Source organism: Hydra vulgaris, chromosome 01, assembly GCF_038396675.1.
Source record: "Hydra vulgaris chromosome 01, alternate assembly HydraT2T_AEP".
Classification (NCBI taxonomy): Eukaryota; Metazoa; Cnidaria; class Hydrozoa; order Anthoathecata; family Hydridae; genus Hydra; species Hydra vulgaris.
Window position 1 is genome coordinate 51730637 of NC_088920.1, and position 60948 is coordinate 51791584.

General features: G+C 29.4%; 2 protein-coding genes and 1 long non-coding RNA gene across 5 annotated transcripts in view; 2 read left to right on the forward strand and 1 right to left on the reverse strand.

Moving 5' to 3' along the window:
• LOC101235696 (integral membrane protein GPR180) overlaps positions 1-15479 on the forward strand; it is a 46721-nt gene extending 31242 nt beyond the window's left edge. The window contains exons 7-10 of one of the 2 annotated variants that reach the window (XM_065788539.1): positions 6063-6202; positions 6315-6458; positions 6998-7075; positions 13702-15479. In XM_065788539.1, the coding sequence (XP_065644611.1) occupies positions 6063-6202; positions 6315-6458; positions 6998-7075; positions 13702-13863 (524 nt within the window). In that variant the 3' untranslated portion in view covers positions 13864-15479. The remainder of the gene's footprint in view (positions 1-6062; positions 6203-6314; positions 6459-6997; positions 7076-13701) is intronic. The other variant, XM_065788540.1, reaches the window with a different exon arrangement.
• Positions 15480-40608: 25129 nt separating this feature from the next.
• On the reverse strand, positions 40609-46013 carry LOC136075423 (uncharacterized). Its single transcript, XR_010635931.1, has 3 exons — positions 45703-46013; positions 41082-41140; positions 40609-40791 (listed from the first exon to the last, which is right to left on the reverse strand). It is a non-coding gene; the product is annotated as an uncharacterized LOC136075423 (long non-coding RNA).
• Positions 46014-56382: 10369 nt separating this feature from the next.
• On the forward strand, positions 56383-58812 carry LOC100202149 (uncharacterized). Of its 2 annotated transcripts, none has more exons than XM_065788545.1 (5): positions 56383-56543; positions 56850-57179; positions 57267-57357; positions 57452-57533; positions 58554-58812. In XM_065788545.1, the coding sequence occupies exons 1-5, from the start codon at positions 56405-56407 to the stop codon at positions 58560-58562; spliced, it is 651 nt and encodes a 216-aa protein (XP_065644617.1). In that variant the 5' UTR covers positions 56383-56404; the 3' UTR covers positions 58563-58812. The 2 variants fall into 2 exon arrangements, with proteins under 2 accessions (XP_065644617.1, XP_065644616.1); XM_065788544.1 differs by having other exon boundaries at positions 58563-58812.
• The last annotated feature ends 2136 nt before the right edge of the window (positions 58813-60948 follow it).

Here is a 60948-nt window from a genome sequence, read left to right on the forward strand (position 1 = left end):
TAATTTGGTTTTAAGTCAGTTGCTTTATTACTAAATTTTTTTGTTTGTTTGTTTGTGTTTTGTGTTTTGTGTTTGTTTTTTTTTCTACAAGAAGGTAAACAATTAACAAATAAATATGTATTTATTTGTTAACTGATTTCTTATTATTCTTTATATGTTTTTAAGGTATCCTAGATCCTGAATTAAAAAACTACACAAGTTTTAATAACAATAGTTATAAATTACAAATAACAAATTAATATCACTTTTGACATTTTTCAAATTAAATCATTTTTCAATTCCATTATCCTTTTATATTTGTACAAATTGCATCTTTATTTACTTGATTATAATTTTAAAAAATAACTTTTAAGTTCTTTTTTTAAATTATTATCATAATTGACATATTGCATATCATTTGCTTTCAATTGACATCATAGCTTTCTTTACGCACTGATGCTTTTAATTAATTTTTATTAATTTTAAGTTGAAGGGATCCCCAGAACTGATAAAGCTAATAATGTTTGTAGCCAAATTAACGATTTCGAAAAGTTTTGAAATTGTCCATATCTCTTATCTTTGTCAGCTAATATAATTGTAAATTTTTACATGTTTTGAATATTTCTTATCTCTAATTGGATTTTAGTTAATAAATATTGTTCAGTATTTATTTATTACAGTATTTGTTTCTATGTGAATTAATTGTAGTTTGAATCTTTAGCTTTTGATAAAATGTTTGAACCAATCAAAATACCACACAATAAAAATACACAGGAACTTAAAATAAGAAACAATTTATAAAAAAAAAAAAAAAAGACAAGATTTTTATTAAGTAGAGCTAACTGATTTTAAGGTCATTTTTACATGCTGTTTTGACATATATCCCACGACGAGATTTTTCATCATTGTTCTGCAATAGATCGGATCAGTAATGAAAGATAATCAAAGATGATATAAAGTAGATGACTCATCAAGAGCTTTGTCATTCATCAATATAAGAATATCATCAATACTGCAATTGCATCATTATTGAGTTTTGTTTGGGTTAAAATCCACTGACCACTGCAAGCCCTAAAGTGTCACAAAAAAGAGCATTTGAGATCATCTTATTTTTCTAAGCTATCAAAAATTACTAGAGTATATAGTTGTGTCATTAGCAAATACCATCAGCTAATTCAGAAGTAAAATATTAGGAAAAATATTAATGTAGATGTGAAACAACACAGGACAAACAACTTGTACCCCAGATGATACTGAAAATAAAATCAAAATATTCTTTGATGTTCATTAAAGATGACTTTAAGACTGCAATTAAAATTTTTTTTTCAAGATATGCCATATGAAGAAAGGTTATAGAGAAGACCAACATGCCTAGAGATTTTTATACCCATAATACCTTTACATTCCATAATTTTATTGCCAGTAATTGTATTATATAATTATATATATAATTAACTGTTAAGTTTGATAAAAATTTATTATAACAACACAAGAAACATAAGTGATCAATCCAATTAGGACCTAACGAGAGGGGATTGCAGCTAGAGCACTACACTAGAAAACATGAAATTTGGGATTCAAAAATACAATGGTTTTTTTTCCAATTTTTTACTTTTTTTTTTATTCATGATTCCTATAAAAATACAGCATAATACATTTGAATCACTTAATACTATACTTATATGTTATACTTAGTTACCAGTTGTTGTTTTTTGTACATGATTTCTATAAAAGTACAGCATAATACATTTGAATGACTTAATATTACCAGTTTTAGTTGTACTAATCTGATTAGTTCATAATTTTTATTTAGTTCTGAATATATACTTTTTTTAAATAAAATGTAGCATTTATGAATTACTAATAGAAAAGTAGATTGTGTATCGCTATTATAAAAATTGCCATTTTTATTGTTTGCGTAAGCTTAAATTAAAAAAAAAAAAAGGAAAAAATAAAATAAAATTGACTTACATTAGTTTTTAAAATTTTTTTTATTAAAAGTCAACTGAAAGAACTGCAATAATATTTTCAACAACTTTTAAAGTTGTAAAGTAATTAAAATTTATTTCATTACCAACTAGTCATTCCATATCGTCACAGTCATGACATTTCTACTGCAAAAGGTGAAAATATAATCAAGGAACTCAATAAACCTTTTTTTTTTTTTTTTGGTAATTTGTACCTTTAGTCACTTACTACTGTCTGGAAAATTTTTTGTACATTTTATGCTATAGTTGCTATATCAAAATAAAAACAGTTGCGTTTGTGATAGCCACTAAAAATGACATGGAACTTGTTTAAGTTATTTTGTTTTTTGTAGAAAACTTTCAGCAAATTGAAAAAATAATTTTTTTGATAATTTTTTAGAGCAAGTATGCTATGCCATGTTTTCCATAAAAGGGTAGATAGCAAAAAGTTGCGCTCTTAATATAGCAGTCGTGACAAAATATTGTACTATTCGATAACATTACATTTAAAATATTTTTAAGGTACATTTTAGCAATGCCAAAGATTTTTAAAATAAATAATTACTTAGACAAAGTTTTTAGTTATCCTTTAGAAAAAAAAAATTAAAACGCATTTACAAGTTTTTAATAAAAATTCATAACAAATCTTTATTAAATTTATTAAATTACAATATACTCTATTAAATTGCAATATTAAAGACATATTTAAATAAACTTAGCAGGTCAATATGTTAAATTGTTTGTTTGCTGTGTTAGTTGTCTGATAGTGGTGATATTATTTTCATGCTGAAAATTTCATTCTTAACTCTCCAGAAATGGAAAGTTGTTTCTTCAATCTATTCAGCTTACAATGAAATGACTATAATATTGATTGCAAATATCTTTGCATATAGCTTCATAAAACTGCCACACATTTAGATAATAACTTTTCTTGTTTTAACTGTTTGCCATGCTATTCTTTTCAAAGTTCCTCCTATCCCACCATTCGCTCCTTTTCCATGGTTTGTAACAAAAAAGTTTCACATAAAAATTGGAATATTAAAAGGTACTTAACAATTCTTTAGAAAATTCACCGCAAAGCGGTTTTTAAATTGAGAAGATGGGCTATCACTCCAAAGTGTTACTTTGTGTATGTTTGCATAAATTGCATCATTGAAGATTGTTGTTTAAGGTTGTCTCCAATAAGCAATTTGAACTTTTTCTTTATAAATTCAGCTATAGTTTTGGTTAAAATCAAAATGTATTATTAGTTCACCATCCATAATATTATCTATTTGGTGGCGATAAACAGACACTTGGTGGTGTTTAATTAAGTAGTGAGTCAGAAACTGGGTTAGTATTTTCAAAAACTCTTTATATGTTGCACAGAAAAACTGTTTAATCAATCAATAGACGATTTGTACCAATTTATGTAATTGACTTCTATACATTCTTCATTTTGCTCCTCAAACGATGGCAATATATATATATATATATAATAGGCAATATATATATATATATAATAGGCAATATATATATATATATATATATATATATATATATATATATATATATATATATATATATATATATATATTATTAACAAACATATTTAATAAGATAATACATTTATTTAGAGAACAAGTTTGTTAAGAAAATAAAAATAAAAGTTAAAAACCAATATAAATAGATAAGTTATATTTCTTTAATTTGTTCTCATGTTTAAATGATTTTAAAATCTTTTAACTAATTTGAAATCGCCGACCTTGTCTCAATGTTTTATGGTAAAACCTTTGTATCAATTTGTTTTGCCGGCCTGATGTGGACCTCTAACAGTTTAAGGTCGGCACTTCATTTTACCTTATTCTGAGGGTTGATATAAAAGTAGTTTATATTGCAATTTCAGTAGCACCCAAACATGCTTAATGCTGTCAAAATAGAATACCCCCTACCACTGCGGGTCAGGATTGCCTAAACAACTGGATTAGGCTAAATATTGTGTCTGATATTGTCAAACATTTGAGACAGTAATCCGTTGTTTTAATAAAATTGGTCTAATTAATGGCATTTCATTACATTTTATATCATGTCATACAATTTTTCATCCATCAAATACGGAGATAAAATGGATATATGTAGTTGTCCACTATTATTACTTTTATTTAAACTTTTTTTATTTTATTTCAAATGTTTTCTTTCTGTTATTGTATGTATTGTATTTTGTCTTGTATGTTTGTGTTTTGTATTGTATTTACTTTCGTTGCTGATTTGTTCATAAATTATTATTTAACAAAGATCAAACAGTGAACTTTATTTTTAATCTACGTCCAAATATTTTTTTCTAAATAGATTGTTTAATAAACATATCACATAGAAAACCTTTTCAAAATAAGGTGACGTGGTATTAAATTAAAGTAAATTAAAATGTTGATTTTAATAATCAATTTGATAAAGATTATTGCTCATCAGAAAATGCAGGTGAACAGAACAAATCAACTACGCCAGAACCAGAATATTTTTTGGGCAAAAGACAAATAATGGTGTTGGCAGTTAAGAGCTATTATCTGGAACAAATGTTGACCCAATTATAAGACACCTAAGGTCCACTGACAGAGTTTAGCTTAAGTTGTTAAAATATGAAAAAGTTTAATAAACATAAGTTGTTGAAGTTTGAAAAAATTTGTTATACAGAAGTTGTTAAAATATGAAAAAATTTGTTATACAGAGGTTGTTAAAATTAAAATTTGTTATACAGAAGTTGTTAAAATTAAAATTTGTTATACAGAAGTTGTTAAAATTAAAATTTGTTATACAGAAGTTGTTAAAATTAAAATTTGTTATACAAAAGTTGTTAAAATTAAAATTTGTTATACAGAAGTTGTTAAAATTAAAATTTGTTATACAGAAGTTGTTAAAATTAAAATTGTTATACAGAAGTTGTTAAAATTAAAATTTGTTATACAGAAGTTGTTAAAATTAAAATTTGTTATACAGAAGTTGTTAAAATTAAAATTTGTTATACAGAAGTTGTTAAAATTAAAATTTGTTATACAGAAGTTGTTAAAATTAAAATTTGTTATACAAAAGTTGTTAAAATTAAAATTTGTTATACAGAAGTTGTTAAAATTAAAATTTGTTATACAAAAGTTGTTAAAATTAAAATTTGTTATACAGAAGTTGTTAAAATTAAAATTTGTTATACAGAAGTTGTTAAAATTAAAATTTGTTATACAAAAGTTGTTAAAATTAAAATTTGTTATACAGAAGTTGTTAAAATTAAAATTTGTTATACAGAAGTTGTTAAAATTAAAATTTGTTATACAGAAGTTGTTAAAATTAAAATTTGTTATACAGAAGTTGTTAAAATTAAAATTTGTTATACAGAAGTTGTTAAAATTAAAATTTGTTATACAGAAGTTGTTAAAATTAAAATTTGTTATACAGAAGTTGTTAAAATTAAAATTGGGTTTACAGAAGTTTTTAAAATTAAAATTGGGTTTACATAAGTAGTTTAAGCAGAAGAAGTAAAATTTTTAATAAACTTATTTTTAATACTCTACATTTTTTATTAAACATCAAAAGATATTATGCAAAATTTAATTAAAAATTTCTTCGTTCAACAACAAACATTGATTTTTTAAAACTTTTTAATGTAGTAGTTGTTATTTAGTAATCTTTCTTTATAATTTAGTAACATATATTGCTTTAAATACGTAATTCTTGATGTTGATGCATTTAAACTTAAAATCTTTGATATAATGAATAAATGTAATAAAGATAAAGTAATGATAGTGTTTTTGTACAAATAATGAATATTTAAATTTTTCTGTGAAATGTATTTTTGAAAATTTTCAAAAATATTTATAGAAATGTAGGTGCTTTTAAACATAAGATTGCTAACAGAGGTATGAAAAATATTTATAGAAATGTAAATTTTTAAACATCATAAAATTTCTAGTAGATGTATTTGGAATGAGGGGTTTGTAAACAAGAAAATTGCTAGTAGAGATATGAAATATGACTAAAGCAGTTGTGTAACTTTTTTTTTTGTAAAAAAAAAAAAGAAAAATGTTTTTTTATTAGCTACGTTTTGCACCGAGATACTAATTTTTTTTAATTTTGCATAATTGATTTCAGTTATTGATGGATACAACCACTACCTGATGTTAATAATGATAACAAAGTTAGCTACAGCTGGTATTCTTTCATCGTCGAGCACATTTTTAAATAATGAAAAATTGATGCATTATATAATAATACTCATTACTATAATCCAGGTAAGTTTTTTTTATACTTGTATTTTCTCACTTTTTTTTTTTCTTTCTTTAACATAATTAGTTAATTTACAGTTTTTATTGACTAATAATTCTATTCCAATTTTAAATTCAGACAGTTTTCATGCTGTTCAGCCAAATATTCTTCTTGTTGATGCTCAGAATTTGTGTAGCATTTATTACTGCTTATTTCATTCAAAATGCTATAGTTAAAGAACGCAGTGCTCTGAAACGAGATTTTTACCACAAGTTGGTTCGGGTATTGTTTTTGTTTTATGTTTTATCTTATCTCAATACCTATTATTTTTATTATCTCATTACCATACCTATTTTTATTTATTATATCCATATCATGCCTATTATTTTATCTATTATCTCCATACCATACCTATTATTTTTAACTATTATCTCTATATCTTTATCATCACATACCTATTGTTTTTCAAATTTATGATTTTAATAAAAAAAAATTAGAAATAAATATGTTGAAAAAATGTATTAAAAATATATTTTAAAAACAGGAAGTTGGCATTGATATCTATTTTATTAACATTCATTCTATTAATTTTCTATAAGTACTAAAATTGAAGTTAAAAAAACTTTGCTACTATTGTTTTTAAACCCTTTTTAAAGATTGGTACTATAGAGTACTTTTTAAGGTGTTTTTATACAACTTACTACATAAAACGTATAAAAAGTTACCATGTGAAAGTATTAGGTTATCATGTGATAAATACCATAAATTTTTATGAAAAAATATTTTTATACTGATTATTATTGATATTATATTATATACAGGATAATTATATATTGTGGTGGTCACTGCCATTTGCTGCTATCTTTTCTATTATCTTTGCTGAGTATCATCATCAAAAGGTATCTTGAGTTTTTTGTTTTTATGAAACAAAATGAAATATAACATTAAAATATAAATAGTAATACATACATAAAGTATGATTTGATGTTTACTTAAATAAAGTTTTGTAATTTTTAACCTGCTGTTTAGTTTTTTTGTCATTATTTAAATTTTAGTTATTTTCAGTTAGTGCTGGGATAAAATTATTAGGGGAGGGAGGATTGTGGGAGTTTATAGGAGTTATGCATGATTATTATCTACAACAAGGTTTCCAGAACAGATTTTTTTTTTTAAATTTTATTCTGATTTCTCAGCCTCCAACAAGGCTGCAAGTAACCACTATTAAGTTGGAAGTTACTAGAAAAAAAGAATAAAGTTATAGAGCAAGGAAATGCTTGACAGACTTAAAAATTTGAAGGTTGTATGAATCAGGAAAACATGAAGATGAGAAAGAGTTCTAAAGTGTTAAAGTGCAGGGAAAAAAACTAGGTGAATAAAAGTTTTTAGAGCATCAGGGACAGACACAATAAAAGAATGAGACTTTGCTGAATGAACAAGTGATGAATGAATGAGTTAAACAAGAATGAGTTTTAGTTAATGGAACTAGAGATGATAGCTCCTTTGAGCAGCAACCTTGATAGTATTTGTAGAAAAGAGAGAGAGATTGAAAAGAGGCTCAAGCATAGCAGATAGAGCAGGTCCAACAACATTTACAATGCGTTTTAGGACCTTGTCTAGAAGAGAAAGAGCATCATTAGAAGAATCAGCCCAAATATGACAACAGTATTTCATAAAGGGGCGAATAAGAGATTTGTAGAGGAAGAGAATGGAATCAGGAGTGAGAAAATGACGAGCACGATAAAGAAAAGCAACCTTAACAGATGCTAATTTAGCAATCGGTTGTATATATGGTTTCCATGAAAAGTCATTAGTAAATGGTGATCCAAGAAGACCTAAAGACGAAGACTCAGTGAGAGCGTTGCCATTCATTAATATAGGAATGTCGACAGTACTTGAGCCACATGTTTGGGCATTTCCTGTATGAGATGCAGGCACATGTCACTGATGTCTTGATTATGATTACATACTTGAAGTATGCATTCAATCAAGCAACGCTTAGTGGTGGTTTTGAAAATTGCATTTTCATTAGGGAACTGTTCAGTCATTTAGGGTAGCAGCTTGGACTGCAGGATTTCAATCTATTGGTCCTGGCATATGATTCCATTCACGGTGTGCAGACAGCCTGGACCTTGAGCAGTGATAACTCCCCAAACCATAGCAGAAGTAGGATGCTTGACAGTTGCAAAAACATATTCTGGAAGCAGAACTTTGTTGATTTGTTGTCTAACAAACAGTGAGAACTCTACATGATATCAATTTTGCTCTCATCACTGAGAGACAAGCACACTGATTACAAGCACACTTGTAATCACAAAACTATGTAAAGAATATAATGCTCAGGATCTGCATTTACAGTACAGCAAATCATGCATTATGCAATTGCAGCAATAGAAAATACCGTACTGTATGTACATGTAACTTAGCATAACAACAAGACATCCTTATTTCATTGCATACATGTACACTGCACTGCAAGTAAACATTTCCGATAAAAAAGGACATGGTACTCAATATTATTTAATTAAGATAGAAGTGGATAATACCTTTGTCCAGTCATTAGAAGTCTATTCTTTGTACTGATTTGCCCAGATTGCCCTCTTTTTCATCATAGCGTGTTAGTTTGGCTTTCTTCAGAGGGCGTCTAGCAGTCAATCCAGCATTGCACAGCTAATACCTTACAGGTCTGGGTGAAACTAGCATGCCATACTCTGATATCTGACAAGGCTATTTCAGTATGATGTCAGACTGCTCACCTAAATCAGCAGTATAAGATATCTTGGGCAGATGTTAAACGCATCCGGCTGCTGTCTTGTAGAAGGCGTTCTTGGCAAAGACTTTTTCATCTATTAGGCTGGCACAGGTGTATTTTTAATACATTGTTTCCAGTTTAGGATGTTGAACGCTGGATCTTCTTGACTCAATGCATGGTTTTTGCTTGTGTCTCTGTTTTTATGACTAGGCAACTCATTCTATTATCTCCTAATTAGAGTACAGCTCTAAAACTTAGTTTTATGGTTCTGAGGCCAGGTGGTAGTCAGGCTTCCAAAACTCTGCGGTAGCTCTCAGAGAGGCTGATTCCGTCAATAGCTGTAAAATATCAGTATACTAACAGTGCTATGTTGCGCATGGATGGTGTCCCTTTTTGTACTTTTAGTGTGCATTGTCAAGGCCACTTTTGGACCCCTTTGTTTGGTTTAGGGTTTATTAATAGTAATGATGCAATTGCTTGGGCTATTAAATAGTGTACTGAGTACTATCTATACTTTGAGTCAAGTTCTTTAACAAATTTCAAAATGACTAAAGTACCAAAAACTATAAAACCCTAAAAAAACATCATTATCAGCAGTTTCTCTAAACCTATCATTCACTAACATTTGTGGTCTTCGAAGTAACTTTTCTTCTGTTGAGCCTTATTGCATGCTGAGTTTTCAAAAATTGTGGAAAGCGATCTGACTCATCTAACTACCGTCCCATTAGTCTTCTTCCTATATAACTAAAGTTTTTGAATCTTTAATTAACAAACACTTAATCTTGAATCTAATAACTTACTTTCTGATCATCAATATGGATTTTGATCTTCTCATTTTACAGCCAATTTGATAACAGTAATAACCGATAGGTTTTATCATACATTAGATAGAGGTGGAGAGGTTAAAGTTATCGCTCTTGACTTTTTTAAAGCTTTCTTCTTACGGTGTATCAGGTTGCATCTTTAAGATTATTGAATACTTCCTTTCCAATCGTAGTATAAAAGTTGTCCTCGGAGGATAGCACTCTTCTTCATGTCCTGTAACTTCAGAGATTCCTCAAGGTTCTATCATTGGTCTTATACTCTTTTGAATTTACATTAACGATCTTCCAGATATTCTCACATCTAAGGTTGCATTGTTCACTTATGATACTACCATTTATTCTTGTCTTGATAAGAAGCTAACACTCTCTGATCGCTTGGAGGGAGCATTGAAAAGGATCTCACTTCTGCTACAGCATGGGGGCTCACAATGGCTGGTGAACTTTAATTCAGAAAAAATCCAATTTTATTCAGCCAATTGTTACCGCAATAATTTAGATCTTCCTCTATTTATGAACAGTGATGTAATGGACGAGTCATCTACCCTTCATCTTCTAGGATTAACTCTTACTTTCAACCTTTCTTGGAAACCATGTATCAAATCCATTGCAAAATTAGCATCTGCTAAGGTTGCATCTCTTTATTGTGCTTGACACTTTCTTTCTCCGGATTCTATTCTTGGTCTCTATAAATCTCAAATCAGTCCTTGTACGGAATACTGTTGTCATAACTGGGGCATCTCTTCCAATGGTGCTCTTTCTCTTAAAGACAAGGTGCAAAAACGCATTGTAAACATTATTGGATCTGTTCTTGCAGCCAACCTCCAACCATTATCTCATTGTCGTAATGTTGCTTCTCTCTTTTTCTACAATTACTATAACGGGCACTGCTCTAAAAAGCTAGTGTCTCTTGTGCCATCTACTTAAACTCATTCTTGTGTTACTCGTCGTTCAATTAAGTCTCATCCTTTTTTTGTGAATATTCCTAAGTGCTCCAAAAACTCTTATTCGTCTAGTTTTTTTCCTCGAACGTTCTTTAGAATTTCTTCCTTCATCTGGCTTTCCTGATTCATATAATTTGCAATCTTTTAAATGATCTGTCAATCGTTATCTTACTTTATAAACTTTATCTTATTTTTCCAGTAACTTCTAATTCTAATAGTAATTGCTTGCAGCCTTGTTGGAAGCAAAGATGTTGAAAAAAAAAGAAAAGAACAGAAAAGTGAGATCAAGACTTGTTGCTCTACGGTTTGATTTACAGTGTTAAATCAGAGTCTGCTTAATACGAGCAGTAAAATTTGATGCGCTATGCCTCCTGTTCTTTGTTCTTTTTTCACAGAAATCCTAATCCCTCTTAACTCTTAACTGAAGCTGCAGAAGTTAAAAACAAAAAAGTGTTCAAAACTTTTTTTTTTAACATCACTTTTAACAATACTGCAAGCAACCACTATTAGAATGGTTTATGAAGAGAAAAGATAAAGTTTATAAAGCAAGACAAAGATGAGACTCAATTTAATGACAAGTAACACGAGAATGTTAGTAGATGGCGCAAGAGACTCTTTCGAACAGCATCCATGGATTTGTAAATACATTTTATATTGATATATGCGGTAGTGGTGTAGTCAAAGAGCACTCGCTTCATAAGAGAGAGGTTCCAAGTTAGATCCCCACCACACCCCTAGTAGTACCACGCGCAGGTGAATTAACATTAAAATATATATATGTATATATGGTTGCCAAGAAAGATCGGAATTAAGAGTTAATCCTAGAAGACAAAGAGTAGATGACTCATCGAGTACATTACCGTTCATAAATATAAAAAGATTTAGATATTTGCGATAGTAATTAGCTGAAAAAAATTGAGTTCTATCTGAGTTAAAGTTTACTAGCCACTGAGAGGCCCATGCTGTAGCAGAAGTGAGATCTTGTTTAAAAATTTCAATTACTTCTGTAGCAGAAGTGAGATCTGGTTTATAAATTTCAATTACTTCTGTAGCAGAAGTGAGATCTTGTTTAAAAATTTTAAAAGTTGTTTATCTAGTGAAAAAAATTTTAAAAGTTACGTTTTTACAAATTATAAATTTGATTGTTAAAAGTAAAGATTATCATCAAATACTGGAAACTATTTCATGTGCATTTCTTAGCAGTAACGAGGATATTTTTTAGCCACTCTTTTATTTGAAATTATATATTTGCATTGAAATATAATTTTTTTGCAATATTTAATATAATACCTTTGATATATGCAATATATCAAATTTATTATATTCGCTTCAGATTAGACAGCAAACTCTTTCAAATGGTCTCAGCAAACTCAGCAATTGCAAAACATCATCCTATCAGAACTTTTTTTACTTTTTTAAAAAGTAGAATATTGTTGTTGGTTTTCTAAAATATTGAAGTTCCGAGTGAATAGAACTTTAGAACATTTAAGAATTCTGGGTTGTAAAGATAAGAGTATTAATATATTTTTGAGCAGATGTTCTAAAATATTTTTGAATTCTAAAATTACAAATTAGGTGTAAAAATTTTCAGTAATTACAAGACTAAGCTTTTAATATAAGACTCACTTGTAAATGTGGTAGTAGACTAGGGGAGAGTGGGGCACCATGACACACTTTTGGTTTTTGCTTCATAACAATTTTTTTAATACACCTTTTTTTTTAGACAATTGGTTTAATTTGTAGAATAAATTTATACCCACAAAAGAAATTCTATAAATTACAAAAATATAACAGGTTAAATTTGTGAGACTTGTTAGAGTAAAATTAAAAATTTGTTTCAAGGTACCCCACCTATAGGGTACCTTGACACACACTACAAGTATCATTAAAAAAGTAAATAAAAAGTATAAAGTATAGAGGAAAGGCAGATTTTTATTGGAAATATAAGCAAATTAGTATTTATAACCCAAATAATGCATCCAATGGTCCAAATCACATTTCAGAAGATCAGATAAAATATCGTTTCAAGTGTCATTCTTAAGTGTCAATAAATTATGGCTTTGTATCGAAATAGGCTTTCCTTGTATTATATTTGCATAAATCTTTTTAAAATTGACTATAAATATTAAAAGAAATGATTTTTAGAATTGTTTGTGTCTACGGGTAAGTAACATTTTGTAAACTACAATCTATAAGTTTTTGACTTCATTAAACAAAATCATTGAAAAAAAAGTTAATACTAAAAATAAAGCGATTATTTTCTATTAGCAAGTATGGGGTAACTTGAAACAGCATTTGTGAGGGGTCCTTGAACTGTAGAATAGTGCACCATGTATCATGGTGCCCCACTCTCCCCTACTAGTAGAATTTTCTACTCACAATTATAAAGTTGTTCAAATCCACCTGCATTTAGCCTGTTTCTTTGTGCAGCAAATTATTTAAATTTGAAAAGATTCTTTGACTGGTCCTCCTGGAGCTTTAAGGAGGTGAATTTAATCAAAATAGATTTTAATCATAGTTTGGTATTGCAACTATTTTTGGTATGTCAGAAATAATACTAGTAAAATAACTTAAAGAAGCCATATTTTTTAATTTTTATTGAATTTGGAAGGGTAAGTTACATAAAATTTACTTAGCCTTTAATATGATAATGGGTAAATGGCAATACACTCTGTTACGTTAAGGTAATTGTAACAACCGCAAATTAACTGCATATGTTGTTTTTCAGCTATTTTTAATCGCTTAAAATTGTTTTAAATATATTTTTCGAATATTATGTTTACATTAAAGTTCTGAATATTATATTTATATTAAAGTTTTTTTCCTAAATACAATGGTTTTGATAATTTGCAACTGTTACAGTTAATCCTAAAATAAGAGAGTGTATTGCCCCTAATCCAACATCACATCAAATACTAATTTAGTTTTAGTCAATTTTACTTATAAAAATGTTTCTTTCTAAAAATTGTTTTATATAGTTTTTTTGTTGAATTTTTGTTTTCATAATTTAGCTTATCGCTTTTGTTACGACAGTAGGCCAAACGATTTCAGCTCTGTTTATGTATCAGCTTTTTATTTCAAGGAGTTTGTACTGGGAGGTATCCTCTCTATCCTCTGCAACACTTCCTCTCAGAGTTGATAACTCATTTGGAATGAAAAAGTACACCAGTTGATTTTGAATGCAAATGAAACATATGAATATATATAAATATATATATATATATATATATATATATATATATATATATATATATATATATATATATATATATATATATATACACTACATCAAAAAATAAAACATACAGTTAATTTCCAAACATTCAAGTCTTTTTATTTCAATCAAATAATAAATAACATAATTAATATTTACATATTAATTAGTAATTGCTATAATATATAATAATATTAAAAATAAAGTTCATAAAAAAAATTATTTAATTAATAAAAACAAAAAAACATAGTCAAAGAAAAAAACATACATCAAAAAATAAAACATACACCTACGAATTATATATAAAAAAACAGGAAAAAAAGTATTTTTAATAATGTGTATGATTTTTTGTGTAATAACTTCTTGCAATCTAGTATTCATCGAATGTACAAGTTTTTCTTTTAATTGTTGTTTATTTTTTATTTCGTGTTGCCGAAGTCGTCTTTCGAGAAGATCCCAAAGATTCTCAATTGGATTGAGATCTGGTGATTGTGGAGGATGCGGAAGTGTTGATTTAACATTAAAAATCAGCCAATTTTTAATTAGTTTCGATGCATGTTTTGGGTCATTGTCTTAGACTAACACGAAATTTTCAGTAGCACCTACTTTTATTGCACTTCGTTTTAGATGATTTTGCAAAATGTCTAAATATTTTTCTTTGTCCATATTAGTTTCAATAAATACTAAATCACCAACCCCACCTGCACCCATCGCTCCCCATACCATCACATTTCCGCCACCGTGTTTGACTGTAGGTGTAATATTTTGTTTGTCAAGTGCAGTGCCTGTTTTTCGCCATACATACCTTGCTCCGTCTGATCCGAAAATATTAAATTTTGATTCATCCACAAATACAACTGTGTTCCAAAATTCTTCAGACTTGTTCAAAAACTTATTCACGTAAGCTAATCTTTTAACAACATTCCTTTTTGTTAAGAATGGTTTCTTACGTGAAATTCGTCCTGCGTAGCTTTGCCGGTGCAACAAATTTCTTACAGTTTGGGGATTAACTGTCACATTTAGATCTTTTTTTAAAAGAGCAGTTATTTTTCGATGTTTTTGGATCTTTTTTTACCATTCTTTCAATTTTCCTTTCTACTTGCATTGTAAACGCTTTTTTTCGACCTCTTCCAGGCGCACTTTCAAATGATTTATTTTTTCTATAATTATTAATTACTGTCTGAATGGTTGCTCGAGGTCTGTCGATCAACTTAGCAATTTCTGCATAACTTTTTCCTTCTTCCTTTAGTTTCACAATTAACATTCTAATTTCAATGGACACTTTTCCTTTTGAAATTTTTGTTTTTTCAGAAATTTTTTTAGCGGTTGCCATTATTTACATCAATATGCGCACTATTTAAGTAACAATGCAATACTAAAGCAAAATATGACAAAAACAGGTCTTATTTACATTACCGAATTAGATGAGTCATGTTTTTGTGAAAGGGTATGATCGTTTTTCTTCTTGTATCTTATTTTTCTTTCATGTATTTGATGTGTGTATGTTTTATTTTTTGATGTATGTTTTTTTCTTTGACTATGTTTTTTTGTTTTTATTAATTAAATAATTTTTTTAAGAACTTTATTTTTAATATTATTATATATTATAGCAATTACTAATTAATATGTAAATATTAATTATGTTATTTATTATTTGATTGAAATAAAAAGACTTGAATGTTTGGAAATTAACTGTATGTTTTATTTTTTGATGTAGTGTATGTATATATATATATATATATATATATATATATATATATATATATATATATATATATATATATATATATATATATATATATATATATATATATATATATAATATATATATATATATATATCTGTGTGTGTGTGTGTGTGTATATATATATATATATTACACATATATTTTGAAATGAAAATGGTTAAGTTTATACACCTTTATACTAGGGTGTTAAGTTTATATTTTATAGTTATAGTAGTTAGTAGTTATTTTTCTATAAAAATTTATTATCTTTTCTCATATAAAATGTCGTGATTTTTCCATTTGCCTTGTAAGGACTTCCTTTGGAATTCTTGGATGCAGGTTTTATAAACAATTTAATTTTTATTTGCATTAATTTAACTGATTTTAGAAAATTTGGTGTATAGATTTATATATATTTATAAAACGTTATTTATAAACAATGTGAAGCAGTCTTGATCATTTTAGAGCTATATTAGGATATTTTGAATAAATATTTTTGTAAATGATTGTTATTCTTATAAACCAACTTGTTTACTTACCTAGAAGATTTATTTTAAAAAAGTGATGAAAAAAGATCTTTTCTTAAATGTTGCTGCTGGTTGTATTCATAATTATTATTTATATGACACAATCTGTGATTTGCATCGCGTAATAAAAATTTCAAGCTTAAAAAAAAAATTCATTAATTCAAATAAATTGTGAATTTAACAAATTTTTTAGGTGAATTCTAAATTATATTTTAAATCACAGATTAATTCGAAATAATCATTTCTATGATTAATTTGAAATACTCTGGTAATAGTCCTAAGCAGTGAATAACTAAATATTTTCAAATACAAAAAAGTTTAGTGATTAAAGTACAAGAACAAAAATACCCAAAAATCTTTTCAACCCATTTCTGGATGGCAATTGGTTTAAAACAGAAAAAATGCGCTATCTTAAAAATTAGTTCGAGTTTTGTAGTCGACCAAATATAGTTACATTTGGTATACATTCATTGTGTACATTATATTTAGTAACGTGGGGTTACATTTTAAGGTGATTTTCTGATTTAACATTTATCAATGTTTTTATTGAAATCTGATTGAACGTGAAAATTACTGATAATAACATCAACTTCTAGTTTACATTTGTTTACATTTTACATTTGTTACACATTGTTTACATTTGTTTACATTTAGTTTACATATTTTACTTCTTAGTTTATATTTGATTTAAAAATAATAAAATTGAAAGGCAAATGCACTTGAATTTTTCAAAAAATTGACCAACGTTGGGTTGGTGTTTTCTTAAGCCATGTATATTTTTTATGTTTTGTTGGATTTACTTTCAATTTACTTGAAAAAATACAATGCCTTGAAAAAACAAAATTAGTAAAAACAAGTACTTTCAAAAAAAGGAATAATTAATGTTAAAATAAATTCAATTTATTTAAAATAAAAATGATACAAAAAATGTAAATGTATTAAAAAAATGTTTTGTTCTGTAATGACAAAACAAAAATTACATAGATAGTTACTTATTCTATATAAATATTTATGTTTCAAACAGTTGAAGACACGTAGGTTATACTATTGCTGTTAGATGTTCGAGCTATTAAATGAACTAATAGTACTGAAGCTATTACGTTCGATTATTTTTTTTGTTTCTGGGATGCTTTTTTCAAGTTATTTTTAATAGATATACTTTCTGATTCAGAGTCTAAGCAGATTTTTCTTTCTGTTGCAACATTGAATTTCCTTTTGTGTGCTTATGTTTCTAGGTGTTTCTTAGGTGCTAAGATTTCTAACTCACATGTCAATCGAGCAGTCACCGGGTCTGATCAATTTTCATTCAACTGAGTTAGAGTTGCTTGTCTTTTATTCCAGAACTTTCTTTAGAAGTCATGTAAAATTTTAATAATCCAACACTTTCTTTATAAGTGAGGTAAAAAATTTTTACAATAATGCACAATGTTTTTATTCAAAACAGTTTTTCTCTCCACTTTTTTGTGCCAAAAAAAAACGTTTATTTCTTAGCAACAAATACTGTAGGTTTTCCTGGGTTTGGATATTATTTTGCTTTTGTTCGTTTTTTGATTGTAGCTTTGCGTATATCAAATGATTTGTATGCTTCTCTCTGACCCATTTAGCCTTCATTAATATCATTGTTGGAGCAATTTGAGAAAAAAATTAGCAATTTGCAATAGACTTGTTTCACCGCTTCGTTTTACAAAATCAAGCTTTCGATACATACATACATATTCTGTACATCATTTAAATCTACTTTCTTCAAACAATACTTAATCCGTTGTTTTAATTCATCAACTGAAGTAGCCTGCCAATTGTTCTTATAAACCATTCCCTTCAAAATTGACCAAAAGTTCTCAACCGGACGAAGATCAGGCATTGCGGGAGGATTATCGGCTTTTTATACAAAAGTGATGTTTCTTGAGATCAAGTAGCTTGTCACTGATTTAGCATAATGGGCCGAAGTCAAATCAGGTCAAAACACAAAATTACCCTCAGGATGATGTTTTTTAATAAAAGGCATCAGTCTTTTGATAATGCACTCTTTCAAATACACACTTTGTTTGACAGCAAGGCCCAAAGGAACAAAATAGGGTGTTGAGATTCCTCGAGGTGAAATTGCTAACCATATACAAGCATTTTCTTTTCAAACTTTGCCTTGGACTTGTGTTTCACACCACAAGAAACTGCTTTTGGATTGCTTGACCAATACCCAACGTTTGAGTTCTTATCAGAGTGAGAAAATATGAAATATGATTCATCAATTATGAAATCACACCCATAAAATTTTCTACACAATCTGCCACAACATGTTTGTAACTTGGACACTTGCTCACGAGTACGGGCTGGAATGGTCTGTTTTTTTTAGTAAACAATATCTGTGTGTTGCTGAATTGTATACACAACGTGAGATTGGCTGCGTTAGAGCTTTCGAGCAATTTGTCAGGTGAAAATGTCAGAACGACCATCAATCATGCTTTTCAACTTGATAATATTGATTTTAGTCATTATTTTAGCTTTTCGACCAGAACCAACAACACGAAGTTTTGATTTGCCTTTTTCCCACATTGAAATGTATCTGTAAATGCTTGCTCTTTGGTGATTTTATTTCAAAAAATGATCCACGACGACTTTTCTACCTTCCTTGAAATGCGAATCACAATACCTGTACACACGATCAATTAAACTTTCACGCTACATTTTGATGTAGATTACAAAATAGTAAGAAATTTTCACAAAACTTTGCCGGCAGCAGCTACAGAGAGGGGGCTCTAAAATAGAAACAATAAATGAATCAGTGCACAAAAAAAAATTCAAAAATAACAACCGTTAAAGAAATCTCAAACTTTTTTGTTCACCCGTTATAGTAAATATAGTAGGATAGACCAGGGCGATTTTGTCATTTTTGCTGCTTTAATGTTGTTTGTTCAACCTGATACGCTTTTACTGTATACCATTAATTTTCAAATAAAAATTCAAAAAAAAATTATTTATGCTCATGAACAACGATTTGTATTACACATTTACATGGGGCAATTTCGCCTTTTATAAAGAGTTAAAGCTTTATTATATTTTATCAAATTAAGCACATTCTGTGCACATGTCAATACAAAAGCAGACTTCACATGCCCATCCATAACAACAAAACGTATTGGAGCCAGTCTTCTGGAGAATCTACCCGTGTCACACTGCACACACAACATTGAGCTGTTTTTTTGCTGTTTCTGCTATAAGCTTATGATGTAGTAACTAAGAAAAAAATAAAACGGTTTTTGAAAATGGTATTACACAAAAGTTACACTTGGTGAAAAAAACGGTTTGGCCCCCATTGTGATGCACAACCGCTTCCTCACAAAAATCGTTTGTGGTACGCTTTTTGTGGTACATTTTCTTTACAATTCTCGCAGCTCAGATTATTTTCTGATTTTGTTGCACGTTTGCATACTGTGCACAGTTTATTTTGCACTTTTTTTGGAGATTTGACAATACTTAGGAAAAATCTCTTTATGCGGCGTGGGAAAATAAAATATGGTCATGATATATGTTTTTAGCTTAACTTTTGAAGCTCAATCATTAAAAAATAGGGCGTACCATAACTCGAGGATACCAAAAACTTAGGGCGTACCATAACTCGAGGATACCAAAAAACACTGTAAAACACCCTTAAAAAGTCAGTAATAACTTTTTTTCAGATAGGTATAAATGATCAAAATTCATGTTTTTAGGGTAACATTTCAAGTTTTATTTGATAAAAATACTCTCATGTTCATCACCATAATTGCACCATAACTCTAGGACACCGAAAGGGCACTTTAAAGCATATAACTAAAAAATATTTCAGAACTCTTATATAATGTCATAATACATGTTTTTACGTCAATTAGATAAGACTTATCCGTTAAAAATATTCACAAGATCATAAAATATATCAAGGATATAAAAAAATAACACTAAAAAACACAAAAAAGAGACACTAAAAGGAAAGTTGTCAAATTTTCTAAAATAATTACGTGGTCGCAATATGTTTTTGAAATATTTTTTTACGCTTCATGAATTAAAAAAATCATTAAATACCTGTAGGACACCAAAAAGGACACTATAAAGATCCAGCTCTAAAAATATTTTAAGATAATTATATTAGGTAATAGTTCATGTTTTTATGCCAAATTTTCAAGCTTTATCCACTAACTTTTTTTAAAAAAAAACCCTACAATAACTAGTTCATGCTCGGAAACTATATGTATATGTCCTAGCATTTATTAGTTATTGTATGATTTCACAAAAGATACAATTGTAAAAGTCTGACTTAAAATTTTTTACATAAAATCAAATTTTATGTCAAATTATTAATTTATATTTCCGAAATATTATCATACGGCCTTGATTTTCGCAAACTGCAAACTACACCTTTTCAAAATGTAATTGAGAACTTGAAAGTTGTAATTAAGAAACGTAAGATGTAATTCAGAACATGAAAGATGTAATTAAGAAACGTAAGATGTAATTTAGAAGATGAAAGTTGTCTTTGAGAAACGTAAGATGTAATTTAGAACATGAAAGCCTACGGGCATTTGTTTTTAAAAGTTACGTTCTAAATGCGTTTTAAACGTTTTTTAAACGTCTTTTAAACGTTCTTTACATAAGAATGTTTAGAAGACGTTTAAAAGACATTTAAAATACATTTAGAACGTAACTTTTAAAAACAAATGCCAGCTAGGAAGTTGTAAATAAGAAATCGTAAGATGTAATTGAGAAGATAAAAGTTGTAATTAAGAAAAGTATATAGAATACAAAGTTCTTTTTATTTTGAATTTTGTAGTCCTAATATACTTTGTAATTTAAGACTGAAAATAATAATATAATATCAATAAAATATAAAAAGTCATGAAAAAGGCATTTGAGGTTTAGGCGGTAACTGGAAAAGTACTAATGGGTGTCAATTAAAACTTTCTTTTATTTTTGTTTGTGAAAAATTTAATTGAGATTTCAGATGAATAATAAATAAAACACAAATAATTTATTTACATAAAAATTTAAAATTTAAATTTAAACAACGTCATTAAAACCATTACAATATTCAGTTAAGCACCAACTTGGACGTCTTCCATATTTAAAATTGTTGCGTAATGCGTGGTTGTATGTTAAACAGCGCGTGTACAATCACCTCCTATATTTGTATTTTTTGCCGCAGTAACAATTCTTTCTAAATACTGCATTCGTTGTTCCACAATCCCACCACCGAATACAGGTGGAATGCGAATATCATATTTAACACTTATTTTTATTTTGGGCCAGATAGCTTCCACTGGGTTTAACATTGGGCTGTAGGGTCCTAATCATAACAACTGAGCCGGTGAATTTTCAAACACCCTTTCCAAATGAACGCGACATGGAGCATTGTCTGTTACAACGACCAAATCCTCTAAACGATTCCCGGATGTAACCCACTGGTTAAACAAAGCCAACATCCACTCGTTATAAGAGTCTGCTTTAAATGATCCTCTGCAAGTTTCCATCATAAAGACATTTGTTGTTAATATAGCTGCAATCAAATATATGTTTGCACATTTTGAAGAAGGTATTTTCATTATTGCTCTTTTCCCCTGTTTGGCACGTCCTTGCATTTTTCTACAAAAAAGATTAAAACTTCTTTCATCCAACCATTCTATCTGATGACCATTTGTGATGTGTTCGTTAATATTCCTAACATATTCAGCTCTTTTTTGTTTGTTTCATTACTATTCATTGTAGTAGGCTCCTTGTGCACTTTTTTAAATGAAAATAGTCTGCCTTTGAGGTAATTGGCAATTGTGGTTGTGCTGACGCTAATATTAAATTGTCTTGATATCCTTGTTTTAATGACCACCAATGTCAACTGACAGTCACTTTCAATCCATGTTAGTGTTTTTACGATTTGATTATCAGTTAATTTTTTTGGTTTGAAACTACGTCTTCCAATAAAATTTAAATTTCCGCTGCAGACCCAATTGTATGCTGTCTTATATTTGACACCTAAAGTTTGCGCCAGAGTCACCCAATCGTCGTTTCGCTCGTTCAATTACTCTTCTTCTATCATGAAGATAAAACATAATGTTTTTTTTCAACTTGTTCAGTTGTATGTATTTCATGTCTACAAATTGGACAAGGTGGTTCTGATTGTTCCAGAAGTGGTTGTAAACAAATTTGGTGAAATAAATGCTTGCACAGATTCAATTTAATAACAGACTTTCTATTCATAGTGTATAGACAAATAACACAACGATCTTTCAATTTTATTACTGTATTACTGTATTGCTGGTACATACAAATGCTAAATTTGATATTATTAACTTATTAAAATGCATGTCGAAGAAGATCTTTTATAATGACCTTTAAGCTTACATTGAATTCGCAATTACAAATAATGTATTCTCATTTACATATTACGATTTCTTAATTGTAACTTTTGTTTTTCAAATTACATATTGCAATTTCTTATTTGCATGTGGGTTTCTCAATTACATTTTAAAATTTCTTAATTACATGTTGCGTTTCTTAATTACATATTGCGACTTCTTAATTACATGTTGTATTTCTCAATTACATCTTACTTTTCTTAATTACAACTTTCAAATTCTCAATTACATCTTGAAAAGGTGCATAATAGTCACAATAAGTGTTTAGTTTGGTCATGATTTTTGCTGCTTTTGAAAATGAAATTAAAAAAATAATAAATAAAAATTAAATGAGAAGACGGATTTACTGTTCCCACTTACTTCTCTTAATTACTTGCTTTAACACTGAACATCTGTTCAAAATAGTATAACTATTACACTAACACTTTTTCTAATATAATTGTTCACTTCTTTTCTCTTAGGCATTTACGGCTAAGTATGTTCCACTAGTGACTAGACTTTCTTGTTCTAGTTGCTAACCTTATAATAGGGAAAGATTGAAATGAAAATATCCAATACCTTTCTTTATTTAACAATGATATACACTGTATGAAGGAAGATGTAATTTCTGTTGAGCATAATGAAAATCAATGCCATGTTAATATAAGCATTGTCGCTCATAGTTTGGACAGAAAGGCTTCAAATATTTATCAAGGTCTTGGAGTTTCATATTATGATCTTTGTGACATTTTAAAAGAACAATGTAAAAATATACAAACAGTTCCAAATAGTTTCATCATAAACAGGGATGTTAAGTCCATGCAGCAAATACTTCTTGGCTTAGTAAAAGAGGACGGGATGATTTTGAAAAAAAAAAAGGATTACGATATTTGATACGGTCAAACAACAAGTCCGATTGCATGTTCGAATGTTAGGTCCATTCAAGTTTTACATAGTTTGCTCAGTAGCTTTGATCATTTTATGAAGGTAGTTGTCCACATGCTGGCAGGTGTCTTAACTTGGAAAGAATCTAAGATAAACAAAAACACAACATTGATGAAACTACAAGAAATTATCCAAGTTAAAACAGGAATAAAATGGAATTTTGAAGAACTCACTGGACATAGGGAGATTACAACAACTGCAAATGTTGCCAGTAAATCTTTACATAATACTGTACTGCAATAGGTAATTAAAGATCTTATTTCAAGTCAAACAGACCGCAAACTAGTTGAAAAGTATGCTTTGCTTACTTTCCACAATTCTGAGAGCATCATTTGGAAAAAAAAATTAATACTGAGCTATACAAACAAATATGACAGGAGCTAAACATCTAACTTCTACATGAATTTTATTGGGTAAGTATAACTCCAACGCTGCGCAAAACCTTGCTCTTAGCTGGGAGTTGATAGAAACAAATGATCGACCGGTTTGAAATCTTTGAGTGAAGAAGGAATGGAAGCTATTAATAAGCGTCTCAGATACTTCAGGGAAAAACTATCACTAAAAATTAATCAATTAGTCAATATAGAATATTGCTTCAAAAGACTTTGGGAATGACCCATTAGTTGCAGAAGAACGGAGCAAATGGCGTCTATTTTGCAAAAACTGTTTAGATAGAGGGCATTCTAAACATTCATGTATGCAGAAATGTGCATCAGCTGATGATATTTTAAACAATCTTTTTGTTTTTAAATAAATTATTTTTATCACACGTGTGTATTTGTTAAATTTTCAAAACCAAGTTCTTAGACTTTAACCTCAAGATGGGTGTTTTAAAACTTGTTTTTTTCAAAAACCGCTAACTTATTTATTGTAGTTTATCCTCCTCCGGCTAGTTGCTATACAGAGACCATATTATCAAGGCCCGCAAAGACGAGTTCAGCTCACTAAAGAGCATCATAACCCACTTTTTAGACCAAAGTAAGTGAATTTAAGAAGAACGAAGGATATTTGAGTGAATGTCAGAAGAAGTCGAGTTAGAAAGATGCATAGAGAAAGCGGACAGATATTGCACTAGATGTTAGAATGTGCCATCTAGTTTCAATAATGCTTATAATAAAATTATTGAATTTTTTTAGATTTTTTAAATTTTTTAGACAAACTTAAGCATTTCAGTAAATGAAAGCTTATATTTTGTTGTTTGGAAATCATATAAGGTTTAGTATGGCGCCATTAGCGGTTTTTAAGATAATGATTGAAATGTTCAAAAATTCACAGTTTTTATATGAAAATTATCCAATTTTCTTCCTGAAATACTATTTCTATTAGCCAGAAAAATCTATTTTTATGTAGGCTCTTTATCCCTTATTGTTAAATAATAATTTTCCAAGTTTTTTTTCATCACTTTTTCCCGAGTCTACTCAAAAACTCTTTGGGTTTTAAAGTGTTTTTTTTCTTCCAAATTGTTCAACTATGCATTGCAGTTACTTTTAAATAGACAAAAAATTTAAATTTTATTTTAACTTATATCTGCATGCCATTTAAGTATACAAAAATTAAGTTAAACTTTAATTTCAAAACATTAGACATTTACACATGTCCGCCATTTAAAACTCCGTGCTGTGTAGGCATTCTTTGTACTTACAGTCTGAGTTTTCTCATTTGATGTATATATATATATATATATATATATATATATATATATATATATATATATATATATATATATATATATATATATATATATATATATATATATATATATATATATATATATATATATATATATATATATATATATATATATATATATATATATATATATATATATATATATATATATATATATATATATATATATATATATATTGAACATTTTTTTAGATATACGTAAATATAAAAAGATATCAAATTATACTCTTAGCTTTATAATTTAATCAAAAACTCATTTGCACAAATTTAAAAAATAAAATACAAAATTTAATTTTGATAAATATCAATAGTATGCGCTTGTGCCTCCTTTGCGTCTATGCAGTTCTGCCCCAGAGGGCAGTTTTTAGAAAGAATACAGCTTCATAGCTTGCCTATTAGGTTATATTGATATCAAAAATGGTTTTCACTTAATGAAATAACGCTGATCACACATATTTTTAACGCTAAAATCAATTACTGCTTTATCCTCAAAAGAAAGGTATGGAAAAATATGATGTAAATATAACATTTTTATCAAAATAAACATTATTATGCACAACTTCTAAGAAACGCAACAGGCACTTTTTGATATAAGCGAAATGAAGGAAATTGTTTTACCAATGCGTGATATGTTTTTTGTCATATTAGATAATATTGTTCGAAGAGAAATGTTAAAAAATGGTTGTGTTTCCACATGCGGTTATGCCCCCACTTCTCCTACTCGTTGTATTTGATTTAATAATGGTTTTGAACTACGGTATTTCCTCTTCTTTGAGCCACTTGCTTTTATAAGATTGGGCAAAAACTTCCATTTCTTTAAGCCTCTTGCTTTTTTTGTTTGATAGTGAACTTCTTCTTCTTCGAGTCACTTGGATCGGAAAACACATCCAGAGATTTTCTATTTTTTCTTTTCTTTCTTTTCTTCAACATTTCGATTTTTTTAACGCATGTAATGTGTGTAAAATGTGGTTTCGTGCGAGTTGGGTTTAAAATCTTCTTCGGAGAAGGAACAATTGTTCTTAGTAACGGAAAGTCTCCTTGCTGAAAATTGATGTTGTCTATGAATGACTCTTTTTTTTTAATTTGTGTTCCTTTACAGTGCTACGAAGAGGGTACGGCCCACAATAAGCAAATGCATTTACAATAAGACCTCTTTTCACAACCGTCTCTTCCCATACACTGTTAGAAACAAGATAGAATTGATCGCGAGGTAAAGAAATAGATGATCCGTCAGAGAGTTGTTTGGACAAAACCTCTGACCATTTTTTTTTAACTACCTTATTATAGTATGTGTCCAGCGGTTACAAATGATGAATGCTGTGTGAAGGTAAACATACTACTTCAATATTGTTAAGGTTACAGAGTTCAACAGCTTCCAAAGAAATGTGACTTTTATGGCCATTTAAATAGAGTAAGCCTTTTTTCATGCCAATCTTTTGTCGGTGGTTATTGAAATGTTTTAAATAATCGATAAAAATATCTTATTCAATGTAACCTGATTTACTACATTTTAAAGAGGTTTTTGTTGGAAACTTGGAAACATCAGAAAAGTTTCCTTTAAAAATAAAAAATAGTGGTAGACTCTTCCCTGCGGCATTAATAGTTGCCATTAAGGTTGCTAAAGTTCCTCCCTCAGTTACTCAGTTAGTTTTTGAACATGTTTTGTGCATTTTTTTGATAAAAACTAGCAGAATTAGATAATACCGACGACAAACCAGTTTTATCACAATTATAAATAAATACCGGTTAATTTTAGCATCAATATCAAGAGCAACCTTTTTGCGAATATAAGAAATCCATTCAATTGGAACAAATGACATTTTTGAATACAAAATTTTAGAATTTTGGAAAACTGTTTTTAAGTTAAATTATAAAGTATTTTATTTCTAAATGGATATCTAAAAACTGTTGATTTATTATATCTACAAAATACTTCTAATAAACTTATCCTACTAATACATGTCCAATGATTTTATAAATTCGTTTATATAATAATAAATATTATTATTAAATATTGTTTTGAAAGCAAAAGTATTGTACATAATATATTTTTTTTAACTGAGGGACTATTTCATCATTTTGAGGCGAAATCATCCCACAATATTCTACTTGGACAAAAACTTATTTAAAATAAACCACAAACGCCAGTTAAATTGTTTTAACAAATTTATAAAACACTCACCTTAGCAGTTATTCACAAATATTGTTTCAATCGATTTCACAAAATTAATAATAATGCCAATTCGTCTTTTTTTGTGTTTCCGAGAAAATCAAGTTTTAAAATTTCACTTGTAAAGACTTTCTGTCCAACTAATTTTTTAAATATTTCTCAAAGTTGTATCATTCTTGAGACTAGAGTTATTGTTTACTTACCCCATTGATTGTTGAATATTTATTGATAATAAAGAGAAAAAACACAATATGTGGACATACGACCTCTTGGTTGTCGGCTGACGAATTGGCGCAAAAGTGACACGATAAAGTGCACCTAGTCTTTGGAACAGGTTCAAATAAGTTGGAATTTAAATACGTTGAAAGTTATTTTTGAAAATTTTGATCTGCCTTCCTCGTTTTTTGTTTTTAAAACTAAACTTAAAAATCTAATTCTTTCTATAGAGAACATTTTTCTATGCTACTAAGAGTGTTTTGGATTTGTCTATCTATTATTAAAATTAAGTTTATTTAAATATTTAGTTGCATTAAGATTGTACGGATATTTTTTTTACTATTTAAATTAGTAGTTATGGATAGATACAGGTAAAGGGATTTCAGAATGTTAGGTGTTTTTTAAGACTCTGCTAAGCTCCAAATATTTGAGCATATACTTTGTTTTTACTTTTAAGAGTTGAAAAAATACTCCTGCTAGATTGCCAAAAAGTTTTAGTATTTTTTTAATACAGTTTTCATAAGTCTTTAGATAAATATTTAGGACATGCTTTTTTTGTTAGGGACCTCAGAATGTCAGGTTAAATAATAGGTAGAATTGTTGCCAATATTGCTTAGTTAATCATGAATTTCTGCATATATTATTTATTTTCAATGCTGAGTATTTTCTAAAATGTTTGGTTCACTTAACTTTTATACTATTTGCATTCCACCACACAATGCTAGGTTAAGGGACCTCAAAACGCAAGGTAAATGAAAGTTAACTAATATTAAAAAGATTATTAAGCTATCACCAAATGCTCAACTAGCACTCCAAACAAAGAAGCCAAGCAAGTCTTTTTGGAAGCGTTGGGATGCAAAGTATCAAAAGTACATTACCAAAAAAAGACAAGGAACTGTATCCATAAATTGTGCCTTTAACAGCACAAAAGAAATGGCATGTAACCACCTCAACGAATTAGCGGAAGAACTTATAGAATGTAATATTTTCATTTATGCAAATCAATTAGAAACAGGTGTATGGCAGAAAGATATAGATCCCACTAGAATTTATAATCATGATGAAACCTCCCAGTTTATAAACTATGGAGTTGATGGTACTCCAAATGGTTTAGTGTATGCTGGGAGAGGGGAAAACTGTCAAAAGATGATAAGAAAAAAATAGAGAATGCGTAACTATACATCTTTTTATTTCTTTTGGAGGAGATGTAGCAATGTACCACGTCATATTCAAGGGAAATGGGATTAGTGCCCACATAGCTCCAAAAGAAGAAGTTATACGAATTCAAAACCTTCTAATCTCCTCAAATGACAGTGGAAGTCAGGATCACTGTACACTTCTAAGTGCATATCAAATGTTTGACCCCTTTTTAGAAAAAAAACTATATAAAACGACCTGTTGTTGTCCTATCTGATGGTCACTCTTCAAGATTTAACAGTGATGTATTGACATTTTTAAGAAGCAAAAATGTTAGACTTTTTATCACTCCATCTGACACAACTGGCGTTACCCAGCTCTTTAATCAAATCAATTAGAATATGCTAAATCTGTACTTTATTCCTCGTTTATGGCAATCAACAAGAAGGTTTCATGAATATACTCGCAGAGTTATGGTCAGAGTGGGCATCAAAACAAACAATCATAAATGCAGGTAAAAAAGTTGTCATTTTAAGTGGAGGACTCAGTGTTAAGTGGATGCAGGAAGATAAGTTTATACGAGCTGAGCTGTGTAATAATGAAAATACCGAAAATAATCAACAGCACTAACAATTTCATCACCAAAAGATGTTCGTTATGGTTCAGCAAGATATTGGAAACATAAATACGAAAGTACCATGGAAGCTTATCAAACGATATCTGATAAATCAATATCACTGGAAGAAATGCCTAACTTGTTGCCTGTAACCAAAGTAACACCTAAAATAAAGAAAGAAAATGTTAGAGTTACCCAGGTTCACGGCTCAATGGAGAGGAAAAAAATATTGAAAACGGTTTCTTCAATCAAGGCAGACAAAGCTAAAAAGGAGAAAGTTAATAAAGAAAGGAAATCCAAGCAACAAAAAAAAATTGAGGCATTCTATAAATGTAAGGAAGAATGTACATGTGGAAAGAATGTTTGTGCAGCAACTAAGCTTCAAGAATGCTCGTGTTGCCATGGTGTTGCTATAATGTTTTGAAATCTGCATGTAGTAAAGCATCATGTCGAGGAAAAACAAGCTTAAAACCGAATATGATCAAATCATTTTGTGATACCCAAAATAGGTCTTCAGTTTGAGTCTGATGAAGTAATTTAGAGTATTTTTTAAGTATTACAAGTACGATTTATTCATTTATGACTTAATATTATATTCTTTATTCAGATTATTCAACGCTTTCAGAATTTATTTTAAAAAATCGAATTCTATGTTGGTTTATTTCCAACCTGACATTATGAGGTCCCACTGCATTCTGAGGTCCTTTTACCTTATATAAATATTTGTTATTTGAGATCGTATTGTATTTTGGTTTGTATTGTATATTGCTAGTATGTATGACTTGTTAAGTTTATTTTATTTTTTTATTTAGTATTTGAAAAAAATTTATTACGGTTTTTACAACACGGCTTTGTGGAAGAAAAAAAAAAAGTATATGCATACATACACGCATAAATATGCATATGCAAGTATGTGTGTTGGGTATGTATATGTGTACGTGTATGCATTTTGTGTATGCGTATGTACATCTATGTATGTATGTATGTATGTATGTATGTATGTATGTATGTATGTATGTATGTATGTATGTATGTATGTATGTATGTATGTATGTATGTATGTATGTATGTATGTATGTATGTATGTATGTATGTATGTATGTATGTATGTATGTATGTATGTATGTATGTATGTATGTATGTATGTATGTATGTATGTATGTATGTATGTATGTATGTATGTATGTATGTATGTATGTATGTATGTATGTATGTATGTATGTATGTATGTATGTATGTATGTATGTATGTATGTATGTATGTATGTATGTATGTATGTATGTATGTATGTATGTATGTATGTATGTATGTATGTATGTATGTATGTATGTATGTATGTATGTATGTATGTATGTATGTATGTATGTATGTATGTATGTATGTATGTATGTATGTATGTATGTATGTATGTATGTATGTATGTATGTATGTATGTATGTATGTATGTATGTATGTATGTATGTATGTATGTATGTATGTGTGTATGTGTATATGCGTATATGCGTATATGTATGTTTGTGTGTGTATGTGTTTATGTGTATATATGTATGTGTGTATGAGTATGTATACATGTATATGTATATGTGTATGTATATGTATGTGTGTATATATGTGTATGCATATATGTGTGTGTATCTGTGTATTTATGTATGTCTGCTTATATGTATATGAGTGTAGTATGTTGTATGTATGTGCTGGTGTGGGTTTGTATGTGTTGGTAGTCTATGAATATTCATCAGCAGCTTACTTTCCAAAAATCGAGTATTCTACTAAAGTCATTACAAAAGTACAGACGAAAATAATTATTTACGAGACACCAATTATACTCTGGAGTATGAATAATTCTAACTTTAGCTCTTTATTGCATAATGGTTTTCCTAAAATGAACTAAATGTTATAAAAGAGTTATAAAAATCGAATATTATATAAAATATTAAAATGTGTTTTTTTCAAAAATTGGATTATGATATTTTAAATAGCCAAGATATAAATAACCAAGCTCAAAATGAAAAAGTAAAAAAAACTCGGTTTAGGAAAGTTATTTGATTGATTGCTTTAAAACTTCGTGAACCTTCTAAACAGGGATGTGGAGTCCTAAAAACGACTCCGTATTTGAAAGTCACAAAAAGATTACTTCATCCTAGTTTTTGGTATCCGGGAGCTCTAAAAATATAAATAAGTTTATGGACTACGAGTAGGAAAAAAATTAAGACTTTTAGGTTAGAGGAACAACCATTTTTTTAACCCGGAGTCCTTAGGTATAATGGCGGCAAAGATTCCGAAACTCCAGGACTCCGGGCTTAAAAACAATAAGTTTTAAGTCATTAAGTCTCATGAACTTTTTTCTTATAGCAGATCATAAGTCAACAAACATGTTTAGAGCTTCTGGGCACTACAGACTTGGAAAAAGTAGAGATATAAAGCCGGAGTCCTTTTGGGACTCCGCATCCCCGCTTCTAAACCTAGAAAATTTATCAGTTCTAGCAGCTTAACGAAGGATTACAGATAAAACTGGTTGATATAAAACAAAAAATAACAAAAAAGACAAAAAAATAAAAATATAAAAACAAGAAAACATAAAAGCTCTATATTAAACCAGCAAAATCATTTCAGTCAACTTGAGCGGTTTCTCGGTGACAAGACATCATGGTCTTCTGCGAGTTTTCCATTTCTTTATTCTGCTATCTTTCTTTATTTTCTAGCGATATCTTTATTTGTAATTAATTTAAGTTAATGTAAGATAACTTTATATTTTACTTATATTTGTATAAATATTGTAATAAAGAGAGAAAAAAATAATTTCAATTAATAACATTAACCAACAAATCAGATTTAAAATTTACAACAACCAATCATGTTAGGCGGCAACTATGATCATTCAATAGTTATAAGGTTGTAACTTTAAAATAATAATAATGATTTTACACCATCTTAATATGGCGTTACGCTAAAATAACATCATTTTCTTATAATATTAAAAGTGGCGAAATCGCCCCGGTCTACCCTACTATGCTATTTTTATAAAAAGATAATGCAAATAATACCAGATTAAAAGTTAATAATATTTAATAATAATAATAATAATAATAATAATAATAATAGTAGTAGTAGTAGTAGTAGTAAATATAATAAATAATTAAACCATCTCACCAAAAGAAATAATAATAGACAGTTAAATAATTTAATAATTTCTATGTATTGTAGATATTATTAGGTTGATGCATAATTATTGCATATTTTTAACGCCACTATTATATTTAAGTACAGAATAATAAAGGAATACTGACTTCAGTAAGATATATAAGTATTGAAATATATAAAAATATATAATATCTAATAATTATACAACAAAATATAACAAAAAAATATATAAACACTGAATTATAAATAAATACTGATTTCAAAAAATGTGCAATAATTATGCATCAACTTAATATTTATGAAATGTTTTTTAACTTATTCCATAATTATTCTTTAACTTATTCCATAACAACTGACTTTCACTTATTACATGAAAACCTTTTTAACCCAGTGGGCGCGCGTCGTTCCCATGCCATTGGGAACTGTAAAAAAAATCTCTTTTTTCTATTTTTATAGAAAAAAACTCTCAAACAGTTTTTTTTTTTTTTTTGCATCTAAAGTTCTTAAATAAACTAAGACCTCCCTCAATTTTACCCTTTTGCCCTATTAACAACTCTTATCGCTTTGTTTAGATTTTAATAAAGCTCGTTTCTATTGTCATAAGGCTCTTGAAAAAAAGTTTTCATTTGATTGAAACAGTATAAACCCTTGCGGTCTCTTTAGCCCACAGTGAAGCATTAAAGCGTGTCGGATTTCGTATGACAAGTGTTGGGCCAACTTTGATATAATCGAAAATGGTGGGAATTTTGACGAGCTTTTTTCATCGAAAATGATAATATAATTTTTTTTCATCAAAAATGACAATACGATAGAACTCCTATTAAGCTAAATTAAGGGCCCTTGATAAGCCAGACTTTTACTAAATTAGACGGATATAATTAAATTTAAACTTTTTCTATCAATTTACTATAAAATTATTCGCTTAAGTGGTACCCTGGTTAAGTCGGAGTATTCACTAGCTTCTTCTGTTTTTTTGGTCTCTTTTGCAAAAAACTTTGCTTAACTAGGACTTTTATTCTAAATTGCATATAGTTGCATTCATAAAATAACATTATCAAAATAAAATTTCTTGAGTGTTTTTTGTTTAAAAAGAGGCATAAATCTCATTTAACACTAAAAAGTAAAGGTTATATATGTTATTTGCAAACTTCACTATTTAACAAAATTTCAAAAATTATTTAACAAAATAACAAGAATAAGATGCAAAATAAAAAGCATTTTTATAATGGTTTTTGTTTATAATAATTCTATTTATAATAATTTTTATAATGCTATAAAAAAAACTTCAAAATATTTGGTAGCAACAAAAACTATTATTATACATCGTTTTGTTGGATTGTTTCACAATGATGCTATTCTGCAATGTTTCACAATGATACTATCCTACAATGTTTTACAATAATGCTATTCTGCAATGTTTCACATAAATGCTATTCTGCAAAGTTAAAATTGATGGTGAAGGAGGAGTTTCGAAAGTTTTTTTGGGAGCTATTGAGGAAAATCCATGTTAAGGTAACAGCAGCTATCCTACACTAAAGAAAAACTTGACAATGAATACATGCAGAGACAGTGGTTGCAATTGTCAGCCAATTATTGCCATAGCAGAGAATTTGAATGAAACCTATTCAAATGTCCACTAAGTTCTGTTTCTGATTAATACAAACCCAAAAAATTATTATTTCTTGAAGTTGGCTAACATTCTCTGTGAGCTACAGTCTCACTCATTATCACATTCGTGCACTTGGTGTGATCCATTAGGTAATCTGGTTAAATTAGCGAAAATTCATTCATATGGGTTTCTCAAATTATCCTATTAGGATTTTGAAACTTCTGGAAGTAACATGAAAACAGCATAAGAATTTGGAAATACTGTTTATCCCCTTATACTTGCTCTAAGTGATGAGCACCAAGTTTTGGATCTCATTCCATAGAATTACATTTATTGGTGGGTGTTGTCGATCATCTTTTTAAGATCTTAAAGCCAAATGACCGATGAGTAGCTTGAAGCTTTACACATAAAATAGGAACTTTAAGATGAAGGTCATTTCATTGGAAATGATTGCTACAAACTTTTGAAGAACATTGATAGTTTTAATCTTGCAGAGAAAAAAACCACAGCTTACATTTGTTCCATAATCAACACTTTTTGGAAATTTTATGATGTCACAGCTTGCTTTAATTAACTCTTGCTGACAATTTTTCAAGGAAAATTGACATGTTAAAATATTATTTTTTGGCTATACTATCTGGGAGTCATATACCAAAATTGCATGCTGTATTTTTTTATGTTAGAGACTTCATCAAAGGAAAAGAGCATCATTGTGAGTCACAGTGAGCAAACTACAGAGACTATGCATTATCACTTCCACCAACAAGAGCAAAAATACAAGTGTTCTATTAAAGTTATTGAAGTGTTGGTGAATTAAAATTATTACGTATACCTGGTAAAAGTCACATAGATAAACGTGATGAAAGTCACGCATTCATTTATGATTATTATTTTAATGACTATTGTAGTTTTATAATTGTCATTGGAATTATAACTTTGTATTTATATACGATCTTATGTAATAGAATAGAAGGTTGGAAAACGCTCAATATATATATATATATATAATCCAATGCAAGAATGCAACAAGCTATTTTGGCCATTATGCCACCAATATTTGATGGCAACCACCAAAGGTTTATCTGTCAACTGCGAACATATATTGCAGCAATGGACATTGACGAAGCGAAGAGAAAAACAATAACATTAATATGTTTTCCACCACAGATTTATTCTGCATTAGAAGATCTATGCTTGCCGGCATACCCAAAAGATGATTCAGTGACTTACGAAGAGATCGAGGAAAATATTACGAAGCTTTTTAAACCAAAGTAATCTTTAGTACTACGCTTTGAATTTGCCACAATTAAAAAAGCAAGTAACCAGAGTGTGACGGAATTTACATGACGGATTGCAAGAGCTGCCGAAGGGTGCAAATTTACGGATAGAGATGACAGGATGCACGACCAATTTATTACTGGCTTTAACAATGGAGCTACAATCAAACGGCTGTTACTGGAACCTGAAGAGCTTACATTTGCAAAGGCTGTTGAGGTTGCTATTGCTTTGGAACGAGTGACTCAAGAAGTCCGACAGTTGGATGGTTCCGATAATGTGATGGTTGCAGTAACATTGCTACTTCCCCAAACAACTGGTTTTGCCGGAACAAATTAAATAACATGTTTTAATTGTGGGAAATTTGGACATTATGCACAGGACTGCGAGGCAAAATGCAAGAGCTGTTCACACAATCATTGAGCAAAAGACTGCATCAAACGATTGCAAGGTTTAAAAGGAAAAGGGAGAATTTGGAAATAATGGCATCCAGTATTCTCCCGGAAACGGCGTTGCCATTATTAAAAGTTAAAATAAACGGCATGTTCCAACAGCATTAATTGATTCTGGATGCTCAATTACAGTGGTTCATGCTGAATCTACACGTGGACTTGTTTCATAAAGTCAAAAATTCATCACAACTTTAGGAGGAACGGTGCAAGTACTAAGTGAAATAGTAATCAAATTGGAAATTGATGGAATATATCAGATGGTTAATTCGTTAATTGTAAAAGACAAACCATTCGGGTTTGATTTGATTTTTGGAATGGATGCTATTGAAAAATTCGGAAGAGCCGTAATTTATGGTTATAAAAACCAGATTGTCCGAATGTTAGCATGTGACACGGCAAAATGTGGTGCAAATAATATAAGAAGTAAAGAGAACGAAATAAACGAAAAGAACGAAATAAACGAAGAGAAAGAAATAAACAAAGACAACGAAATAAACGAAGACAACGAAATAAAACATCGGGACTTTACGGCAAAGTTCGACGGAAAAAAGTGGACGGCATCGTAGAACTGGATTAAAGAGCCCGCAATTAATAATACAATCCGCGAATACAGGATGAGCAAAGAGCATGAACGTTGTTACCGAAAAGAAATAAATGGATCAACTCTAGCATTCTTGTGCCGTTTAACATGGGACCACCTTAAGTATTGATACCGCTCATGTGTGTTGTGCAAGAAAATAAAGGTAGAAAGATACGCCCAGTGGGAGATTTCCGAACTCTCAACGAATTTGTAAATTGTCAAACAGCAAGTGTCAACGTTTGTCAAGAGAAACTGCGTCGTTGGAAGAAAATTAAAAATGCAAAAACTCTTGATCTTAAGAAAGCCTACCTTCAAATTCACATTGACAAAAAACAGTGGCCATATAAAACTGTGATTATAAATGGGGAACGTATTGTTTTACCAGAATGTGTTTTGGCATCAACGTGGCTCCAACAATAATGACTACAATTCTTCGTCACGTGCTCAATATGAATTCTACCGTGAAGAAAGTATGTGATAATTACATTGATGATATATTTGGCAGGAAGTTTACGTTTACAAACTTCATACATCAAACGATTAGCTGGAAATATTCCATGGAATGAATATGTTTCTGAAGATTGCAAAGAAAAATAGAATGAGTTGCTTCACCGTTTGGAAAACGAGGACTCGGTTTGTGGGAAATGGTTGGTACCAGTGAATGGAAAAGCTGAGCTTTACTGTGATGCATCATCCATAGGACTTGGTGTAGTTCTTCTAATTAGAGGAGTAGTTATTGAAGATGCAGCATGGCTACAACCGACAAGTGATATGTACTATATTAATATAAGTGAACTAGATTTGATACTTCGAAGGCTAAATTTAGCCAGTAAATAAGATATAAAAGAACTCACAGTATACAGCGGTAGCAAAAGCACCGTGGGATGGTTAAACGCAGTTGTAAAAGAAGAATATCGCGTGAAGACTCAGGGATTTTCTCAATTGTTAGTACAACGACGGCTGAATACGATAAATAAAATAGGAAAAGTTGTTAAGATTATTGTACAATGGATCCCATCTGAACTAAATTTGACTTTCCCGAATCCCTCAAAAATGGTGCCGAAAAGGGTGTGCAACTGGATTAATTCAATAGGAAAGTTCATTCAATTGGTCATTTTGGTGTCGCTCGAACATTGCAACTTTGTTTACGAAACAACCAGAATGTATCACGGAAGGAGGTTTCAGCAGCAATCGCAAGTTGTAACCAGTGCAACTCCATCGATCCTTATTCCGTAAAAGAAGCATGGTAAGTTGAGTGTAAAACATAATTAGAATCAGGTTGCCCTCGATGTAACGCATGTAGGTGCAGAACTGTACTTATCAACTAATGGATAATGAATTTCGTTCACATACGTTAACAAGGTTTGCTGAAGAATGGTACGTTAATTTAGAATATCGAGTAGCCCATCGAGCTCAAGGTAATGGTATAGTTGAACGCATACACAGAACAATTAAAAGAACAGTCGCCCGCTCACGTTGTTTGATCGCTCTGGCAGTCTTGCTATACAATGAGACAATATCATCAAACTGTAGTAAAAGTCTATCGCAGCAATTTAAGCAAAAATCAACTTCTTTTATCCCAGGTGTCGATACACGTTAGAAAGCTAAAAAATATGAAGTAGACAACATATTCAAGGAGGGTGACAACGTTTGGGTAAAACCAACTCAAGAAACAAAATGTGATCAGTCGTATATACCAGGTATAGTACGGAAGCAAAATACCTTTGACGTCGAAACCACAAATACGGTATTCCCACGACATATCTCACACTAGGAGTCTTTCCTCAACCTTCCTCCCCCCTCCCCTCATGGTAGCAACAAGTTTACGTTTGTTGTTACGTTTGTTATTCGTTTACGTTTGTATGTTTAACTAAAAGCGGTTATTACTTTTTTTTGCATAATTTCTACTTTGAAACATGTAAAAATTTATTTTCATGCATTAATTTTAACATTTCTATATTTGTAAGATATGATATCATTTAAAATGATATGATTCACTTATTAATATAACAATTTAATATAAAGCTTTTTATATTAAGTTTTATAATAAATGCTGAACTTTGATATGAACACTTTGCGCCTGTTATTACTTCCAATTTTCAGTATACTAAAGTAGGATCGGAATTAGGTTTGTAGAATAAGGTCTAATATGAATAAGAATATATAATAAGGTTATTATTCTTATTCTATTAACATAAGAGTGATAACTTTTATAAACATTAACATATTTAAAAATTAAGGCAAATTATAGTCTGCGTTTGCTTTCCAGAGCACTAACTATGAAAAGCTTGAGATAAAAATGACAATGTTGCGTATGCAAAACAGTTTTTAATAACGACAATAAAGCCAGTCATGAAAGGTCTGTTCATGGTGGTAAAAAGGTTTAAATACAGTGAGAGCCCCAGAGAATCCTTTTGTAGCTTCCTTAACATCAAAAAAATAAAAATCGAACATCAAAATACTAATAACGACGTCGAAGTAGATGATGAAATACAAAGTAGTGAACATGCGAAGTTAGAAGATATAATAATAATTGAAACATCAACTTTAACATGTGGTATACATGTGGAAACAATATCTTTTTATAAAAAAATTTGAAGAGGACGCAAGTTCAGAAATTCAAGATAAGGACGCAAAAGGGGAAAAACCGGGTTATATTGTTGTCTAGGAATAAACAGAGAAATTTACAGAATTAAATTCTGAATGAGATCATTTACTCCAGTTTCCTGACCGAGAAGAAAAGGTTGACACGAGTATTATTAATTTGGATACTACTGAAATAAGCAGTAAAACAAAAAATTCGCTTTGGGAACTTGGGTGTTTTAATTGATAATCTTAAAGACTGTTATGACATTTATAAAAAATGTTTTAAAAAAAATTACTAAATAAAAAACTCGCTGCAATTGAAATTGTGTATGCAACGAGCTCTGTGGTGGAAATGTCAAAAAACTTATGAAAATAGGAAACGCTTTTATAAGAAAACTCAATATCAAAGCTTAAAGTATTATAATTGACAAATCAGATTCATCAGCATTGATAAGCCATGACCCAGGTTTACGTCCACATATAATTACGGACAATCAAAAATTGTATTCACTCCAGTTAGGACCGCACCAACCGAAACGTGCTAGTTTACCAAGTGACGTTAAAAATAGATTTAATCCCCAGTGGTACAAAAAGTTTGAACATTTAGGACACAGCAACCAGAAGGATGCCACATTTTGTTTTTTCTGCTATCTTTTCCTCAAGGGTGATGGAAAAAAAACTGAAGATGCTTGGATAAATGTTGGGGTAAGATCTTCGTCCAAGATAAAAAGCTATGGGAAAGACAAACTTGGGAAGCTTCAGGCGCACTTTACCTCTCAAGCACAGAATATTGCATTAGGTGAATATTGTCTTTTTCTTATGAAAAACGGGCATATACATATACATATGTAGATTACCTTATTGATAAATCCAAAGACTTGCCCTGATAGAAGAGCAAAAAAATAGAGATGTAGAATAGAAAAACTGTCGAAATTCTTATCGATACATGCAAGAATTTAGGAAGTCAACAGCTGGCGTTTAGGGAGTCTGACTGTACCTTATTCCTCACCAAGGTAACTTTGTTGCAGTAGTGAATCTTATCACTCGCCGCAATTTTACGCTAAAGCCTAGATTGAAGATAGAGTCCTTCGTCCATATCCCAGTGAAAAAGCGCACATGGGTTACGCGTGGATTTTTTCCATATGTAACCCATGTGGGGATTATTATTTTGTCCCATGTGGGTTTCATATGGTAAATCCCACATGGATTCCATATGGTAAATCCCATATGGGATACGCGTGGGTTTTTACCATATGTAACCCATATGGGGATTATTATTTTGTCCCATGTGGGTTTCATATGGCAAATCCCACATGGGTTTTATGTGGTAAATCCTACATGGGATATAGGTGGAAAATACTACATGTTATAGATCTTAAATGCCACATATTTTAATCCAAATGGTATTAAAGTAGTCAATACTAGACAAATGAAAGTCCGAATGCTTCTATAATAGTTTTTAAAATTCTTTTAATTTAAAAATTACTTAAATAGTAATTTAAAATTAATCATCGAAGCTTTCAGAGAGGCTTAACTTAATCTGGTATTTGCTACTTTATCCCATTTGGTATTCAAAATGTGTAGCATTTTTGATCTTTTACATGTGATATTTTCCACCTATAACCTATGTGGGATTTACCTTAAACTATTATAACGAAATTTTATAAAATTAAAAAACGTGTTGCAAAATGAATTTATTTTAAAATAAATGCTATTAATCAATACATCCAAAATGAATATTAAAAATATTATTTTTTCTTTTGCGATTTACACGCCGTTTTTTGTCGACTGAATTAATTAAATCACTTCGAATTGCATAATACCAAGGTTTTTAGTATCTTCTAACTTTCTTCAAACATTTTCTAAAAAAAAAATACAAATATATATATATATATATATATATATATATATATATATATATATATATAGAGAGAGAGAGAGAGAGAGAGAGAGAGAGAGAGAGAGAGAGAGAGAGAGAGAGAGAGGAGAGAGAGGAGAGAGAGGAGAGAGAGGGGGAGAGAGAGAGAGAGAGCAATTTTAATAAGGAACCTTATTAGTCGAGCAATTTTAATTATTAGCCAGGTTTATGTCATTAATGACTACAATATTTCACAAATAATTATTTCCTAATTTATTACTTAAAATGACTAACGTATTATGGGTAATTGAACACATATTATGCGTAAGGAGCTTGAACCCATGAGGAGAATCCTAAAAAAAAGTGATCAATTAGGATAAGTAATTAAACAAAAAAACGAAAACAAAAATGTAAAAACCTACTTTTTCAATGATGTAGACGTTGGGTGCAATAGCCACTGGATGCAAAAGTATCTTTACTTTTTCGTCACACACACGGCCTTCTATAATAACAGGCCTTGACATTGCGCAAAATGCCGTAAAAACTGAAGGCCGATTAAACTTTCACTTTTACTTATATTGATATATTTTTATATTAGGTAGGGTGTAATGGCAGTCTATGTTTTCTAATAATAATCTCTAGTAAAGACGGAAATATAAAAAGAAAACCAAAAAATTGTTAAAAGATAATCATATTTTTCGTACTTCAAATTTCATTAAGAATATTTATGTAATATTAAATAGTATCAATAACAAGCAGAACCATAACAAAGTATATATCTATATATTAGAAAGATAACTGTATTTTTAATTTTTTTTTGTTAAAAACGGTAACAATAAAAATCACCAACAATAAAAAACACCAACAAAAGTAGATTCAAGCAAAAAGTTTTATCAATATATCTCAACAGGGTAAATATTTACAAATCCAAACATATTGAGAGACATATAGGCTAATGAGAAAATAAAAAACATAACAAGTAAATAGCATAATTAATTACAAAACTAATTTTCACATAAATTATGATAGCTTTAGTATTTTGCAAGTGGTAATTAGTGAGTAATTCTTTAGAAGAATATCAGAATATACTCTGCATTGTTTTTTTGTGATTTTAAATTTATATTTAGCAGCAATGAACTTAAACTGAGTAACACAAAATGTTCTGCATAAAGGGTCAGTAGCACCTTGAAAAAAAAGCAAAATATTGACCATTAAACAAGAGTATCAGAAGGAATTTCAAGTCTGCCTCTGTTTAGGCTATACAGATAACTTTCATATTTATAATAATAATTGGTAGAATCATCATAAATTTTTATTTATGAAACATACAGGCTATTGCCTGTAGGTTTCATAAAATTTGACAATTCAGCAATATCTCGTAGCAGTTGTAACTGTTGATCACCAACTGAGTGGATTTCTCCGCATAATTCATTTCTAAACCGAATGCCAGTACCAGGTGCTTTGACATTAACAACATTCGGAAAAAAAAATATTTTTTTAATAAATACAGCAGTACCTTCAAATGCTTTATTTTCAATCTCTGGATGCGTTCTTAGTGCAGGTACTGTTTCTTCGCAAAAAACAGACAAACAAAAACTATACATATTGTCTATCTATTGGTTTTGGATAAACTGATTTAGCTTTAAGTTTAGAGAGTTTAAAAAGACTATTGCACTCAGTTTTATATAAAGTTTCTAAATCACTCCACTTAGCCAAAGCCAGTTCTTTATTGTTCATAAATTGAAGTTTGTCAGTCTTTTCTGTCAACCAATTGTTTCGTATAGATTTTAAGGGATGCACTTAATCATACAATAAATATATACCTGATGTTGTTAACCAAACATTCCGAAAAATCTTTGATTTACACGGTTACCATCAGTAATTATTACCAGTGTCTTACTATTTTCAATATTATTTATCGTATCAACAATTTGTTGACATTGAGCAAACTAAAATTTAGGGAAAAGATTTGCAACAGGTTGAGCTCTACATATAAATTCTGGACCTCCAAAAAGACATTTAATCATAAATGATAAAATTGTTTTAGCTAACTTTTCAGGGTAGTTTACTGCTTGACCAAACAAAGCACCTCTTTGGTAAAGTAATGAAGCTTTGACATAGACCTCATCAATTAGTAGTATGGAAGTTCTTTTCAATGGATTTAAATTCATAAAAATACTATTTATAAAACTTAGGTCCTCCATTGAGCTTATTTTTGAAGTCAATCGTGTTAAAGTCCTTATACTTGGCAACTTGTAGTCAATACACAAACAATCATATAAACTTCGTCGCATAGCAAAATACTCATATGCTCTACATATAATATCTGAAGTATATAAAACTTCCCCAAAATTAACTTTTCTCATAGCATTAAGGTGTTCGAAGAGAATATTTGACTGAAGCGAACTTTCTTTATTTTTTAAAAATCTAACTGCTTCAAATAAAGCTGATTTTGTTTTTATTAGCTTTAATTTGTTTACAGCTAAAGATGAAATATTACAAGTTGTGCCATTATTGTTAGCTACAAATGAATAATCATTGAAAATTACTAAAATAAATAATGGAACACCAAGTTTGTACATTTTTGATTGAATGTGTAAACTTTTTTTATTAAGCTGGAAAGCAATAACATTGTTATTATCACTTAACAAAGATTGAATATTGTCAAATATAAGTTCATCCTCTTTTAGAAAATCATTTAACTCATCTAGTAAAATGCTTCGAAAACCGCTTGAAGTTACAGTTTTTCTAACTTTACTTGTTGGTGTGGCTAAACAACTAGGCGGATTATTTTTAAAAACAGATGGTGGGTTTAAAGGTTGTTGCTTCCCATATTTGCTTTCAAAAGGTGCTTCATTTGGCCAATGAAGTTGACATACTGCTGTATAGTCTGTAACAATAAAACCAGTTCTTGGGATAGCTTCACTACATCTTTTTCTCTCCTCTAGATTCTTCGGGAATTTATAAATTAATATTTTTGTTGTAGTTGAGTATTGATATTTTTGTTGTAGTTGAAGACTTGCAAAGAGATACACAGCATTTTAAAGGCATTTTAATTATTAAAAAAACTTATTGTTAGTTTGACAATATTATTACCTTACAATGTAAAGCTGTGAACCTTACAATGTTATCGTCTTTAAGTTGCGCTATCTAATTTATAAACCAATTAAATTTTAAAGATTTATTAAAAAAGCGCAAACACAAACTTTTGTCTAATGTTAAAAGATGAAAATATAAACACAGTATTAGGAATAGGCCTTCAGTTTAACAACTTTGTTGCGTGATGTCAAGGCCTGTTATTATAAAAGGCCATGGTCACACATAATACAATATTTTGAAACTAATAAACAAACATCTAAATTTCTATAAGTAAATTTATTCTTTGATCATTGCCTTCATATCCTGCCTTATTTTCATATCATAATCTATTATGGTATTATTTATATAACATATCACAACAATATTATTAAATTTGTGATATTCAAATATCATATGAACACTTTCTAACATGTTCATATGATATTTGAATATAGGTCTTGAGTATACTATCTGCAAACAATTGACTGATGCAAGTTCAAATGTTGTCGAAAACCAAGCATGCATGCATGGGACACTGCAGTGTCCCACAAAGAAATGCTGGTTTAAAAGTCAAATTTTCTTTATTAAATAAAAAAATTAAAATAGGGGGGAGATAGGGAGGTTTCTGTAACTTTTTTTAGGCTCCAAAACTTTTAACTTTATATATAATAAGGTTCATAAAACTTAAGGGACTTACGAAGTACATTGAGGAACAAAAACAGGATATTTACAGAAACTAGTTTCCTAATGCTATTATCATCACAATGTTAATGGTATTCGTTTTAAAGTGAAATTTTGTATCAGTTTTATTGTTTTAATGTTATATATATATATATATATATATATATATATATATATATATATATATATATATATATATATATATATATATATATATATATATATATTATTTTTACTTTATTTACAACACCATTTGATATACAACAAACCTCGTACAAAGCTTACAATAATTCAGTTAAGATTCAATCTGAGTTATTGAAACGAAATAAATTGAACATTAATAGAAAAATAAAACTGTCATCATTTAAAATATAAAGGGTGTTGTCAAAATATGTTGAAAATAAAATTAAGTTACTAATAAAATCACGTTCAACAATGATAAACATTCTTACTGTAGTAAAAAATAGTACTAACTGATAAATTTGAACAAATAAATATAAAATTAACAAAAACAATGAATAAATAAGAACTTGAACTTAATTGGTACTAATTTGCTCAAGCATAACCTTAAAAAATAAGTTTATATAATAAATTTCATGTATAACTAGTTATATATATAGTTAACTATCAGGAGTTATATGTATAACTGCATGCATTTTAAAGCATTTTATTTAATTTATATATTACTTTAGATCATATTACTTTGAATACTGGACCCAGAGACTTTATTCCTAATTACACTGTGGTACTCCAGATTAAATTGAAAAGTTTCTGTAATTATCCTGTTTTTGTTCCTCAATGTAGTTCGTAAGTCCCTTAAGTCTTAAGGACCTTATTATATCTAAAGTTAAAAATTTTGGAGCATAAAAAAAGTCACAGAAACCCATCTCCATCCTATTTTTTTCTTTTTTTAATAAAGAAAATTGGGAATTTCTTTGACTTTCAAACCTCCATTTCTTTGTGGGACACTGCAGTGTCCCATGCATGCAAGATTGGTTTTTGACAACATTCCAACTTGCATCAGTTAATTGTTTGCAAATAATTTACTCAAGATCTATATTCAAATAACTATTATATTATCCTAATAATACGTCTATTTGCACAAATCTTAATCTTATTTCTATAAAGAAAGATAAACATGATTCGTGGTACTTACATACTTGCTTGTCATTCTCTATATTAATATAAAATATTTTCGCACAATGTAAACGTAACGCAATGCAATGTTGATTTAAAAATTTTTTTTTTAAGTTTTTTTTTAAGAGTTTTTTTTTTAGTTTCCAGCTTTCAAATTAATTCCCATGCAAATCCCACAGGAAACCCACGTGGGATTTCCCATGTGTGTAAATACCATATGGTTCCCACATGTAACCCACGTGGGATTACCCACATGGGTTTAAGGTGACAAATTTCCATACGGATACCACATAGGAAAATCCGTCCCACGTAAATCCCATCAATCCCACACGGAACCCACGCGGAACCCATGTGGGACACGGTTTTATTTTTCACTGGGATAGAGTCACATACACGACTCCACTAGACTGCACGAGCAAATTCTATGCTGATAATTGACAATTATTGTGTGTGAGTGCAGTGTATTATAATTATTATTAGTTTTAAAATAGGACAGAAATTGATTTCTTGAAATAAAAAAACAGTTGGGAAATCTATTTTAAGCAGTTGGGAAAAATGAGGTCTCTTTACCTCCCTCCCCTCTCCCTCCCTGGAATTTTTGCACGCAACGCCACTGCATTTAACGATGGTCTTGATATACCAAAAGATGAAGTTGGAAACGGTAAAGGAACATATAACGAAGATGCCGTTCAAGTTCGAAATGATTCTCAAGAATGCAACGAACAAAAGGTAACGCGCTCCGGACGAATAATAAACGCCCCACAACGATTAGACTTATGAGTTAATTCACCAAGAGGGCATGTTCTATTAAAGTTGGTGAATTAAAATTATTACATATACGTGGTAAAAGTCACGTAGATAAACGTGACGAAAGTCACGCATTCATTTATGATTATTATTTTAATGACTATTGTAGTTTTATAATTGTCATGGGAATTATAACTTTGTATTAATATACGATTTTAAATAACAGAACAGAAGGTTGAAAAACGCTCAGGTAGTTGTTTTTAGTATATATATAAACCAATGCAAGAATGCAGCAACAAAAGATTTACAAAACATCCAGAATACGGGAATCAACTGCTAATATGCGTAGTCGACTTCAATAGCAAGCACATGACATGTGCTATAATAACACATGTTAAAATAAAATATTTTTATATTATAATTAGCAATTTCAAATCATATAAAGTGATATTCAGACACGCAATCTTATTGCCACATTTTGTTAAAAAAAATTAATTTCAAAATCTTCATTTTATAAAATCTTGCTAACAAGTACATGAAATCTGAAAAAAATCAATTCAAACAACAAAAGCATTTGCCAATATTCAACTTAGCATTTTAATATAAAGAATTATAACACCAAATTGGTGTTATTGGTGTCACAAATAGCGATATATCTGAACCTAACTTAGAAATTCAATACTTGCTTTATGCCAAATAATGTTTTATAAGCATACATTACTGCGAAATAGTCGTTTTTTTTACTAGTGACAAAAAAGCTGACTTTTATTGTACTTTGTTTTTTGTTTACATATCAAATTTAAAAAACTTTATTTTTTAACAAAACATAAAAGCATCCTGAACTTGTAACACCATATCGACTGTATAGAGCACAAACGTAGTATGTCCAAAAACCAAAATATGGAGAAAAACGGATTTCAATTTTCATAACCATTTGTAAAATATGGCAAAGTATTATGTGGGGGCATTTTATCAATGATTACATACTATCATGTATCTAATGTAGGATAGTGAACATCTTAAGTGGTGTTGTTGATTCCAAATGACTTTAAATGTTGAAATTTGTTAAGAGGATGAACAAAAATGGACATGCAATATTTGTGCTCTATAAAAAAGTAAAGAAAAGTCTTATTACATTTGTGCAATATAAATAATTCGAACACAATTGTTGATCAATGTAATTTAATCCTTAGAACAGTGAAAATTAGGAATACTGATTATAAATAATAAAAAAATATATAATTGAATTAAATGAAATAAATTTGATAATCTTGAATTTATCATGAAATAATCATAGAACAGATAACATTAAAATGTATGAATACTTTAGCACAATACTTCATGATTACTGTAACCCTAACCCTAATTAAACAAAATAATTTAGTTTTAACTTTTAAACGTCATCATCAGTCTCTTCAGTGGCATCTGGTTGTAGAAGGCGGTCTCTGCATTTTGCATTGCTTGGCAGATCATGGTAGAAGGGTGCATGTTCCTGAGGGATGATGCCTGATTCTATAAGTGACATCAGGTCATTCTTTTTTGGCACCGAGATTGACAGGCGGCGATTGTAGGCAGGCGCCAATGACAGATTTGCAAGCAAAGTTGGTCGACCGCGTGCTATTAGAGTATTAAGTCCCATAAATAACTTTTTATGGAGTATTTGTATTAAATAATGTATGGGCGACTCTTTTCAAATCGCATCCATTTTATTTTCATCCACTGCACTGCTTCATTAAGAGTATTTTTTGATCGATTTTTGACGAATCTTGATAAGGCTTTGAGATGATGTACATCATTATGGTATCTTCTTTTGACAATAAAGAGTGGATTCTGCTTTCTAGCAAAACCAATTATGAGCTCCCACTCTCGGGTTGTGTAGACTTTTTTGTACCGGAATGCTATCTCAATAGTCGCATGCATGGAGTCTGCCTCCAGAGAACTATGACCTGATTCCATAAACTTCAAGTCAATAATTTCAATATTTTTTAAGTTCTGGACAGCATACAGCATTGCTAATGCAACATAGAGATTCCTGTTTTGACGGCTACAGGTATCTGAAAATGTAGTAACTTATTTCACAGTAGAAGGAAGATTCCCTAAATAATCTAGACGAGCAGATCCTATTTCATTGGCGCCTCTTCCACTTTCGGTTTCATCCCACAAGTATCAGTACCCTTGATGTGATGCTGTCTCAAACAATGTAAAATTGTACACAGCCAGCTTTCTTTTGTAGTATATCTGAGCATCCCCCGCATGCGGTGTCACCAAAACAGCTTCCAGGTCAAAGGTAACTACAAGAAAAGACTTGTCATCATGAGCACGTTGTTTATCAATGTATTTTTCTTCCATTGAATCCTTTTCTCTTTGTTTATGTTGATCCCATGCAACTTTCAATGTCAACTTCCTTGCTTCATCTGCATCACTGTAAGCATTGCAAACAGAGCACTGATCATTTTTTGGCTTGAAACATCTGAGATTGAAATCATTGGTAAAGATCTGTCTATATTTGTGCTCTTTTACCGGTGGTAAGTTCAGGCACACGCAGTAGTCATCTCTGTAAAGTCTGTACATTTGTTTTATGTTCAGGTCAGGTGACAAGTACTGTTTGTTAGAATTTTTTCTACAATAATGTGGGAGAACTTTTGGAAAAGTGTTTACATGATTGTGGACGTGTTTAACAATGTCCTCCGAAATTTTGTTGTGTGCTGGTCCTCCTTTTCTTTTATCAGTTCCCACAAATGCCCCAGAATCACCTTTTCCCGCTAGTGCCGAATCAACACATATAAAAGAAAATGAAAAGGTTTTGCAGAAAAAATTCTGACAAACTCTTTTCTTTAAACCATCATTTGAGAATAAATAATATGCACGACTTTTTGTTTTCTTTTTCTTAGGATCTGGCGCTGCACACCTGGAACGCTGTCGATTGATAGGCTCTTCATTAACAAGGCTGCACAAAAACTGTTTTTTAACATTAAAATCTTGAAGACTATAATATTCCTGGCAATTGTTGACTCGATCTTCCTCAGATATTACAGAGTTGCATGTAAATCTGCATTTGTTACAATCAACTGGTTTGGGATTTTTAGCAGGAACTTTTTTGCCTTTTCTGGTAACATACAACAAATCATTATTGCGTGCCTTTTGTCTAATACTCCGTATCCATTTTTCAGGTTCTCTTTTTCTTTTTCTCCCTTGTTTGTCTTTTTCAAGATCAGGAACATGCACATGTGGGTCAAAGATTGGTGAAGAGAAATTAAAAGTATTCCCAATTTGATGATCATTATTGTCCGACTCATAGCCATCCGTATCAGTATCAGAATTAGGCAAGTTGAGTTCATTGGAACTAGCGATTATATGTTGATTTGTACTAGTCGAAGGCACTTTAATTTGTTTTTCTACTTGATTATCCAAGCTAGCCACATGGAGGATTTAATCAGAGCTACTGGCAACAACATAAGATAAGCCTGTTGTTAAATCATATAAACTATTAGTCGCATTAACCTTTAAAAACACTTGGACAAGTTGATCCGAACTAACCGTTTCAACTAGTTGATCAGAGTCTGAGCTAACTGTTCGGACAAGTTGATCAGAGCTAACAGTAGGCCTATCAATGAGTTGATCCAAAGTAAATGTTTCATTGAATTGATCTGAACTAACTGTTTGGATGAGTTGATCAGAACTACCTAAAACACAAACAATAATGTGACAGTTAATAATTTTGGCTAAATATTTAAATAATAAAATCATAATATAAAATTGTCAAAAAGGAATAATAATATAATTATCTATAAAAATGGTTAGTTGGTTTTACTTTCTAAAGATGTAATTTATATTTTACAGTTTAACATTTAGATTATTATTATTATTATTATTATTATATAGACATTCTAGATTTAGTTAAATAATGCCTCCAAGTCCAAAGTGGCTAAAGTACATGCTATGTAAACTTTAGACTAAGGGCCTAATTCAGCACCTGCCTTTTAATACTTTTATTTTCAATCATGGCCTGATAATAATCAATCATATAGAGGCTATGAGTATGACGCCTATGAGTCAAGTATGAGTATGATTATTGCAGTTTGGTACTACTAGTCTATGATGTGCCAGTACACTATCAATAAGTAGTAGTCTACTTACTACTAAGCCTACTAGATCTAGTACGTGTACTACTACTGTTAGTGAACAGTTATAATTGTAATAATAGAACTAGACTCTACTCCTCTAGTCTACTCTGACTCTACTAAAGTACTATCTAGCCTCCTCACTAGACTAGGTCTAGGGAACTAGAACGGCTAGAATATGTTGTAGGGCATATAATTTAATATTGTGATAATTATTATTCAATTTAATATAATAATATTCTTCAACATACCTTCTTCAAAATCATCCTCTTCATCAAGGAGCTTTAATGCTTCTTGAGCATTGCGAAAAAATTTAATGCTTTTTTTGGTGGCCATCTTGTTTTGTAATATGTCCGGCAAAAACGAAACAAACCAAATAGTCCAAAAACGAAACAAACCAAATAATAATAAAATTAGGTCATATTTTGATGACCAAACACATATATTTTTTTGATTTTCTTTCAACTAAGGATTAATTCAAAGAAGTATTTTCATATGAGATATTATTATAAATTTATGCAAAGTTGTAATTATTTGCAGTAATAACTCATTTTGTCTTATTACGAAAAAGATTGAGTATACTGGTTTATTTACTTTGCAAGCAAAGAGTTTTTTTTTTAGATCATTAAAGTAATTCTAATTCCTTCAATGATATAAAAAAGAAATAGCTACAAAATAAAAGTGAAAGTACATTTATGCAAAACAATAAATAGTTGTCAGGGAACAAATGTTGTATGTCCAATACTACATTTGTGCTCAGTTGATTTTTCTAAAATCAAGATATTACACTTGTGTTTTGTGTTATATCTAATGATGGATATCACTTGTGGACATATTACAAATGTCCTCTACAAGCTTATGTTACTGCCAATAAGAATATAGTAAAACATCGATTTCATAAAAATGTGGACATACTACGTTTGTGCTCTATACAGTCGATATGTGCAATCTAAAAAACTGATAAATTCTCATATTGAACTTTGAATCAACAAACCATATAATTGAAAATAGTTGTTCTTTATATTAACTGTTAGAGGTTTTATCAGCAAAAATAAAACAATGTTTAAAATTTAATTTTTTTTTTATTATTGTGTCAGTAATAACTTCTCTAAAACACTTTATTATGATGATATGGTGTCTTAGATATGTAAGAAGCATTTTTTTTTATGATAAGTTGATCTTGAAAAATTTTATCACCAGCTTTAACACGGAAATGTTACAAACACTTGTTTTTTAAGAAAACTAAATACTTTACAAGAGTCAACTAGACTCGTATCTTAACAAGAAATTATATGCTTCAGCAATATACCTTTCAAAGAGATTTTTTGTTTTTGAACTGTAGAATGTTTCGTCATTTCGTAGCACGATGTATTTAACTTTGTGATTATGTGACTAACACTTTTAACATCTAACATTAAGCGACGATTTAGATATCATCAATAAACCTTATATATTTCAGGGAGTATGTGTTGAGGGACGTCCGACAGTCTTTTTTTATAAATAAAATCAAATACTTAAAAATTCAAAACTAATAATAGTAAAAAAACTAATAACTTTTTTTAACAAAACAAATAAAAATTTAAAAGCGTTTTTTATCGTTTAATAAAATAATAATGATGACGTCCATTAATTCTTCTAATTAAATATTATTTATTATTACTTTAACCTCCAGTTAAGAAATATATTTTTATATAATTTTTAAAAACGGCTCTAAACAAAAAGCAATTTTTTTTATTAGTATTTATATAACCGATAATAAAACTTAAATCTAATTTACTTGAAGGCTGAGTAAAAAAGTATTTTTATACGTAATATTAAAATATTATCTTTTTTTTTTTTTTTTTTGGGTACGTCTACAGACGTACTAGACAAACCCTAGATCCACCCTTACATGTAATATCAGCTCAACTGTAGACTGAAATTATTTTCTTCTTGAATTTGATACTATTTGTTGTTACTTTCTTGTTGCTATGTTACTATCTTGCTTTCTAGGGTAGTCATACTTGATTTTTGAATGCTGTAAAAATGCATAAAAAAGAAAAGCTATCATTTACTTTGTTATCATGAATTTTTGGCAATGGTGACTTATAAATAAGTTTAGATCAAAGATATTTGTTGATAACATTAAATGGAGCTTATCCAGTAATGCGTCATGCCTTGTATATAAAAACCAAGCACCTCGCTATAAAAAACGTGAATATGCTAGTTGTACCTTAAAACCTTACTCCTATTAGAATTGTCTTTTGTAGTTATTGTCCAATAAACCTCTTGTTGAGTATGCCAATAAATATAACACAGTAAAACTTGAAAATGAAATATGTAAAACTGTATAAAATCAGCCTTTCAAATCGTTATACATAACAACTAGGGTCAGGAACAGTAAAAATACATTTAGAACAACAGCCAGACTTATGGAAGTAGATCCTCAACTCAAGAAAACTGTGAAGGTCATAAGACATTATGTAATAAAAACCTTTTGTTTAACACTTTGCTTTCAGTTTAATACAATATAGATGAATTCCGAAAAAATTTAAGCAAATAACGGGTGACAACTAAAAAATGAGACTGGATTTAAAGACACATATCTCTTTAAAGAATTAAGATAAAACAAAAAGGAAAAATGTTCTAGAAAGTATTTTTATTCTAGTTTTTGAATATATAATCAGTTGTTCTCAATTAAGCCATTTCATCTAACTTTATCAACTAGGCCTGGTATAGACTGAGCTAGGCTCCGAATGTTAAAATTTTATTAAGGCAATACTTAATTCTAGAACGTAATTTTTTAAGATTTTCTGCATGCCAATTATTCTTGTAGACAAGGCTTTTCAGATTACTCCAAAAATTTTCGATAGGAAGACATTCTGGCAAGTTTGCAGGGTTATCCGCTTTCTCAACATAATGCACGTTTTCCTTGTTTAGGTACTTGATTACTGTTTTTGCATAGTGAGATGATACTAAATCTGTCCAGAATACATATGCACCATCTGAATGATACTTATTGATGAATGGAATAAGTCTCTTCCCGGTGGGCACAGGACGTAAAAAAGACGTCTTTTAAACGTCTATTGAACGTTTTGGACGTCTTTTGAACGTTCAAAAGACGTCTTATTTAGGTCCTGTGCCCACTGGGTTCTTAATACATTTGTTTAAATAGATTTTTTGATTTACAGCCAGTCCACTTGGTACAAAATAAGGTTGAGAAATTCCATTTTCAGAAAAAGCAATCCATAGAAGTAATTTCTTTTGAAACTTTTATTTTGTTTGGTATTTAACTGTAGATGGAGTAGATTTTACATCACTAGTATAAAATATATCATTTCCATTGATACTGGAGTGATTTAACGTGAAATAAGACTCATCGTCAATGATTGGTTTACGACTTTTGAATTTCTGACACAATCGACAGCACTTAGTTCAAGCTGCTGCTTTTTGCTGGTCAGAGCGTTTTGGAATCGTCATTTTTTTTTCTGATTTAATATTTGTTCATTGTTTTTAATATTTTACTAATGTGTTGCTGAGTACAGTTGAGCTTTTTAGCTGCCTGTCGTTGAGAAACCTCGCCTTTATGGTCAAACATGAGTTTGAGCCTTTCAATGTTTGTCCTGGTCATTTTTTTAGCTTTTACTCCACTTCCTTGAACTCTTTGGTACCCAGATTCACTTTTAGCACGTTTAATTATCTTGTAGATAGTACTTTTAGGTATATTCTTAACTTTAAAGTGGTCGTAAGTGAACTTTTTACCAGTATTTTTGTAGTTTAAATAAATTTAAACACACGTTTTCTAGTCTCTTCTTGTTTTGAATTTATCTTTTTATTCATTTTTCTATAAAAAAAAATAAAAACACATAAATATTTAAAAACTAGAATAAAAATACCTTCTAAAACAGTTTTCCTATTTTTAAAATCTTATTCCTTTAAAGAGATATGTGTCTTTAAATCCAGTCTCGTTTTTTAGTTGTCACCCGTTAAAGGAGAATAAGGAAAACTCAGGGAGCTTCTTAATATATTTTATTTTTAAATGTTTTAAATGTATTATAATGCCTGCTTATCATTTTTGATATATAGAAACTGTTTTATTTGTTTTATAAAACTAGGTAAAACTGATTTTTTGTTATGATAAAACAGAGAAGGAATTCCTTCACATACTAAACGAGAATAACTTTAATATAATTTTTGACAGAATAGGCCGGGTGAATAAAAAAAAAGCAATTGCTTTTTTTTATTCACCCGGCCTATTAAGGGTAAAGTTACTTGATTTAGATGAGCCAATTCATGGAAAATTTAGCATAATTTAAAATCATAAGCCAATTCATGGAAAGTTTAGCATAATTTAAAATCATAAGTCACTTCATAGAAAACTTAACATAATTTTGGAGTTTCAACATTATACTTTTTATTATTGTTTTATTGCCGTTTGCTAAATTGTTGTGTATGGGAGAGAAGGGCACCATGATACATGGGGCAGCATCAAACATTGTAGTTTTAGAGGCATCATAAGAGTTATGACAACTACTTTTGTATGGTGAGACAGTTACTACTAGAGCTATGTTTTAACAACAAAAAAAATTATCATTTGATATCATGAGGCCTGGAGGAGTCGAATTTTGTATTTTTTTGATGACAAAGTAATTTATTAATTTTTAAAGTTACTAAGTTTTAAGGTATGTTATTCAATGTATCTATTGGTAAGTAATATTATTTTGCAAACTACAATCCATAAGCTTTTTACGCCATTAAATTAAACTATTGAAAAACAAATTGATACTAAAAATAAAGAGACCATTTTCTATTAGCAAGTATGGGGTAACTTGATACAGCATTTGTATGGGGGGGGGGGGGGGGTCTAAAAATATAGAATAGTACTTCATTGTGTCATAAACAATTCTAAAAATCATTTCTTTTAATATTTATTGTCAATTTTTAAGTGATTTTTATTACAATACTAAGAAATCCAATTTCAATACGAGTTAGGACTTTTTTGTTGTTTCAGTTGGCAAATTTGAATCTTTTTTTAGATACAGTCAATAAAATGGGACTTGGGAACTTGGGATATGTCTCTCTAGTCGGCAAAACGGGGAATTGGAGGACCTTTTTTTATATGTTTTATTTAGTTGGAAAATAACTTAACGGCATCCACCTCCCACTTGACACCTACTCACACCAGCCCTAATCATAATAACACTTTATTTGTAAGTAAAATGTTTTATTTACGTTATTTAATCATAAGAGTACTAGAAAGTAAATGCTACAATAATTGCTCTTGAATGTTACTACAATACTAAAGGTTTATATTTATATAGAGGTTTATAAATGTTTATACAATTTAACCCAATAACATGCATATGTCACATATACATTTCATTTTCTATCAAATCGACATTGCACTTAAAACCATAAGAATTCCTGGTTTACTGATCTAAGATTTAATAAACACTGTGAAACTGTTAAAAATTACTAGTATTATAAAATAATACAATTGAAAACTAAACAATTCAAGTCTCATTTAAATACCTCTCTGACGCGTTTTATAAAAATAACTACAGAATACATTGATTAAAAATAAATTTTTCATATTCACGATGATTGAAGTATATTTATAAGTTTAATTCAAATCTTTATACCAATAAAAAAAATTAATCAATAAATAATTGATTTATCAGTTTGAAATGACGTTGTCCAATAAAACGTATTTGTAAAAAAAGTATTTATTTTATAAGAACTAAAGTGAATATATTTATTTAAAATAAAAAATTTTTCCTATTGATTTTAGATGGACTCGGTCATTCAATAATTATACTTGGAATGTTTTAACGAAACCAGACTTACTGAGGCATAAACGCTTTCATCTTGGGCATGAAAGCACAAGATGCTGGTATCGTTATGTTTGCTAGCTCATTTTATGTATCGCCGACTTATGCGACCTCTACAACCAATATGGAGAGCTCTTTAAAGTTTTGTGTTTGCTTTGTTCTAATACCATTCATTTCAGGAGGTACGTCTTTATTGTCAAAGTCTGCAAAATATAAATTTAAAATTACTCATTTGATATAATTCCATATTTAAAACCTTTTGCTTAAGCGAAGTCTTTGCAGAAACGTGTTTTGATTCGTTAATTGTTTTAGAGTTTTACAATTTGTTTAATAATATTTCCTTAGTTTTGCAGATTGATAATAAATATAAAAAAAAATTCTATCTTCAGAAAAAAAATTTGTCTTTATGCTAACTTAGTTAACTAAGGTACTATTTTATCCATTAATTATGCACTATTATAAATATATATTTTCATCCAATTTTGTAGAACCAGTTCAGAAGCTAACTATTCCATCAGACACACAACCTGCTTGCCGTAAGAATGATATCTTTCATAGTGATGTTATACAGGACCATTCTTTAAAAAGAACTATCAGCCAAAAAAATTATACATTTCTCGGTAAGGTTCCAACAATGGGAGATTGTATGGCTTTGTGTTGCAGTATGAAAAGGTGCAACATTGCATACATGAAAAATGACACGTGTTATGGTGTAACGTGCTTTGATCAAGAAAAATGTGGAGTTGAAAATGGAACGTCTCCAATTGATCAAGGCACTCAATTAGCGTTGATTATTCGTAACGAAACAAATAGAAGAGGTAAAGACAGAACTTATTTTGTATTACAGATCTAGGTTATAAATTAAAAAAAATATTTTTAAATTTTTTGTTGCGTTTTTTACCTAGTTTACGTAACTGCTTACCTGGTGGTGGTCATGTGTGCGTTTGGGGCAGCTTTGTCAGGGACAGTTTGGGCTGTGTTTGTTTTTTACAAAAGGTGATTAGAATTAGATTTGTTCGCAATGTTTTTAACATTATCAAGTTAACGAGGTTGCATCCGAAATAATAAACTATATTGTATGCTTTTATAGGTACTCATTTACACCAAATGTAAAAAAGAAATCTAATTTACACGAAGAAGAAGGAAAAGAAGCGGAAGAACCTTTGCTGCAGGTATATTAACAATAAAATAGGTTTTATAAATACGTACCTGTCAATCCTTACTGAACAATAAACCCATTTAAATATAGTAAATATATAGGAAGAATATTTCCAAGATTCTGCTGCTTCCGTGTTGATTCTAAACTTAAACGTAAAATGTAAAAATTTTGAAGATTAATTAATTTGAATATATTAAATATATAACTAAGATGTAATAGGATTTTGTTCCGTCAATCTTGATTCCAAACTTTTTATGTAAATCTTTTTTGTAGACTTTTACTTGAAGGGCCCATGAAGCAGTACCAGTTCTACGATTTTTTACATTCAAGATAAATAGTTTATTTGCGTTTGGTTTTAAATTTTAGAATATTCTGACGTGAAAAATATGTTCAGCATGAAATACAAGTGATTAAGGTCTGGTAACAAAACACCCTTAAATATCTAGAAAGGTTTTAGAAAATTTAACTGTGTTCAAAAATTATGTCTGATAAATTGTCAAATATTTTTATCTGGGATGGAATATTTTAAGTTGACATAATCCCACCTCACTCCACCCTAGTTATAAAAAAATGCCATAGCGTTGAATCAATAATTGTTTTATCCCATACCCTATGTGTGCAAATATGAATGACGCTTTTGTTTCCATTAAATATAAGTTCAAAAAAAAAAAGTTATTTTATAAGTCTGGAATTTATTTCATAGTAATTATAAATCATTAAAATGGAGCAAAATAGAAATAAAATATTGATAAACAAAATGTTAGCATAACAAACTGAACTGGACACTAATAAAGCGTTAGCATAACAAACTGAACTGGACACTAATAAAGTGTTAGCATAACAAACTGAACTGGACACTAATAAAGTGTGATATACAGCTTTTACGGTTACACTACTATTGATTGCTATAAATTTTTTGATTGCTGCCAATTTACAGCATTCTAATTCTTTTTTTTTTCTTTTCTACTTTTTGTGTATTTAAATTCGTTTATTTAAAGAACTTATTGTGTCTCTTCAATTTTTTTCATTTCAGTCGAAATAGAGGATGCACTACTAGACTCAGACTCCTTGGACTGATATCGGTTCGTGTGAAGTAATTGTTTAAACAAACATATTAACAATAGACATTGCGAGGTTGCGTCACGATACATGTTTAAATTATGGTCGGTTTTTTACTCTCAGTATTTGTATATAGACGAAATATTATTTTTTACTTGTTTGTTTTCTTCATCCATTCAATTTACAAAAAACAAATATAAATGTTTGCGAAAGAAAACATGCTTTAACAAGTCCGTGAGGTGTTATATTATGTAAGTAGTTATTTGATAACAACGGAATTAAGAAAATAAACCAATAAAATGTTGAATTAAAATGTACTTTTGTTCAAGTATATTTAAATAGTTTCAGTGACTAGCTAGTGTTCATTCTAGAGCAACACTTTAAAAGGTTAAAATAGTTTTTAATACAAAAAAAGACCTCCGAACTTTTTTAATACGTGTAAAAAAAAAAAATTTCTTAAATTGATATAATCAATTATTATTCATCTTCATTCAAATCTCTCCATTTGACGAATAACTTTTTATTTTGTGCTGAAATTTATCAAATAATATTCGAATGACTAAATTACGAATAACTTTTCTAAATTTGCTATATTTCATTAAAAAATTACTAAATTTTGTAAGATATTCTTACCATAATAATTTTTTTTTTTAGTGGTTAAGGCTTAATTTTTGAAGGTAACGATTTGTCAACTTTATGAGTCAACTTATTTATTAAGTAAATTATTTTGAATTTGTCCTAGAAAAATTGACTTAATTTAATCTCTTTATACGGGTAGGATCTTCAAAAAATGTTTTTTTGCTGAACATTTGATTTGACTACCACCTACACAATCTGTTTTCTGCTAGAAAATAAAATTTATGACATTCATGAAAAACATCATGCATTGCTATCAGAGGCGATTTTACGAGTGCATTCTCCCCCCCCCCCCCTTCTTTTATTTGTAGAATTGCCTCTGATTGCTTATAATATTCCATAAACGTTTTTAATTTCCAGATAAGTATTTTTTAAACTCCTAATATATTTTTGACCATACTTTATTAATTAAAATCTTTTTCATTTATTTAACTTTTGAGCCATCCATATTTTGCTTTAGCATTCGTATTGGATGTTTAATGCTAACAGAGGTAATCGTAACGTAACTCCAACCTAATGACAGATGTTTATTTATAACAATACAATACATAAGCAAAGCAATGCTTTATGAATAAATACAACTGTTCATCGGCAATTCACCTATTCATTAGTTGTGCACCATTAAATAATTAGAAACTTGTGATAAAATTCAAAAATTCATGACTTCTTCCTTACTTATAAAGTGGCTTTAAATGGTACTTCGTAAATTAGACAGATACGAGCGCAATATGCCACGTAGTTATTAATTGCGCTGTTGAAAACACGCATAGACAACCACGCGACCTTGAAAATCTTAATTTGTGCAATAAATAACATAAAAACAGAGTAAATACAAACTAAAAATCGTACAAAAAAAATTTGAATTGACATTCAATCTGAAACGATGTTCTAAAACAACAACAAAAATTTAATTTATCAAACACTAACATCGTACTGTTTTTTCGGTGTTAAAAACTCTATTTAGATAACAATAATATTAAAATTTTAATACAATCCATACTCTGCTCATTTGTCGTAACCCTAACTCATTAAGATTAGCAGAAATAAACAAAAAATTAATTTCAAGATGGTGATCAAAGATGTCCGATTTGTAAATTGTCTTGATCCAATAGTCCTTTAGATTGTTTGTGCTAAATTTAGTCAGAACTCAATTAATGGTATAAGAATGCAAAAAAAGTTCATATATATATATATATATATATATATATATATATATATATATATATATATATATATATATATATATATATATCTGTATATATATATATATATATATATATATATATATATATATATATATATATATATATATATATATATATATATATATATATATACATATAACAGAAATTAAGGGGGCAAAGGCAGCCAGAATAAAAAAAAACAGAAAATTTCCAAAATAATTTTTTTAAGGAGGGGGGGGGGAGGAGGTTATCGCTCTCTGTTATAACGCCAGTGTGTGTGTGTGTTTGTCCCGGACGGCAGATATCCTAGTAGCGCCAAATGAAAAAAGTACCTAAAAAAAAAAAGTTCTTTATCTATAATTTAGCAAAAATTTTGATAAATAAGGGCGCCAATCAGGGTTGCTGTCCCAGGCGGGACAGCAACCCTGATTGGCGCCCTTAGCAACCCTGATATATATATATATATATATATATATATATATATATATATATATATATATATATATGTATATATATATATATATATATTTATATATATGTATATGTATA

What these genes read in the sequence shown, in the direction of transcription:
- LOC100202149 (XM_065788544.1), top strand. Translation starts at nt 56,405, where the DNA reads ATGAAAGCACAAGATGCTGGTATCGTTATGTTTGCTAGCTCATTTTAT. An exon ending in AATACCATTCATTTCAGGAG is followed by an intron (nt 56,544 to 56,849) that starts GTACGTCTTTAT and finishes CCAATTTTGTAG; the next exon opens with AACCAGTTCAGAAGCTAACT. An exon ending in TAACGAAACAAATAGAAGAG is followed by an intron (nt 57,180 to 57,266) that starts GTAAAGACAGAA and finishes TTTTTTACCTAG; the next exon opens with TTTACGTAACTGCTTACCTG.